The following is a 71,716-nucleotide window of genomic DNA, read 5'->3' as shown; positions in this document are numbered from 1 at the left end:
CTTGTTCTTGTGCTTCTTCCAGAGCACATGTCTGATGCCTAGAGTCCTACATACAGTTAGGGAGAAAAGGAAGATTTTTTTTTTTTTAAAGAAACTCTGTTCCCTCTCACTCCCAAGGCAAAGCAAAATACCAAATAAAAATCTAGTGGACTATTTTAAGCACTGCTGATAGAAGAAATTTTAGGGAGTCCATTGAGACAGATATTTTTCATGAAATGTCAAAGACAAGGGAATTTACTCAGAGTTCAAGTCTGGCTGCTTTTCCAGACCCTTAAACTGACATCATAGCTTCTAGCTGTATATTAATATTTCTTTATATCATCCTTAGCAACTAGTAAGAACTGAAAGTCAGATCAAATTTAAAGTCAGATCAAAGGCTCAGAAGTCAAGAATAGCTGGCACTTTTTCTGAATTGTTGCACCACAAACTTAATTTGTTCTGGGTGCTTTTTTTTTTTCCTTTTTCTGTCACAATGTATAAAAAAGATTTTCCTGCTGGAAGGAATGTGGTTGAGTTCTAGTTCAACTAATGATGACCAAACCAGAATGAAAATGGCTTTTTTTCTCCTTGTTGTTCTGTGTCTCCTTTGGGTTAATTAGAGGATATCACAGCAGAGCTTTGCTCCAATATCGACCTTCCAGTGGCTACAGTGTGATTTTTTTTCCATGTCTGTTTTCCCCCTGTGCTGACTTTTCCAGACTTTGCCCCGTTAAAAACATGGACCTCCAGCAGCCACATTTGTTAGCTACACACTGGCGTTGCTACTCATCCTTCATAGCAAGGCTGTGGCTGTTGCAAGGCTGTGGGAAGTCATGAAGGACTTCACCCTCCGTTCACATCAAGACAGCACCTACCCTTGCCCACAGCCTCTCCTCACGGCTCCTTTCCATGACAGCAGTGATGGCCAGGGGTATTTGGAGGTAAGGTACAGCTGATATACAGGAGCATGGTGCAGGACAGCGAAAGCACGGTAGGGGACAGTGGGCCCCCACCAATGGTACAGATGTGTTCAGAAACAGCGGCAGCTTTGCCTGCCTTCTGAAGAGCCAGCAACGAGGAACTGGCTTTGGCCTCAAAACCCCGTCCCGTTTCAGAGGGAGGTGAGCACCTGGCATTCCGACTCCTCCCCACCCACCACAAGTAACTTGTGCGGGAATTAGTATCCTTCCCTGTTGAGTGATTCCCCTTGGAAACCTCGGAAAGGTGTTTCCCAGGCGCGGCTCCTGGCGGCGGACACGCTGACCCGGAGCTCCCTCTCCTGGCCGCGGGCCGTGCGGGGGCCGGGGCTCGCAGCCCTGCGCCGGGTGTCCGTCCGCGGAATACACCTGGTTTCAGCTCGCTGTAGCTCAGCGGAGCAGGGCTGGCAGGGTCAGTGCTAGGAGTATTGGGTTCTGCCATTGCCTTGTGCCGATAAAGTGCAGACACTGTCGCAGTATTGGATTTTCCATCTTGGTGCTGGCTCTTGTGGTTAACAGGCTCTTGTGGCTAACACACTCTCGTGGTTTCCGCTCGACTTTATCTGTCTCCCATTGTCCGGGTAGTGCCTTTCCTTGATCCTTTGCTGGTGAGAAGCATCACGATTTCTGGCTCGTATCCCTTCCTACTTAGGACAGAAGAAATAATCTCTGCCACCTCCCCTCTTTCACACTTGTCATCTAGTCTTGCCTTTCTTGGTTCGTTTTGTGCTTTGTACCTGTCGTTCTTACAGATTTGGTGTCTGTAGGGTGTTCTGTGAAACAAAATGGTCTCTGAGCAGACCGAATTACTGCATCTGTGCTGTTTGACAGGTACCATCAAGTACAGTAACAGGTTATTAAATTTTTCATGCTTCTGATTCTTTGTAACTGCAATCTTCACATTATTTTCAATGATTTGGGAGAGCAAAATACTTAAGAAATATAGCATTTGATTAATTTTGAATACCAGAAAAACGAGTTAATTTCCCTACTGATTGTCCCCATTTTAAAATAGTATGGAGAAAAAGTAGCTGACATGAGGGTAGGTATGATAATTTCTGGCAGAATAATAGAGTGGATCTGTTCCTTGGGCGTAAGGGAAAAAAGGGGCATGTTGACTACTTTGGGTAGTCAAGGTAAGTCTGACCTCAACTGTTTGTGCTGGGCTTTAACCTGTGAGACAGGGTAACTGAAGGCTCTGTACATGTTTTGAAGGGCTTCTCTATGGCTGGACATCAAGTGAGATGAGGATGCTTACTGAAAAGATGAGTACCAGCTGACATCCTGGTGCTGAGAGCAATGACATCTCTGGCAAGCAGGATGTGGCAGGACCACAGGTCTAGACATTTTTTTTTTTCAATGTGGATAGGCTTCTGAAATTACTGTGAAGTGCCATGGGGTAATGTAGGGCTGGGTAGCCACACGAGTCACAAAAACAAGCCAGTCTATGGCTTGACTATTTGTTCAGGAAAAGCACTCAATGGAACTCCAGAGGTTTTTCTTGTTTAATTTACTCATGATAAATGAATGAGCTGAAGAGACAACAAGGCATCCTTCAATGCAGTAAATCAACAGAGAGCTTGGATTAGATAATGGACAGTGCTAAAATGATGCTGCTGTATCCTACATGATGATGGGACTGTGATAAATGTAACTTGCTAATCGGATCTAGCAAAAGACTGATTTGAAGGGCTTACTTCTTGGTAAAAAGTACTGACTGGTTAGGGTTTCCTGAGCTTGGGAACTTGGTAAGAGATAAATTTAGCAGGAAAAGAGTGGTGATATAGTTGTTTTCACAGCCTCTCTGAGGAAGCCCTGTTTCAAGCATGTGACTCACAGCCATGGCATCATTCACCTGGGAAAGCCAAGGCCTGCTGAGCAACAGAAAGTTGATTCCCACACTTGTCTGTGTGTATGGGGTCCATATAGAGCAAATCATCTTTATACAAGGATATGGGGTTTCCCAGGGGACATGAAATTATTCCTAAATGAAAATGGCTTGTGGGAATTGAGGAGAACACCATGCTCACCTTCTCTCCTCTGTCACAAGTGAGGCTTTCATTATTTCAGTAAAGTGGCTGTTTTCTTTCTTTCACTGCAGTGCACTTTGCTTCAGAGCTGAGGTCTCAACCCTAAATTTGTAAGGTACTGAGTTGTAAGGCATGCAGTGGACTGCAAAATTACAGCTGTGCCAAAGACACAGAAGTGTTTATTGGACCACTGCTCTGAGAGACTGAATTGAGAAAGAGAACCAGAAGAGGATAATGAATGGCTTGGGAGAGGAAGGGGAGAAAAATAACTCCAAGCCATTTTTGTATGTTCTGCTGGGTGGCTCATTTAATCAAAAAATTTTACCACAGATTTTATGTCTTTTCTCTGTCTAAATATCAGCATTGCTAGCTAAGACCACTGTGTTGTTGAGCTTGCTTCCCTCATGGCAAAAGAAGTAGAGTAATGCATGAAAAATAACTGTGGTTCCTCACTTCAGCTGGAAGTCTGGGAAAATCATGGTTTCCTGTGGCACTTTTCATACGTTTATCTCTTCAAATGCTTTTGTTCAGGCATTTGTGTGTGACAGCTGGCAGGAAAAGCTTTATCCAGAATCGTGTTATGACAGCTTTTCACTAACGTGGTGTTGTTCATCTCTCTGGTAATGGATAAAGAAATCCTAGGAATTGCAGACAAATGACCACCTGATACAAAGCCACATAATTTGGATACCAGCAACCCCAAAATGCAATAATGTCTTCATGGATATCAATTCCTCTTAATTTCATCATTACAACCCTGTTGATATAATTAGTCATCCATTGGTCTTGAAGCTCTCCATGGCAAAGCCAGCAGGGTACAAAACATGAGATGCTTCTGATCTTTCATTTTTCCAGTTTTACACCCTCCTGCGTCACTCCACATACTTGAAGCTAGCTGGTTGAATAGTCTTCAACATGAAGCCAAGTTAATTTTGTGCTGACTCTGAAAGGTCTGGTTGTTTAACTGTCTGCAGAGTGGTGTGGGTCTGGTCAGTAGTGTTCTGTATCCTCATTAGCAATGTGGAGAAGGAAAGACAGAGGGAGCTAGGGAATTTAGGCAATCATGGTAATTTGTTTCAGCTGGTGAAAGCTGTTGAGGTTTGTTACACACTCCAGGAGGAATTAAGCATCTTGGCAGTGCAGTGAGAGATGAAATTTGACATGGAAAAAGGTACAATAATGCCCATCGGCAAAAGGAATCTATATTTTTCTTCATTTGCCTGGACTCTGAATTTGCAGTCTCTGTGAAGGCAGAACATTAGGGTAGATGTTATCACAGACAGCTTAATGAGGTGTGTAGCTGTAGTTTTAAAAAAGGGACTGAGCTGCTTGTGCGTTTGAAAAAAACCCAATATAGTAACACAGAGTGAACTCTGATACATGAACATTGTGGTAAAAAGTTAGTGAAGAACACAAACATTGCAGTTGCCTCCTGCTGGGAACAAGAGCTCAGTAGGTCAAAAAGTGTTATCTGCTTGCATGGATATTAAAAGCACTTCAGATTAAATGATATGAGAAAAATACTTAAGAGGCTATTCTATCTCTGTTCTTCAGAGACATAAGCTAACTCCTCTTTGAGGCACAGAAGAAAGTGTTACGGACATGGGTATTATTTTTTTTTTCATCTTTCCTTTGAAGCATAGTATTGACTGCTGTCAGTGTGACAGAACACCAGAATGGACCTCAGGTCTGATCCAACCAGGAAATAAGTTATATTTTCGTAGCAAAATTACAGTGATACATAGTACAGTGCTCCATTATACCAGTAAGCTCTTTGTTATACCAGTAAGTACTTTGTTTTGGTCATCCCACCTTTAAAGAAAAGCAGCCATCTTGTTAAATGCTAGATCTGTGAAATTTTGTGCTGAGTTGGACAATATTTCATTCACCAGGAGATAGCTTCAGAAGTCTAAAACTCACATGCAGGAGGTGAAGTTTTAAAAGAGTCTGGAAAACTCTGCATTACTGACAAGAGCAAGTTTTTGACTACCAGACTGGTCTTCTCAGGGTAAGGCACAGCAGAGTCGCAAAAAGTATTTTGACCTCTTAAGGTGAGAAGCATAAGGATGTACCAGGAAATACAAGGAGAACCAAGGGCAAGTATTACATTTAGAGGTTGCATAATGTTCTTAATATTTAGAGTGAGTGGTTTAAACACATGAAAGTAGGAAATACAAACACTTTTGAAATGTATTTTTCCCCTTACAAATGCACAGAGTAGACAATGCTGCCTTTTCATAAGGTGATCAAATGACGCTGGGTTTTAAGTACTTTACTCTTGATTTGCCTTTTCAGTGCCAGATTACATCCCAAATCCTTTTTCCTGGAGCCATATTAATTTGGGAGCCATTATCACATCCGGCAGCACAACTTTGGTTTCTATTTTTTCCTCAATTTGCCTGTCTGGATTTGGGGTTTTTTTGCAAGCATGATTGTGCTGGAAAAAGCATCGTTATGACAGTCTAATGGTGATATTCTCCTCCTTGCAGGCTATATCTCTACAGGAAGAGCCAAACTACATTTCCAGGGAGCACACCCAGTGCCTGGGCAGGGCCAGGCATTGTGCTGATATGTGTGTTATGGGGGCTGCTGAAATGACCATTTTGCAGTATGGACTCCCAGGCATAAAACTGAAGCCAATCACCTCACAAGGGCCCTTGGAGGCTCAGGCATTTCCCACTACAGATCTGAGGCTGGTTCCTGCAGAGCACCAAGATGACAGTGTCAGGTTCAGCCTGGGGCTACCAGTGTTGTGCAAGTCGGCTCTGGTCAGGAATTTGAAACACCTTGTGCTGTTTCTTCAAAGTTTTGCTTGCATTCAGTGGTCTGGCTGGGTGCTTAGGTGCTTTACCTCAAAGATTGTGCAAAACACTCTAGGGCCATATTGTGCAAAAAAATCTCATGCTTGGCTGTGCCCAAAGGAGGACAGTGGGACTTACTGGCTAGTGAGCACTTCCATTGAGGGGCACCACTAACAACTGTGCTTTGTGGTATGGATCTTGTACCCATCCAGTTCCTGAGACACTAGCCTGTATGCATTTAGTTGTTCTCTTTGTGGAGGGAAAATATGAAGAAACTTGTTTTCCCAAAGTCTTTTTATATGCATTTATCACTTTAATTTGCACATTGTATGCCTTCTCTAAAGCAGCTGTGTGATATGTTTCTTGAGCCTAGGTCATCATTTGTCAAGGAAACAAATCAAAGACTGACTAGATCCTCAGCTGATGAAAAACAGAACTTGAAGCTAGTCAGTTTTTGCTAGCTAAGGGCTTGACTCTTTCTTGCTCTTTAAGAGCTTACTTCTTTATTTTTCCTTGGGTTTAGTATTCCTTGTGATGAGAGGTAACTGTGAGGTAGAAGGACAAGAGGCATCCAACTGTTCTCACAAGTGACTCTTCCAAAATACCACTGAAGGAGGAGAAGAAGGAGGCATAAATAGTGTTTGTAAAGGATAGCAATAAAGCTTTGTCACCCAACTATTTGCTACTTTACTGTAATAGAACAAGGACTTCTAAATCTGCTACTGCTACAGAGTTTTGCTTCTCTAGCCATGAACACCTATAGTCTTGTCAGTGTAGCGTAAGACACTGGCTATTTTCTCAAGTATTCATAGGACAGTCACTGAGTACAGGATACTCATCATTACACTCAAAGCTGCCCCAACAAGCAGTGCCTAGTCCTTAGTGACTCTCCCTCAAAGCAACTGAATTCTGAGTGGCTGCTGTCCTTTTTGAAAAGAACATTTAATTGTTTAAAAATATAATAGCATCAACCTTTATTGTTTTTCAGTCTGTGCTCTGCACTTGCAGCAAAATGCTGTTTACAGCTGCCTATGTGGTTAACCCATGGGAGTAGAGGTAAAGAGCCACAACTGTGCCTCTGAACACAGAAAGGAGTTAAACATACATTAACCGTATATTATCTGCTGAGAGCCTTAGAAGTTACAGTGAAGATGAATGGGCTCCAGTCAGGTAGTATCTTGCAATTAAACATCATTCCCTCTGAGTAAGCAAGACCACCCTTGGCACCCCAATTGCTAGTGTATATGGATACAACCTAGTACCACGCTGTAGTGTTATATATCTTCCCAGCACTGCCATGGGGCCTGGCTTATCTAGGAAACTTCAGAATACTTATGTCTAGATTTCTCTTTTTCTCATTGTACAACTTGTGTCATTTAGGCCTAGTACCTCACAAACTGTCCTAGTGTCCTATGACCAAACGAATGACTTTTTTTTTTCTCCTTTGGCACATAGTGGAAAGAAAAGGCTGACTGGCACATAGGCACACACTGTGGACCTTTGTGATGAGCTGCTGTGACCAGAGTAAGATGTGCCTCCATTACAGACCCCCATTACAGAGCCACTCCTGACTGTCTCATGCTTGTTGTTCCTGTTTGTAGAGTGTAAGGAGCCACCCTGTCACAGGTTGTGAGGGCCCCAGAGACAGAGCCCAGAACAGCCCTTGGCCCAGCCGATAGAACACCACCGATAATGATGGCAGAAAAGCCTTGAGTACTCCTGACTTTTGTGGGCTCATCTTTCCATGGAGACTAGTGTTTTTCATTTATGAAATCGTTCCTCCAAGTGACATTTCAGGCCTGAATATATTGCTACCTATGCCTTGTACCTTTTCTGCTGATCAGCAGAGGATTTTAATTTCTGAAATTTGTCATTGTCGCTCAATTCACTCAGACGACCACCAGCTCTCTTGAAATCATAGAGCTTGACCCCAAAGGCAGAAGATCCCTGTGGACTGGCCACTAATGCTCACAGAAGTGTTCCTGTAACAGGACCGACAGTACGAGGAGGGTCTGGATTTCACAGGTGAAAGCACAGCTTGCTAAATAGCACAGTGGCCTTGTGGCTGGGAAAGAGTGTTTCTTCACGGTGTGAAACACATGGTGAGGTGGGGGAAAATATGTATGTGATGCTGCATATTTGGAGGGGAAATGTTAGCTGAGTGGAGGGAATGGGGTGTGTGGGGAAGGGCCTTTGTGAAGTGCAATAGTAGGAAACAATTGTGTGCGAGGAGGTTCATGAGAGTGATGGGAGTGAAGGAAAGAGTGGACTTTGCTGATGACTGCTTTGTGTGCTTAGTAGCGCTTTGGTTTGCAGAGGAGGAGAAATGTGGAGAAAACAGTGGTGTCATAGGGCTCTTCTGAGGTAATAAGTAACCTGTGGTTTCAAGAGACTCATCTATAACTATGGGTGGCCATCTGAATGGTTAGAGTGAGAATATGCACACGAGTTCAGTTTCCTTCCCTTTCACTAGTGTCTGTAGCTTTTAAGCAGTGGCTTGGAGTAAGACCTTTCTAGTGAAGGATGGTGGAGACATCGGATACATTGACCCCAACCTATATACACTGCTTCCTTACCATTTGAGCTGTAGAGGGTAGTCTCTGGATCATGGGGGTTTCCAGAGGTTACATATCAACTTCTAAGAGGCTGCTGCGTCTCTTATCTGTAATTTTGAGCATTAGAGAGCAAGTAATTCAGGCAGTGAGTTTCAATAGCATTTGAATGCTTAACTAATCCCAATTTCTGCATCCTGTGATGATTTTTGAGTTCTCTGCAGTCTTTTAGGCTACAAACCTTCTGATTCTTCCAGAGGTACTTTGTGTGCTATAGTTGGTAGGGCTATGTTCTTCCTTTAGGACAGCTACACCTCATTGAATTTGGACAGTGGTCTGTCAATGTGATTTGCCTCCTTTAGAGACATCTGTTTTACAGTTAATTATGTAGTATCAAAAGCCAGGTCTGGTACCAACAGTTTTTAAGTGCTACCTTAGGTCATCCTATCCCTGAAACTGCAGGCTAAAAAGCAAATAGCAAATTTAATTGCTGGTAACAACAATGTTTCTTTCCATTTCTTTACCAAGGAAGGTCCAAGCAAAAGTTAAGATGCCTGTGAGGTTTTATTTTGAAGTGAAAATACACAAATAATTTGTGCCTGGTTCAGGTTAAATCCGGTTACTTGCTAAGGAATGGCTTGTTCTTCCAAGGCTGTAGGCATGCATGTTTACCTGGCAACATATTCGCTGGCATCTGTGGTGCCTGGTGCTCTGTGATATTTACCACATTGCAGACACGTTGCTCGTATCTGCACATCCTGTGAAAGCCAGCTTGTAAGCTGAAATTCTTCTGATTTCAGTCTGGTAGCTCAGCTGAAAGAAGTGGCTTTGCACTGAAAGGGACATTGAAAATCCATTCAGGGGGAGGTAAACTCAGGTGCACTTTTTAGGGACAGGTTTATATGATGCTGCCAGTTTTCACGTAGTGACTGCCATGATGACCCCTGTCTGTACCTGTGACCTTCTTTTTCACTAACTTTTCAGCCTCTGATTCCAAGTAGGTCTGTGACAAGCCATTCAGCTTTTACCTGTTTCTGAATGCAGACCTTTTCGAAACAGCAAAAAACTTTTCAAAGGATGATTATGTGGAAGAATGTGCGAGAGTTTTGCACCCCACTGGCATACAGAAGGAATGTGTGACAGCTCAGTAGCTAAGTAAATTGTGTGAAAGCAGGACTTCAGAGAGATACTGAGATGTTGGTACAGGCACTTGTAAGCCCTTATTTTTAGAGCACATTGCCAGGTTTGGGGGATAAGGGAGGGATTCAAAGTGAAGGTGAAGCACAACCTGCCAGATAATATAGTGCTTTCAGTTCCACTGATTTATTTATGCTGAGGATCTAGTACCTTCAGCTTCTGTTTCAGGTATAGTTAGTTATATAACAGTTATAGTTATGCTGTAAGTGGTTATTATTGTTGGCATGGAAGGCAAGGGAGCAGATGCAGGCTTTGTTTGCTCTGATTTTGAATTTAACTTTTGGCAACGGCAATTTTGTACCCATGATTGGTCATTTCCATCTATTTGATATAAAACCAGATAAATAAAAGTCTGTCAGCACAGAATTAGAAGGAATGGAGTCAAACCAGTGTATGAAAAGCCAAAGAGGATGAGATGAACTAGATACTAGATAGCCCCCCATCAATTAAGATATGACAGCATATTTCCCACCCTGTGATAGAAATAGATTGTTTGTTTGTCATATAAAGCATTGTTTTCTTCTCCCATGTAAGGCTAAGGTTGGATAGAAAACTGTGATTTAATTCTTTTGAGAAAAACCTTTCTCCTCTTAGCCCCCAGGTTCTGGTCAGGAAGCAGGAGAGCAGCAAAAGACTACGCAAAGAGAGAGCTAGAAAACTCATGTTCAGGTTGGATCTGGAGTCAGCGGAAGAGGATAAATTTAGGACCAATTGTGCTGTCATTTGTTTGCACTTCTTAGCTGAGGAAAAGGAATGGGGAAAAGAGTTAGTGTAATGAATATACAGTGGTTGTAGGACTAGCAGCAAGCTTTTTACAACTGTAGATGGCCTAAGTTGAATTTTGACCTGCTAAAATATTAGGCTAGTTGTCTATTCATCTGACTGTGTCTTGGAAATACTTAACTAAATGGTATATTGGGATTTTACTGGAAAGGGAAGTGGTTATAATTTCTGTTTGTGGTAATATATTGTGTACTATGGGGAGGTAAAGGAAAGGCAGATAATTCACAATACGCTTTTGACTCATTAAGCCCTATTGAAACTCACAATGAACTGTCTCAATGTTGTGCTATCTTGAGAGTCTTGTAACAGATTTTTCCACATTCAGCCCTGTCATAGGCTTTTTGAGATATTGCTTATGGTCTGCATAAGATATATTTTGTGCACCTGTTTTTGCTCCCCCTACAAATGCTCAGCTGTGCATGTTTGGTCTCTCAAGCCTATTTCAATTCAAACTAATGACTTCAGGGAATATTACCTAGGCCCACAGAAGGGTTTATTGTATTTTAATCAAGTGACTTCAGTAACCAGAAAGAGAATAAGTATGGAACATAGATCCAATATAAGAATAGGTATACAAGGTAGTTACAGTCTTCTAGGAAATGTGCACTGGGAACTTTTTCTGGTTTTGGTAAAAAGCTATTTTTTGAAAGCCCCAATTTGAAAAATCCCTGAGAACACTCTCAAAATTAAACAGGATATACCTCTTATATTGAACAGCTTAACAGCCTGTAACAAAACACAATTCAGTCTTGTCCTTTGGGAAAATGGACAAGGACTATCTTAGAAACATCTAACTATCTAACTATCTTAGAAACATCTAACATTGCTGAGAATCTGACCCAGACTTGGTTTACCACCTCAGAGGCTCTTCCAAGACTAGAAATAAAAATTCTTTCATTTGCATTTGCTGACACTTAAAAAATGAGTTGAGTCAAGCAAATGCCAGATGGCAATGGCAGTTCCTGCAGATGAATAACAAAGCTCTTTAGGAGTGCTAAAAATAGTCACAAGCTATAATAATGAAGAGTCAACCCCTAATACCCCATCTGTAAATAAGCAAGATATTGACTAGTATGGTAGGTTTATATCTTCCATGTATTTTAAGCACTTTGGAAAGCAGAGGTAGCATGATTTAGGTGGTAGAACAACAAACTAGGAAGTGAGGACTTGACTTTCCAATCTCTGAGACATGGTTTATGTGACTTACAGTAAAGACAGCCACAGGTTTTTGGGATCTTACAGAGCAATGGAATTGTTTTCAATATTTACTAGTTTCAAAATGTAGTCAGATAAGACGGGTGGGACATTTTAAAATGCAATTCCACCACTAGATGGGGGGAGATAGTTATCTTGACAGTACTTTACAGTCCCCCTTATTAGAAAAAAAAAACACCTAAACAACAAAAATGCTTTACTGTAATATTGCTTCTACATCCTATAAACTGTTTTTAAGCACAGTTCATCTGACCCAGTGTGGGTGTCTGCAGTCTAAAGCAGGTCACTTGAACTCTGTAAAGGGGATCCTGAGTGGTTTCAGATGAAGGCATCTTCATTGTAGCTGTCAAAAGGTGGATGAAGTAAGCCCCACACCTTTTCTTCACTACTTGCAGGTGCTGTCTTTCATAATCTTCCTTTTTGGGAAAGCACATTTGTCTAACAGACTGAAGGATTAGGGGGGGCTTTCATCTGCCTTTGTAATCTGAAAGGTTTGGGAAAAGTCTGTTTGTTTCTCTTTCCCCATCTGTCTCCTCTAAAACAGAGTAATCTCAGGGGTCTACAGTTGCCTTTCCTCTATCATGGGGCCCACTGTGGCTGGGGCTCCTGCGCGATGCTGTCTCTGGATGAGACAGAACAAGAGATGCTTGTTCTGTCTCATCAGTGTCACATATGCTCCAGCTCTATGGTTATAGCTGAGGAAGATTTAGAGTAATTTCCACACCTACTCTCTTCTCCAAACAGCTTTCACTTTTGCTCAAGAAAATATACAAACGTTTGGGAGGGCTTAAAGATGGGTTTCTGGAGTCAGTGTTCAGGTTTGTAAGACTTACGCCTGTTATGATGCCTAACCCGAGATGGAAATGTCCTCTCAGGTAGTTCTTCACTTTTAAACAGGTATTTCTGAAAGACTTAGGCCTTGGTTCAGTCCACACAGAAAACTAATAGCAAAACTCTTTTGAGTTTGACTGGTGATGGATGAGGTTCTGAATTCAGTCAACCAATCCGGATGGGTTTCTGTATTCAATTTTTCCAGCAAAAGTGCAAGCAATTACAGCTTAGTTGAAAGCTGTTACATTGTATAAAGCATAAAAGTGCTCCCAGTCTGCATCTTGCCGGGCTATCCAACTTGTCTACTTCCCTTATCATTTGTTCATGCTAAATTAAATGGACACAAGTTATTGTGACCTTGCTGATTGTTTATCTTCATCTCTTTTTCTACCTTCAGAAGGAGACTTACATGAGAACGGACACAATATACCTACCAAGAACTTCTAAATTTTGCAGAGGTTTCCTGCTTCCTTTCTAACATGTAAAAATGTGGGTTTACTTTAAACAGTTCATGGTGAGAAAATTGTCAGAGGTGCACACATTTGTCTTTAGATATTGTTTTGTGTTCAGTACTTTTTTTTTTCTTCAGAAGTGATTGGTCCTGCAGTCTTTTGCTGAAGGTCAATTTAATATCTGTGTCTCTGTATAGGCACACAAAAACACACACAAAATGTTTTTTTGGCTCTGACCAAAGTGTTCTGCTTTGCAATAAATGGAACTTCAAAGTATAGCTCATTTGGAAGGATACACATATTTTAAAATTAAAGGAATAGATTGTTTTTTGTCTATAAAATATTTGTCTCTAATTGTCCTTTTAAAATAAAAAACATGAAATCTTTAATTTTGCAAGTTTCAAAACAAAATAGTTTCTGAGAACTGAAAAAAAAAAATCTTTTAATCTAAGTGAATTGTGTGATTTCACAAGTATTATTGCTTATCTTAAAGACTGGGGAAAATAAGTGCTGAAGAGAGTGGAAAAAAAAAAGAAGGAAGAAAGAAAAAAACAAACCAGCAGCTCTTGCAATGCAATGAACAGTCTCATCAGACAAGCAATGTACAGATGTCACTGAAAAAGGTAAGGTAGTCAGTTCAGATACATATAAAGAGGGAATATTTCAGTTTCCAAGGCTGATAACCTTGACTTTTATTGCCATTATAATTGATTTTTTAATATAAGGTCCAGTTGAGAAGCTGGACATTTTTTCTATGATTAGAGGTCCAACTGAGAAGCTTATAGGCTCTTTTCCATCCTCTTGAAAGAGGAATTCTGGCTGGATATCACAGAGGAGTAGTTTTCCATCACTTTTCAATTCTACGAAAGCTTAAAAAACCCCCATCCCTTTGACTGGGAAATACAAGTTCAGCAGGAACTGTGAAAGAAATATGCTGCAGTTTCATGATCACAAGGTTGTTTTTCTACCTCAGCTATAGTATAATAATACTTTAAAGCTTTCTGTTGCCTATCTCCCATCCAAGATAGAATTTCTCTTTGAGGCATAAATTCCTTTATTCTGCTAGGAAGGTTCTGAATGAGGAGAGAAAGCAGGATTTAGGAGCTGAGCTGATAACTAGGATAGCTATGTTCAGTCTCTTGGACTGTCAACTTCAGCAAGTCATTCCTTGGCTTTATGCCACCTATAAAATGGGATGAGAGATGCGTTCGCTTGCTGTTTGTCTCGCCTCTGTAGATTGTGGAACATATGGTGCATGAATTGCCTTTTCCTTGGTGCCAAGGACACCAGGGACCCAGATTGCAGTTGTGGCTTCCAAGGCAAGCCATAAACAATAACAGGAAATGAGGTATTTGTCTTGTCTTTGTTTTGGACAGACCTCGTTAAAAATGCCTTTCTGTTCCTCCACTTAGTCTAATTTCCAGCTAATTCCCAGCTAGGGGCTAGCCACTGAAAAGGTGAAAGGGTCAGTCTCAGTCTCCCTGCCAAGAGAAAGCTCCTTCTCACCTACCCCTACCCTCCTGACAAGGGGCTGCTGCTTTTTTTGCTGATACTGACCCTTGACTTGTGAACCAGCAAAGGCAGAGATACTTGATGGAGAAGAGAGGGGCCAGCCCATGGGTGTGGTGAGAGCAAAGAAATAGGATGCATAAAGCAGTGTGAGTGTTGGTACTGGAACAGATGTTGAGTAACGTGGGAACACAAGTAAGACGTACGAGAGTTTTATCTAGATGAGGAGAAGGGTTTGGATAAAGCATGTTAGTCCTGTACAGGGTGAATTAAGAGCTTTAGAGTCATGTAGCTTGTGCTGTGACTGGCAACATAGTAGTTTTACTGAAAATTTCCATAGGAAAACACTGTCTTTGGATAAGAAACTGAAGTTTCCTTCAAGGAAAATCTACCTGAAAAATATAAGATTAAATCAGCATTTTGAAGAGAAGCAATGAATTTCATTTAGCTTTGTCTTAAAATGCTTTTCTCTATTCCTTGTTTATGAATAAAACAAAACAAAAACCCCACACAATTCTGTTTTAAATTGAAATGGAACAAAAGTCATTATTTTACATCAAACCACAAGCTTAAGCGTGAAATGGGATTTGTTTCTTGGCTTAATAGTTGTGAATAAGGATTTTTTTCACATGAATTTAATCAGTGGAAAAATCCAAACATCTGGTATTTCAGCTCCTTTTTAACTATCTCTAAGTTTTAGAGTACTGTTTAGGCACATGTAATGTTTCTTGACAGTTAAGATTAAATGTTTTGTTGGGAATGAATAGCTGCAGTGCCACACACTTACGAGATGCTTCTTGGGTAATCGCGGCTTGCACAGTCTCTCTCCTGCTGAATTTGAAGGCATAAACAAGGTGGAGAGGGACCACCATGCAAACAGCACTGATAGGACACTGGGAAATGGGTGGCCTTTGAGTGGTACAGGAATCCTTTAGCTTTATTGTCACCTACCCTTATCTGCAGGGCCATTTGCTGGTGTAAGAGAAGCAGGTAGCAGCCCAAGTAAGTGGGTTGCTGTGGGTAGTAAGATTGCTGCCTGTGCCAAAGCCCTGCAAGGCCAGGCTGCTGCCAGAGAGGTGTGAGCCCTGGGGGACTGTGGCTTGCCCTTCCTTGGACCACAGCTTCCACCACCCTGCCATCAACCATTCAGCTGGGTCTTCATGTCCCACAGCTCTTCATCCTGGGTTCTTCTCATCTCTCACCATGGCCAGGAGCAGCCTGTCCCTGGTCTCTCATCCTTTGGCATCCAACCTAACTCAGTGTATATGGACGTCAAGCCTTGGAGCTTGCTCTGCTTGGCTTCACAACAGACAGACTCTAAGAGTCTGCTTCTCACTGCGTTAGGCAGTGCTGAAGCATTCACCACCTGCAGCTGCTGATCAAAGAAGAGGGAGACTTTTCCGTGAAAATACGTCTCTGCAGATTAAACTGTGCACATTGCCTGAGTCAATCTGATTTTTTTAACAGACTGCCACAAATCTATGCATGTCTTGCTCTATTTAAAACAGTATCTTCAGCTTTCCTTTAAGAAGAAAGTCAAGCTGACAGTAAAAGTAATTCCTTATATGAATATACAGTTTGTATAAAATACATTGTTTGCTGTGTCAGATGAGAACAGTATTGTTTTTTTTCATTTACACTTTGTTTTTTGAGTTCTGGAATATCAGACAATCCGGAAGAGAGTGTTAGCCTAGTTGTCTCTGGATTGAAGCAATATACAAATGGTTCCATTTTTGGTGCACATCTAACATCAAAATAGGCGTCTTTGAGATGTCAGACTAATTATGGTCATAAGTTTTGAACTGCTACCCTCTCTTGACAAATGGCTTGTGTAATTGGAAGCAGAAGACTAACCCATGCACTCTAATCTTGTTAGGAGAAAAGTCATCTATCATCAAGTAAATTTCTCTTCTTGCCAAATGACTGTTGAAATGGGAGTTGTGTGCACTCTAGCATTTGCTGTGGACTCTATAGAAATGATAATCCAAAGAAAATGCATTACTGTGATAACAGTATATATAGAGAGAGAGACAGAGAGAGAGAGAGAAAGAGAGAGGAAGCTGTAAACCAAGCATAAGGAAAAAGGATTTAGAATTGAAAAAGTAAAGTAGGATCTGGAACTTTGTGTGTATATATATATATATATATATATATATGACTATCTGGTATGTACTTGGAGCCTTTTCACTGGCATCCTTACTTCCCTGTCACTGGTAGTAATTTATTTTCTCTCTCAACCTACCCCAGATTGATGCAAAAGGAAGTTTATAGACCTCATGTATCAGGAAATAACCAACCTTTAAGTGACATCTAAAATTTAAGACTTACTTTTTTATAATTTCAATCCACTCATTCCTTCAAAGCTTTGCGTTTGCTGTAGTTTTGTTTCTTGTTTCTTGCTGTGGTAAGGTCTGATTGGCCTGGTATTTCTTGTTTCCTCTCTTCGAGCTATGTTATGGATGTGAGTTAAGTTTGAATCCCTTTTACCCAAGCTTCTCTCCCTGATGCTCTTTTTATCTCTGTATTAAGCTGAAACCTGTCCACTTAAAGAAGTCCCTTTTGGAATTGAATGTAACAAGTGCTTTGGATGTCACAATTACTTTCTGTCTTTGAAAGCCATTCTAGAAGATGGCTTAAACTGAAGCAGACTGCTAATGAATTCCATACATTTCTGTTATTGTTCATAGTTGCATAAAAACAGTTGCCACATGGGGATCTGAGCCTTTTGCATGAGAAGGTGCATCTTCTCAATAATCAGGAGTAGCTCTGAGAGAGTCCTTTCTCCCTGACACATGTAAACAGTAATCTCTTCAATCAGATCTATAAATTTAAAGGCTGTCTTGAGGTGGTATTTTCATAATATATCATACTTTCTGGTCAAAAGCACTAAGAAGGAATGGACCTTTGATGATGTTCCACTGAAATCTAACAGGAAAATTTCTGACTCAAGAAATTGAGTCATATGGACAGTTCATATGGAACGGTTACTTTCCTCATACATGTTTGCTTTTCATACAAATTACACACATGATGCTGCTTCTGTCCGTGGTTGCATTTGGAAAAATAGCCTTTAAAAAAACAGTGAATATTGAGCCAAAAGCCAGGTCTAGAAGTGTGCTCAGGAATACAATTCATAATTGGTTTGTTTTTGGGGGGGGGTTAAAATCTTTTCCCCTGCCCCTCATGGCTGTAACAAAGGGATTTGGGGCAGCAGATTCCCGACCTCGCTTATTTATTTCTGTCTCTTGGAGCTCTAGCGGATAAGCTCTGGTAGATCATACTGCAGCAATTTGAAAAGTTACTTTCCCTTGCCATTCATTGTGCTGTCAGAGGGCTGGATTTCGTGGTCACATAACAGTACCAGCAGATGGGTGTCTTTGTGTCTTGGCTACCCCAGCTTGGTCTACAAGTCTGGCCTATTAATGTGCGTTTCCAATGAACATGGGCCCGCACGGCTTTGCTAGGCTGGGAACTGCAGTGCCAACCAGACAGATGCACTGTTCTAAGCTGGTATAAAATTGGTGAGATGACAGCAAAAACAGAACAGGCCAACTCTGTTGCTCCTGTCTTGGGCTTGGTAGTCTTGAGCAGGCTGCAGGTGGGAAGGCTGTCAGGTGCTAGGCAGAGTTGTCTTGAATCTTTGCCTGTGCAGTTTCCTGTCAAAGGGGAAAATTTTCTGCTCAAGTGTACATGTTCCAAAATCTTCACTTTTAATACGAGTAGGGGCTAGAGATTTAAGGAAGAATCTTGGAAAATATTCATTAGAAAGTGAAAAACAATTACTTTAAAAGCAAACTAACGAGAAACTCAAGTGTTACTTGTGCGTTTTGCTGGTTCTGTTATAAAGCAAAAGATAGTTTGAAAAATGTTATCTTTAACTTGGATCATTGCCACGTATCTTTCTTCTACAATACTTAAAGTAGTATTGCTTAAGACTCAACTTAGTTCCCTCTATTCTGCTCCCCTGGTCCAAATTCTTTCTGACTTTGGGAAACAAGGTTTGATTTGTTACTTATACTGCAGTGTTAAAGTATCCTGTCCTTCCCCACAAAAAAAAAAAATTTTCTGAAAAGACTGTAATTTCCTAGTCTTTAATCTTGTTTGTATTTGTCTGGAAATCAGAGGAGCATCCCTGGTGATTAAGGCCCAAAGTCTTCAAAGTTGTTTCTATGGTCTCTGTTCTATAACCTTATCTCTGAAGCCTCGTACATGCCCAGACATCCTTAAGTATATGCCTAACTTTTGCACAGCCTCAAAAAAGATATGGAGCTGGAGAACAGTGTGCTTAAGTAGTTTTGTTCTGGGAGTTCTGCAGTAGCACTGCTTTTGGCAGTCTCAGCTCACGTAAAGCTAAAGCTACCAGGAACCACTGAGTGGTTTTGGCAAACCTGAAGGAGAGCAAACATATTTAAATTTACAGTTGGCAAGTTGTATGCTCAGCCCTAGGCATGTTCTTCACCAAGTCAAACATGAAGAACAGAACAAAGGGCTACTGATAGCCCATGCTCTGCTGGTTTCTCATGCTGCTGCTCTTTTTTTTCCTTTGCTTTTTTCCTTCCCATTAACAATTGTAGAAGAGATCCTTCCAGCTTCTCTGACCATCTCGTAGAGAGGTTTCATTAATGCAATGGCTGCTTTTTACATACAGAGAGGGTTTTGCTGATTTTAATATTTATTTTAATATTTTAACTATTTTATCTGTTCTTTCTTCCCTCTATAGGGTTTCTCAAAGAAAGTAGCAAGCATAGTGCTTATTTGGTGAAACTGAATCCAGTACCTGCTTTAGGGATGTGCTCACCCACTCAGTCTTGCTTTTGGCGCTACTGAGATAGATGAGTTCACATTTCATGTAGTGACATGCACCGTGACTGCTCTTCCAATAACCCTTCCAAACCATCCTTTCCCCCGGGTATTGTGTAGGGGTATGCAGTTTCAATAACAAATAACACTGGCACAGGACATGGGCTGCTGCAGGGTTTACTGCTTTAATACAGACAAACCAATTTGTGCATGGCTGAAGTCTGAGACAGAAGGTACCCAGCATCAGCAGTGACCAGCTTTTAGCCATTTAACCATTTTCTTTAGAGGGCCGGGTTTACCTTTGGCTCACACCTACTGCTCCTAGCACTGTGGATGTCTGTGCACTTCCCAGCTCACCAAGGGCCATGCTATCTTGCAGGGAGTTACATCACCTGATGTAATCTTGCCTTTTATGACAACTATTCCTGCAGCACAGAAGAATCTCTGCCTCTTGCTTAGATGAGACATACAACAGGTATGTCCTTATCACTTAGAGGCAAGGGGGAAGGCACATTGTACAAGGGTACATTGGGTGCCGGATACAATCAGGACATTGGGGCTCAATCCAGCCACAAGGTGGTCTGGAGAGCATGAGGGGAGCTAAGCACTCCTTTCTACCTTGTGCTTTGAGCAGAGCCTGTGAGAAGACTTGAGCTCACACTGTATTTATTTCTCCTACTCCTTCCTTCTGGTTTGTCTGTTCTCTAACACCACACTGCTTCACGTAGAAAGCCAGACTGACCTGTGAACACACGGGGACTGATGAGGGCTGAGCAGCAAAGACTAAGAAAGGAGCTCAGGGCTTGGCTTTAAGATTTGTTTATATGTTTGCTTTTGCCTTGGGCAAAGCGCAGTGTGGGAAGAGTTAGATCTAAAAATAAGAAAGATGGGAACTTATGTGAAATGGGAATAACTAAAAAGAGGGTGTCAGGGAAAGCAGCAGAAATATATAGGACAGCAGCACTAGCTTGAAACAGAAGGTGTGGTAGGAAAACTAAGGTGAAAGCAATCATTAAAGTCTCCTCTTCCTACATCATCTTACACATAGTTCTACACAAGACTCACCTTGCGTTCACACAAAACACAACCTGTTCCTGTGGGGTTTTGTGTAGGTGTGGAGATCCATCCTCAGAGCTGCTTGCCACTTAGCTAGCTCTGCTTGAGGAAAGGGACAGTTGCCAGGAGACAACTAGGGACAGACAAAAAATCAATACTGGGTTGTAGCCATACTTGCATCATCTCAGCACCAGGAGAGGACAAGGTCAGCTCCTGCAAGAGAAAATGGGATCATTTCTCAAGAGATTGAAGAGATATGCTGGTCTCCAGGATAAGCCAGAGGTTTGGAAAACATAAAGTACCAAGTCAGCACTGTGACCTAGTGCTATTTTTTTTGACACCATTAAAATATCTGAAAATCACTGTGCAGTTGAGAAGCCCATTCAACTCCTTTGGGGAAAGTTAAACTGGAATGTCAGAAATGTGGGGGTCTTCACCAGCTAAATCTGTATTTAATGGTAGGCCTATTGTATACGTGCACGCTGTGGGCTGGATTACAGTTTCCAGGAGGCTGCTGTTCTCCTTTCTGGCAGTACACAGTGGTAAGAATCTCACTCTGTATATATGAATGCATGTAAAATGTATCTGTAGCTATTTATATAAAATGAGGAGGAGGTTGAAACCATGCTGGTTATTTCTGAAAACTCTTCTGAAACAAATCATCTGCATTTCTGTCTAGATAGTGTGTATATGTCTGTCTAATACACAATTTATTTAAAATTGTTCTTCAGAAATAACTAGTTCTAAAAACACTGCCCTCACTGAGGATGGAGCTGATGTCTTTTTTTGGAGCCATGACTTATCAAGGATTTTAGTTGCAATTTGGTTATGTCATCTGAGACAGGAAGTTCAGTTACTGAAAGCATATATATAAGGACAGGGAAAGAGAGGTACTTCAGTGACGTAAGGAATTTTCTTATATACTTGACAATATTTGTTTGAGTTTTCTTCATAAGTAACATAGTAGAACTTGGTGTTAAGTAACACTTAACAGCTTCTGAAATCTTCCTTTAAGTCATGGATTTCCATTTGGCTTGCCACCTTAGAAGCAAAAATGAAAGAAAAAGTGGCTAGCCACCTTATCTGGAGGCTATATGCATGTTTAGTGAGTGCAACAATGATCTAATGAAAAAAGTCAATTTATCACTTTTTTGTGACTTTTTTTCCTTTTGAATTTTGAAACTAAAAAAAAAATCAGTCACAAGCAGAGATAAAAACTATTAGTGAACAGCTTTGAAAAAACTTCCCTTGCTTAAAGCTGTGGTGTTCTTTTCCAAGCCAGTTCTCATTAAAATCTAGTCTGAGACACCACTGAATCAGGACAGGTTTATGACTAATTCACACAGAATCCCAATTCCACACACAGCATTAGATGTCTTTTTGGAAGTGTAATGAGCCAAAGCAAAGAACAATGGAGAATCACAGAATATGTTGAGTTGGAAGGGACCCAAAGGGATCATAAAGTCCAGCTCTTAGCTCTGCACAGGACCATCCCCAAGTCACATCATGTGCCTGAGAGCACTGTCCAAATGCTTCTTGAACTCTGTCAGGCTTGGTGCTGTGACCACTTCCCTGGGAAGCCTGTTGCAGTACCCAACAAAATCCACTGTCAGTCCATTGCAGTCAAACTAACTTTTAGCTTTCTTCCAATTGTTATACGTGTGTTTGTTCATCATAGTTTCTTTCATAGTTTAGGAAATCATTCCATTCTCTGATGTGGATGTAGATACAAAATTATATAAAAAACTACATGAAACTGGTATATGAATGGGCTGTAGTGGGTTCTTGCATAACGTGTTAGAGGTCGGTCAGCAGCTCTTTTCTGGAGATGACTGAGACTTGATGTGTGTTTAGAGAATACACTAAACAGAAGGAAAGCGAATGTTTTATACTACTTGAACTACTTGTGTAGTACTTAGGATATTTTTAATTGGATGTATTGTTATATAAAGCAATAATAAAGACCAGAGCATGGCAGATTGGAGCTTTTCCCAAGACTCAGGAGTGACTTGGAATGAAGACTTTTGCTCTGTTCTTAGGTCTAACACTTACTAGTAGTTTAATAACAGAAGTGGCACTCAGCTTCTGTGTCATTTTACTCATTATATGATGATAGGTAAGATTTATCAATACCTAATTGCTGGAGTTATCTTAAGTCTTAACAGACGTTCATGATGCAGCCAGACACTCTCAGATAGGAAAGGGTATCAAAATGTAAAGTTTTTACAGCTAGGGGTAGTGAAAAGTAAATCTGATTGACCCTTGGTACATTACAAAATTGAGGAAAGAGAAGGTGGGAACAGAACTTTCTGTACAACTGAAAACATTTTTTCCATTGTGTGGAAATGAAAGTTGAGACATTTTATTTGTTTATTTGAAACCTATTGCGTCTTCTCTGGGACTTCAGATCTAGGGATTCTCTGTGCTCCTGTTAAGAATTTAAGAATAGCTGTTACCCCTTGGCATGGAGAGGGGATTTAGTAAACCATGATCGTGCCACCTTAAGCAAGGGTTCTTTGGGCTTTCAGTCTCCTAAGAAGGCCTGTGTACCCAGTTGCTTGTGAGCAATGCTGTTTCATCTGCTTCCCTCATGTCAGGGACCCCAAAGCTTCACAGTGTGAAGCTGTGGGTTTTCCAAGTGCACTGCTCCAAGAGAATGACAGAACACGTGGGCTCTCCTGGGGCCAGGCCACACACAGCTTGTGCATGATCTGCTGAGCCAGACTCATGGATGCTTTGAAGAATCACTGTTTTCCCTGCTGGCCCCATGGCAAGGGCAGCAGAGGCCCCAAGAAATCAGATTTCAGTCACAGTTATCATCACTTCTCCTCTCCTTACTCCAGCATGACCCACGGAGCTCCGAGGGCTGCATGGTCTCCCGTTAAGGTCTTGGGACATTCTCAGCTTGAAGGAGTTTTGTGGGAGCCTGTTGGAGTTCTCATGGAGTCTCTTGAGAGTCTGTTTGGCCGGTGGGAAGGAACTAGGTACAGAATCAAGACAAGCTGCTAGGAACTGCGACATTTCTATATTGAATATTTCTCTCAGGGGATCACAGTTTTCTTTGTTAGGAAAGATGTGTCAAGCTGTAATTACAGTTTTGGAATTGTGCAGTTTCGAGTCAGTGTGCAGGTGTCTGTAAGACAGACTGACTTCAAGACAGCTCTGCCAGTGCTCCCCAGCTCAGCATCAGCCCTTAGCATTTCTGTCTCCACCCTGAATTGTTGCTAGAGAACAGTTTCATGCAGCTACTGAATTTCAGTGCTCGTTCATCCTTTGTGCCTTTGTTTTGAAGAAGTCAGCCACAACATTTACTTCATAAGCCTTACAAATTCTTCATTGGCTTGGAGATGTTTAGGGTGAAAGATATCCAGGTGACTAAATTAACAGTAATAGAGATCTATTGTACCAGAACTCATAGCAGTTCATATCAAACTCATTTGGTTATAACAAAATTCTTTGATTTAGTGGACTCTGCTAAACAATTGGTAACATAAGGATATGAAGAAAAACAATGACTGACTTGAATTGAAAAGGAGAGAATAACAAGGTTATCTCAGCATTGATTACATAAATAAACAATTACATAAATAAATATGGAGAAGAGACTTATCTGCCTCTGACAAACAGCTGAAAGGAATATTTCAAATAAGACCTCTCTTTCTTTTCAGCAGAAAGAGTCTTATTTACATTGTTAGCTTGGCCTCTCCCTGATGTCTGGTTCCGAAGGGAGAGACCATTATGTTTGCAGTCCCCTGAGCTCATCTGGAAAGTGCATGACACTCACAAGGCAAGCACAGGTCCAACCTTGCTTATGCTATGCTATCCTGCAAAATGGATAAGGATTGTGAAGATTGCTATAGAATCACTCTTAGCATCTTTACTGTTACAGCCCTTGGCTGCTTTTCCTGTTCTTCCTGCTTCACCGATTGGTGACCACAGAGACTATCCCTATGTGAAAAGTAATCTGATTCTATCACTGAATATGATGGTCTTGAGATGATCTAGACTGAGAAGCCTAGAACCTGATGTCCTCTCCCTAGAGAGCAGTTTCAGCCCAAACATCTTCAAGACTAGTCTTTCCTCTCAGGATTTGCTTCAGCTTTAATCGGTACCAGCAGAGTACCAAGCAAGAAGGCAGGTTAATCTGGATTCCTGCTACCTGAACTGTGGCTTATGCAAATGCTCAGAGGGCTTTATGAATTGTAGAAAAGGCTGAGCAATCACCATCTCAGTTCATCCAGAGAGTGATTGTGTAGAGAGGTCAGTTTCTTCTTGAAACCTTTTAATTTAAAATCTGTTAAACAAGTGTTTTCAGAATGAAGAACAGAAAGAGATTTAACAGTTTTAGTTAAACCTGTGAGTTTAAACAGCAGGAATATGTTCATTAGCTAAGTTGGAAGTTAGCAGGGCATCTGTCTTACACCAAAGAATCTGGCCTACAGTAAGGAGAGACATTCCTTTGCCTGTCTGGAATGGGTTTATAACTGAGTTACAGTTAACTCTGTTACTCTAGCTGATTTGATCTGAGGCCAGGGAAGAGAGATGGAGTAGCTCACATAAAAACACAATCTCATGTAGTATTATTTCATTCCTGGCAGTTCTTTTCCTTCTTGTCTTACCTAGCTGTATGTAGAGGACCACTGACTCTTCTCCAATTGTATCGTCTTGCATTTGGAGACTTGGAAGGATGGCTCTGGATGAAGGATATAGGAGTCTTGTCCAATAGTGGTTGCCTGTAACCCCCAGAAGCAGAAAGACAGTCATTCATACAGTGCTGAATAAATCCACAAGAGAACTTGGCAGAGAAAAGGAGCTTAAGGTTAGTTGATCTGAACAATCTCAAACTAACACTGTCTGTTCCCTCCCTCCCCTGATCAGATCTGAATCAACTCTGCTGAAGCCTGGAAGTGCTTTCCAGTAATCCACCTTAGCAACAGCAAAAAGAATTCCCATAGGAGTAATCAGCTAAAGCAACTGTGATTTTTGGCCAGTTAAAATTATTGGGCCAAATTCTGCAGGTCCTCCATCTATATTCTGCTAAATTACTACTGGCATCAAAAGGAACAATTTTGCTTGAGTAAAAAGGATAGTGATTGTATGGTGCTGCTGAATTGAGTGAGTGTGTCTGGATCTGTTTACTATTTCACTGCAAGAGAACCGGCAACACTTGTCTGCCACATGAATGAGCAAGAAGCCATGACTTGTGTTTGCCAAGTAAGAAATCACACCAAGGCAGAAGGACTTTATTGTGCCCCAGAATCATAGCTGAACTGAAAGATAAGAATTAGAGAAATAAATAGAACTGCGTGATTTGTCTGCAGTTTTAAAAGAAGGTCCTGGCAGCATTTTTAAAGAATGCTAGGAGACTTGGAAGATGTGTGTTTTTGCTTGTGTTCATCGTACTCTAGAAAGCTCTCTCCAGTCTCTCTCCTCCCTCAGTGCTGCCTGTGAGGACTGCTCTGGTTAAGAGGAGTAAGTCCCAGATGGTGGCAGATTGGTGGTATAGCCTGGCAGAAAGGGACGCTTCATGGAGCCCCTAGAATGAGCCTTGCTTACTCCAGCAGAATTACAGGATAGGGCTTCTTTTGTTTATTGTGAAACAGTGAGGGTAGGTAGGGACTATGTCCATGGGAAATTTATTCTGAAATAATAGAAGAGAGAGGGGGAAAACTTGCTACAGCATAAGGCTCCATAAACTGTAGTTATGCTTACTCCAAGTGTCTTTAGCTGATGGTAGGCTTAGACAACAGTAGGACAGACTTCCCATCGCTGTTCTATATATGAAAGGAGCTTGGATTCCCCAGAGATTCTTAGTACATTTAGCAGATTTTTCAAAGTTGTAAGGAAAAAATTGTATCTTAGTTGCTTTGGTAAATATAGTCTTTTAATTGACTCCTAGAATTACAATCATCCTAGATTTAAGGGTAGACTTTTTTCCTTTGTTTACTGAGTTCTCAAAGGGATGAGCTAATTATATTACAGCAAATTCAAAGCAGCTGTGTGTATGCCCTGTGTAGCTCTTAAACATTTGCTGAAAGGTATAACAGGTGGTAGCTGATCATAAATAATCCCTTACTCTATTAAGTTACGTTTCAAACTTGCAGCTAAGTTGTCCTCTGTCTCCTCTCCCTCCTCTTCTATGAAGATGGTGTCTGTGGGTTTTTTGGAGGGCAGTGCCTGGTGGGCCTCAGGACATTGTGCTGAACACTGAAGCAAGTAAGATAATTTCCACAGTTGTTATCTGAGTAAAAATGAGGTTTTGTTGGACCTTCCCCCCAACCACCCTCGTGGCTTTGTTCATTGTGGCTTCTCTGTTCTGTATTTTCCCCTCCATTAGCCCCCTTTTGCCAGCCCACCACTGTGTCATATGTGTAAATGTCAAGTGGCTTTAAAAATGAATCAGAACATGATTTCTGTTACCCTCAGGTGTCTGCCTCCATCTCTGTACTTGCCCTCTAAAATGCTTTCTGTAATTACTTGTTATGGGCTAAGTTGGATTAATTTAGTAACAAATAAATGTAAAGTGAATTACTGGAACTTATTCAGTTCCTCAGCCAGATTTCAAACTTCTCACATATTTTTCCTTAGTTGTAACAACTAATATGTTTAGTACCTCATCCCACACCATATTAGCATCAATGCCAGGATTTGTGAGGGTTTCCAAGAGTACTCATTTCTCATTTGTTCTCAAACTAGGCCAAAATACGAACTTTATAAAAACAAATTTACTTCATTTTCCAGGAAATTAGTATTTGTTATTTATTTCATTTTCAAGCTTTTAAAGACATTTTATATTAAAGGTTATATTATCTATAAAAATGTTATATTAAAGTATAAAATACAATGAAAATCAATAATAATTTCAAATTTAAATGTGAAATGCAAATATAAACAGATGAAACAGCTAAACCTTTCAAGATTTTTGTGGGATTTCCTATTTATATTTTCAACCCCATAGATTGCCAAGGTGGGCATGAATTTGCAAAATGTTTTGGTGTACCTGAGACTTCTTTTTTTAATTTCATCAAAATATCAGCCACCAAATGTCATCTTCAGTTATATGAGCAGGCTTCTTTACTGGAGTGAAATAATACAATGATGTGGCTTTAAGGAGCTGGTTTGGCTTGTTCAGTGAGCATGGATTTACTCAAAGGGCTCTGGAGGCTCAGAGAACTCAGACTCCATCTTTCCACCTAATTAGCAATGGGCAGTATGATACATACATTCCCCTAGCACATGACATAGTTACAGTTCTGTGGCTATTAACCTCTTATAGTATCTAATTCCCAGAAAATACAAGCAGAGATGCAGGGTTGAGTGGAACCCTTGTTTGTTCAGAGATTTTCCTGCTGCCCAGTGATTAACAGGTTCGAGTAGTTTGAGGTGCAGATGGTGAATTTGCTGTTTCTTCCTGTATTTGGTGCCATGTTTAGGCACTTGCTGTAGGTTTGTACTGATGCTGATGAATGGGTTTGGGAGTGACTGTTGCTCTTGAGAGTGCAATTGGGAGACTGGTTTGGAGTACTGCTTTAGAAATGGACATGGCCTTTTGGGCTGGCTTGGGAGAGACCATGGCCCTGAGAATAAATTTGGGGAAGCATTTGTGGCTGGCCCAGAGGGTGGGCTTGGGTCTTAATGGATCGTTATGAATGCATTTGGAAGATGATGTGTTCTTGGGAGAAGCATCAGGAGTGGGCATGGTCTTTGGAAAAAATACAGTCTTTGGTGCGTTTGTCTTGCCTTTTGCACGTATTAGGACGGGCATATACAGCTCTGCTGGAAGGTCTTTTTTTGACCTTTCATCTGATATTTCCATGCACCTTGCTTCCACTGGAGGTCAGTCCCCATATAGATCTTGTGGTGTGCTGTGGTAAGGAAACCACAGAAGAGGAGTGAAGCCAGGGAGCCATTACACTTCTGGTTTCTAACCCAAGATTTGCTGTAAATATTACAACAAGGCCTTTTAAATTAATTTGTCGTCACATATTCCATACAAAATCAGACAGCAATATTACTGTTCATACATTGTGCATGGGTGTAATTATATATAGTATGAGTATTTATAATAAGAGTGATGCACAATATGTGAACAGCTGGTGTTGTTGCATGCAACTGTGAACTACTCTGGTATGTCTCATATACAGCAAATAGCTGGGGAACAGCTGGAGGAAGAGTTACTAATCTGAAAGATAAAAGTACCTGGCAAAAAGCATCATCTGTGCTTAGAAAAGAGGTACGTTTGTAGAGCAGGACTAAGTACTGCTAATGGGGACATCTCAGCGTGTTCTCCAAGGACAGACCAATGTTTACATAGGATGAAAACTGTGCTCCCTTTTTCTCCAAGCGTATAAACTGCAGCGGTTTTGAGTGCCAACTTCCAGGATTGTACAGAACCTATAACTTCTGCATGCACAGCAGTTCAGCTCTAAAAAGGAAGGTTAATTTGTCTTAAGGTAGGCATCCAAAAATAGAAGCCACCCCCTCTTCCCTCTGCTATGCACTTTTGAAAAGAATGAACTGTAACTGTCGGAAGGCCAACAGCTTGGTCCTGACTGCTGGTGAAGTAATGGTGCTCCCAGTCATCATTGCTCTCTTCCCATACAAGTGTATTCTGCAGAGAGAATGCACTATGATGGAGATGATATCTTGGCAGCTCTTACCAAGAAGCTCATAGTATCTGTGAGCATGTTCTCAACTCATCCTGCCGAAATCAGCCTTCTAAGAGAAACTGGGAAACGCCATGAGCACCAGGATCCACATTTATAACTTCATTTATCCCCTTTTTTCCTCCTGTAGTTCACTTTTCTGATCTTATTTTTGCCTTTTCACCCTATATCTGCCTCCCACATTCCGTTGACACTCACTATTGTTCTTGCCTGTTGTTCTCTCTCCATTTCTTCTTTTCATGACAGGACCAATCCATCTCCCCTCTTTTTGCTCCTTGCAATTATCTCCCCTCTTGAAAGGTACTGCTGCCTGCTGTGCCTCTAACACTGGCTCTCTATAAAAAACAAACTTGCCTCCAACAGCAAATTCCTTGATAAGTATCCTTACAACATAGTCTCCCAACCATACTTTTTGTCTGTTTTTCACTTAGTTTTTGGCAAAATCTCTCTTATTTAGCATGTTAGTCAACAGAACTATTAGCTACCTTGGTTACTCTTCTTAGCCTTGTCACCTCTGCATAGCCCTTGTACTTAAAAACAAAAAATCCCAGGGTATTTTTTTACAGACATTCTTCTGCATGTCTCTCTCCTCACATGGGAATGTTTTATAGCAAATTACCCCTCCCAGAAAACAGAAGTATTTGGCTCTGAAAATCTAATAGCAATGCTGCAAATGAGAAAGATAAAATATAGAATTTCTCTTCAGGAAACATTGTGAATACTGGGCAACAGTGATCTTAAGGTGTTAAATGTACAAAGTCAGGAATAAGACTTCATTAAATAAATCACTTGTACCCATTTGTCTTAAAAGCTGGTTTTGTTTCCAGTATCCTCACAACTACAAGGTATTTAGCAAGCTAAGAACCCAACAAAAAGATAAGATACACTGTCAGGGGGCTGACTGATAAATGAGGATACTAGAAGATTAGGTCTATATAGATTAGAAAATGACAAAGAAGAGGTGAAATACAAGTATACAAAACAAAAAGGGAAAGACTATATCTACAACTGACTTGGGAATCTTCACAGAACATCATTAACCCATGCAGCTCATTGCCATAAGGTATCAATGAGATTGAATACATTATATATATGGCTTCAAGATTTTGCAGTTACAGGAAAGCAAATAGATTTCTAAGGCACAGAAACTCTCCTGACATTAAGTTGGAAGGCCACCATTAGGATGAATCTTTCATTAGGCAAGCTATGCTGTAATTGCCTTCAACAACATTTCTTATGGTTTGATCAGATGAATCAGCTCTGTTTGAGAATGAATTCTAAACTCATCAGACTGCGAGTGCAATGTGGTTGGGAATTCCTGTCTTCCTATTGGCCTGAAAATTTGCACCTCACTTTGAGCACGGTGAAGATATGAAGCTGACAGATGACCAGAATATCTGTGGCATGAGTTTCATTGCTGGTGGCTTCTTGTGCTAAGGTAGAAAAAAAGTGATTTACACGAACCTCCTTTCATGGAGTTTATGTACTGTTGTTCAGTTGTCAGCAATGGGTACATATGTAGAAAACTTAAATTCTGGTGACAGAGAACTATGTCTTTCTTGTCCATTATCTGTTAGTAGCCCCCATGTGAAAGCATTTCCTGCTTAAACACTGTTGTGGCTGAAGTTCTCTGAAATAAGTTTTATTTTAGCCTGTTCCAATTTAGCTACTTTTCTGTTGTACTGTGCTGTCTACATTTTGAACATGGTATGTAAAGAGCCCCACAGAAGCACAGAATGACACTTTCTGACCAACAGACCACTGACAAGGGGATGATGTTTCAAAAGAAAGCCTTGTTTTGTTAATGGAAACAGGAATGAGGTGCCCCAATCTCAATGGCTGTGTATGCCAGTGGCTTTTTTCACTGATATCTTTAGGAGCAGCTCTAGCATGTCCCTTCTGTGGAGTGGAGCTTGTCAAAAAGCTTAATGCTTCCTCCTGACCTCCAGGGAGCCCTGGGTGATGCCAGAGAGTCTTGGCCTGGCTGAAAGAAAGCGCAGAAAACATGTCCTCCCCTGCAGAACGGAACCATCACCACAAATCACCTTGTGAATCCTGCTCTTGAGTAGGGGCTCTGCTAGGCAGCCACAGGGAAGTCTGTGGGGCTTCAAAGCAAAACACATTTTAAGAGTTTGCAAATATGTTCATGTAATTCCAGAACGTCAGCTGGAGGCCTGAGATGTCTTAAATGGTTTTTGTGGTAGAAAATCCCACCCGGCTATAGTTCTGCTAAAATCTTTAGCTGTAACCACAAAGCTTCTTTCCAGATTTTCTCTGAGTGATAACTGTTTCTTATGTCTCTAGTTTAAAAGACTGCATTTAGACATTCGTGTAACTTTCACTCACTACAAGTAGTCATGATAGGGAGGAATCAACCAATTTGAGTTTAAAGAGTGAAGTTAACCCCAGCTATTTTAAACATTAAATCTGAGCCCATAAAACATATGCCTTAGAGTAAGTTTTTTACAATCATGTAACTGATTGTATCCAGTAAGTAATGATCACTTTATTTTTTTCTAGCATAATAAAAATACAGGAATGGATATCTGCAATATTGTTCCAATTTAACTGCTTAACACATTTGGTATCATTATAACAGGTTCCCCTGAGCAGACAAGGTCTCCCTCATGAGAGATACTAATGCTAGAAGGCCTTAATAAAGCAAATGTGAACTGGACAGCACCTCATGAAAAGCTCAAGGATAGTACCAGGCGATTTGGCAACTCTTAGCATGGCAATTCCTGTTCAAGGTTTATTTGTGAGCAGGTATGTTGACCCTGGAGGTAGATTGGAGCCCTAACAGTCATTTTCTTCTCACACTGCACAGAGAGGCACTAGGCAATTATCACTTGGGAGTTTTTGTGAGTTTTTGTGAGTCAGTGTTGTCCTGCTGGGGAATACCAGGGTAACTTGCTAATGCTTTCAGAGCAGTTGGGCATGTTAGAGCTGGCAACGTGGTGGACATTAGACAGCAGATGGTAGGAAAGAAGCAGGTATTTTCCTCACTGAAAAACCTATAAAATCCTTGTCTTGCACATGTATTCACATGTGCGTATTCACGTTTTTGTGCACCCTTGCAGTCACTTTCTTTGACACCAATCTTTCAGAGAGACTTCAAGTCCTAGTGCTTAGTCTTACAACAAATCCTTCTTCACCTAACGATTGTTGAGGAAACTGTAACCTCAGAGTGGAACTAAAAGGCTCAGAAACCCAGGGGGAACAAAGAAGTTATCAGATTTGTTTCAGGTGTTATGGTTTCTAAATAGCTTTTGAGGTATTTTTTTCTTCACTTTTTAAGGGCTCAATGCAAGAAATATTCCATATAATACATAATAATCCGCCCAAATCAAGTAACAACCACTGCACAAAAATGAACAATGAATCATTAGTAGAGCAGGACATGAGCTTGTATTTTTGGAGTCCTTTTCTTCTGCCTTGGTGACAGGACTAGCCTCTTTCTTTGCATAACAAACATGTAATAATTTGGTCTAGACTCTTTTATTCTAAGCCACAGACAGACAGGTAGGAAAAAAAATTCCAGGAAAGAGCCTGCTGTGCAACCCCATTTTTCTGTGCTCTCTTTAGAGGAACAGATTAGGGGTAATAAGCAGGCCTTGAACAAGAACAGGCTCTGGAAATATCTTAAATAAGCCTCACAAAGTTAGAAGGTTCATTTATATTACAACCCCATGCTTGGTTTTGGGATAGTTATTTACTGTTTCATACAACAGTAAATGGGAGAGAAGGTAAACCATGACATGACAGCAGAATATTTTTTAAATCTTCTGGGCAGCACCTGTAGGAGTTTTCTTTGTAAGTCTGTTCCTTTCTTCTGAAATCTTCTAACCAAACTACAATTTGTGGGTGGATAGCATGGAGTGGGTGGTAAATAGCAGACAAAAAATAGCTCTCAACTTGAGAAAGTGCAGGGCCATTGTGGCCTGCAATAAGGGGCGTGAACTGTGATGAAGATGAACAATTATAAAGTATTAATTGCTATGTGATGGTTAATTAATATATCCTCAGGTTGTTTGATAGTCTTAATTAAAAAAATAAATTATATTAACTTCAGTAAGATTAATTTCAAGATATGATACTATTGAGTAAGTGCATAGGCATTAGAATTCTGCCCATGAAAAGCATGTTATTTAATTCTAGTCCTGGATAAATTTGATCCATGGAAATTGATGATATTCATCTGAGAGAGCTTACCATGAAAATGCTTTTATAGGGGACCTGATTTTGTAGCCTACTAATAGACTGATGAAGCTGAAGGGAACAGAACTGTTTCTGTTGTCTGTAATATGAGGGTCTGGGGCCTTGAGGTCAGCAATTCAAAATTAATGAACACAGTTTATATATATACATTGCCATACTCCAGTAACATCTTACTCTCAACATTTCTTTCTACCTGTAAAGCTCTCCTTACAAAGTTTGTAGCAACATCTATTTTTTTTCCTAGTGTTGTTTATACCAAGAACTTCAGTAAGGAAGCATCACTCCATAAAATGGAATCTCAGTAGCCTGCCTTGGCTCTGTTCTGTAGTGTAACACATACAGTCATCCTTCTTTTCCCTGCCTGAGCAATGGCACTACTTAAAATCTTGTCTTGGACAATGGTAACTAAATGCATTTCCCTACACAGGACTGAACTCTGACAAAATGTGAGCCACAGGAGGCAGATTCTATCTGCCACTCGACCAAAGAAGGGAAGTGTAAAGATTAGCTTTTAGAGTGATCTTATTTCTGTGGCATAGTTTGGAAGTGCTGTAATTCCATGACTATCACTCAGAGGTTATTTGTGACAAGGAGCCCATAAATTGGCCACAGTGCAGGCTACATCCATGTGGTAGTATGAGAAGAAGTTTACTGCAGGAGTGCATGTGCCTCTACCTCTCCTGCACCGCTCAAGCTCCTCAAATGCCACTTCTTTTCTCTCACTGCCCAGAGCTCTTCCATACCTGCTTGTGATAATGTGGGTATCATCCTAGCATGGTATGAAGTTTGTTTTTTAAGTACCTGAACTTTTGAAGAGGTATTGTCTGGGCTTTACAGCTGTCATATGGTGTAGAAAGCTCAGAATCCAATTGCTTTTCAGCAATCTGAGTCATGAGTCGGCAGTAGTGTCAGCTCTAACTAACTTGCCCCTCAGTTCTCAGATTTGTGCTGTCATCTTGGTATCCATTTCAACGGTATCTGCCTTCATTACATACAAGAGGCAAATGTACCACTTGATTCAGGTTCATAGTAGCTTTATTAAAATTCAAACCCTTCTGTTTGCAGCATGTATCAGTTTTAAACAGGTAAGACATTTATATGTATTCCTACAAGTTTGTGAAATACAGATTCCAGATATGGTTTGTTCTTACTCAGAGAAAAGCAAAGGGAAAAGCAAACCAGTTGTTTCAGGTTTGTCTAACATGAGGATGAAACTGAAGTAACTTCACAGATGTCAATGGGTCGAATAAGTCTTCCCTAGGACAAGACAGAACAGGCTTGTATTCCTAGAGTTACACTGAGTTACTCCTCATCATCCCTTGATGAGAGTATCCCTACATCATTGTAAACTGAGCTAATGCTGCAATATTGTATATAAAAATAGAAGGCCCAAGAATCTTCTTCTCAATATTGCACTGATCAGGTGATAGCCTGAAGCATGAAATTAGTTTGCTTATAGGTTATATAGATATGACTAAACATTAAATTATATAGCACGTTCTTAAAACCAGCACTCAATGAAGAACATTCTGACCTCCATCAGGATGGAGGTCTACACTCTTCCAGCTCTATGAGAGGTCAACTTCTTCCCTCTAGTATGTCAAACTATCTGTCATTCACCCTTAAATGCCAGGCTGGTTAAGACAACAAGGATGAAAAGGTACATTCAGTTGTAAATAAATATTAGCAAGCATTTCAGAAAACAAACAGTGTAACAGAGTTCAGTCATAAAATGAAGAAATCAGCAGACATTCAACCAGTGATGAACAGATTCTGTGAGTTTATGTTTGTTCACAGATTTTATTGTCACTTAATAAATACGAAATAAAAGCAGATACTAAGGTTCTCTTCCCTGTTATCTGCAGCACTGATGATGATTCCAGCTGGTTGGCCTTAGATGCTTATCTAGGACAGGATTATTTGCGTTTGGCAGTAAGTTTTTCTTTTATCTTCTTCATAGCAGTCTGCACCCATTTCTGATCAGCACTTACACAGATCTTGATACCATTTCTAGTGATAAAGCTATAGGAAGAAAGAAAGCAAACCAGGCAGCCATTAAATTCCAGTCTCTAAACCCAGATTTGCTGTTCTTGGTTTTCATGCAGAACACAATGAAAAATGTGGTTAAACAATTTCAAATGCTGGAGTTTGTAAATGTTAGCTGGAGTAACAGAAGCCAGCAATGTTAGTTCCCTATTCATGGCATGGGTATATGTGGAACATACATGGTCATGTGCAGTAAGGAAACATCACTCCATAAAATGGAATCTCAGTAGCCTGCCTTGGCTCTGTTCTGTAGTGTAACACATACAGTATATAACACATACAGTATATAACTGATATTAAAAGAAGGAGCATACCTACTGTTCTGAGATTTTAGATTAAATCATGATGAACATTAACGTCCCGGGAGCAGATCCCAGATTTGATAAAAATGCATGCTAGTGAGCTCAAAAGACCAAACACAGCTCCTAGCAGGAATCAGAGTTACCCCATATTCTTTCACATGATCTTTCCCTGTGGCTCAATTCAGTGCACTGCTCCACCCTTGCTGAGATTTTTACCCACCTGCTGATCACCAAAGATCTGACTGTTCAGTGAGCTTTCTGCCCATATTCATGAACAGCAGACACCTCTCAGCTCTCTGAGGCCCACTCATGTCCCACTCAGGCCCCACTCCCTCAGCTGTCAGGTGAGTCCTTCATGGGAGAACTGGAAGGGTGACCTGCACTCAGCAGATTTAGTGAGTTGGGCCATGATGTCCCTTCCCTTTTCTTTGGTAACATGTTTGCATAGGCAAGTCTGAAGGTAAACTGTGCACTAGGTACTTACATAACGGCATTTGCTTGAGTGTGCTTTTCGTAGCCTACAAGATTTCGGATGCTCAGTTGTTTTGTATGCAGATTTACACAGGTGGCTTTGAGCATGGACTGACTTCCAGCACTTCCTAGAAGGGAAAAAGTAGATAAATGAAAAGGGGAATAAATACTATATTTATATTTATATTTAGCTATAATTACTTAATAAATTGTGTAATCAAGAAGATGTCCAAATGTGGTAAGAATGTGAGAGTCTTATGATTTACAACCACAATACCACTTATACAAGAGAACTTGAGCTATTTTTCGTGATGCATCCTGCCATCTGTAAAGTGCTATTGTTTTTTCAGTCAAGATATTAATCTTCACTTGTTAACCTGAACAATTGTGTAATAATTCTGCCCCTAGGAAGTGACTGCTTCCATAGCAGAAAAGGTATTTGGTATCATTCATATTTGGGTTTGTGTCATCTGCAAATAAGTGTCCATATGGAGTAGTGCTTAGAACTGGCACCTTTACTGGATGGATTTCTATATGGCATCCAAAGCAGTAATTCCCCCTACTTTCCAAGAGAAGAAAGGAAGTAAGGCTAGTTCTCTCACAGTGGACATCCAAAAGTAGTGTTCAAAATAATTGTTGAAAGAAAAGGAGGTATATCTGCCAGAAGAACTAAGTACCTATATACCTTGCTATAAGTCTGGTTTCATAGTCAATGGAGTGCTACTTAATCCTTGCTTTCCCCCAAAGTTTCCATACAATCGAGGGAAATGTACTGGTGATTAATAAAGAGAATCATGACATTGGCGTAAAATTTTCTGGGCAGTTGGTATCTTACATAATGATAACTCAAAATGGGAGCTCATTTAAATGAGATGGAGTATATGGATACATATATCTGTAAGTCTCCACTTGCTAGTTTGGGGTTTTCTCTCACTCGTGAAAGAGAGGTTTGGGAAGCGTAAGTGTAGAAAACCCTTTCAGAAGAGCTATTATGAGGAGATTAGGGTTTATTTCACTTAAGAAAGCTGTCCTGCCTGAAAAGAGGGGTATCTTTCCGAGAGACAGTTTTAGATATTTTCTCCTCCTGCAGTGCAGAGAAGCTCTGCCTGGTATGAGAAAAGATAAGTTCTTGTGGACTCGTTTGAAGGCCCCCACAGTGAAGGGGGGTGGAGGCAGAGACAATAAAAGCCCGGAGAAGAACAGAGGGTGTGGCATGTCTTTTCCTAGGCCAGGTGCAGTTTGTGTTCTTGACTTTGGAAATAAATTCTCCTAAATCCTTCCACTGCTTGGTATTTTGGTGGTACTTTAGCACATTTGACCTTACAGGAAGGCATGAGGTGGGACAAACAGAACACTGCTGCACTCTGAGGTTTCTTTCCAAAGAATTTAAAGAGAAACTGGCTTGAATAAAGTCCAAGAGCTGTTCAGGTGCACCTTGCATAATCTCATTATCTGTGAGCTTTTCTTTGTTTGAAATAATTAGAATAGCTGAGAAAAGCCCACATCAGCCTTTGGAGAAGCTGTAGCATAACCAGTGCACAGGTACTGGCAGAGTTGCTAGTTCCTGAGGGTTTGTTTGCCTGAAGGAATATCTCTCCTGATCTTGCTTTAGTCACAAGTAGCACTATGCTTTGTTTTCTTTATCATTCTTTCTAGTCCTTTTTCAATTGCTTGTAGACCAGCTCAGTGTGCTCTTTCAGCCTTGGTGATGTTTATGGCAAATTCTACATCCTGGAGAATGACACTGGGAACCATCAGTCTGTGATGCAAATGCACATTGCCAAGAGCAGTATTATTAATGAACATATGAGAACGTGTATGATCCAGTTATAGCAGCACTGGGTCCACATCCTCAGTATGTAGCTTCCTAATGTTTAGCAGGTGTCAGTTTGGTTTTAGTGTGGTTTTGTGAAGATACCTTTTCTCTGTGTTTCTCTCTGCATGTTTGTGAGTTTGCATATGGTTTGCATATGAGTGTTTTCTGTGATTTTTATGTGCTTGTTTGCATGAATCTGATTTTAATTGTGATAAGAATATGTGTGTTCGTGGGTGTATCTCCACGTTTTCCATGATCTCTTAGCCTAATACAAAAGTCACTGACATAAACACCACTGTAGACAGATTGATTTAAAACGTAGCTAGTAAACATGGCTCATCTCAGTGCTCCTATATAGGTCTCAAATAAGATGTTAAATTGCATGGTTCTTTGAAGAAAGAGAAGATCTTGTATAAATCCATTACTGCCCTTTTTACTTTTTGTTCATGGTTTGCTTATCCATACCAAAAGTTTTGTCCAAAAGGCACAAGCAAATAAGGCAATAGGTGACCCAGAACTGGGAGAACTTTTTAAAATAGGGACATTAGAGGAATTCAGGCTATATAGTTAGAGAAACATAAATAACGAATAATATAATATAATTCATATAAAAGTAGTATGAAAAAATGTACATCTAATTCAAGAAATATTTTTCATAAAATGTTACTAACCTATAGTACTCATTGCTATATGGGATCAGTGAGATTAAAAGACATTGTGTCTTCAAGATTTCATGATTTTAAGAGAGAGAAACCCTTTAAGTCCTCTAAGGCACTGAATGTCTCCTTGCCTTAAAAGCAGAAGCTAACCACTAATTGTCAGGACATCAGATGAAATCTCCCATAGAGGTGCCTGTGGGGTTGCAAACTTACCTTTCACTGTGCACACAATGAAGATGCCAAGGCAGAGGATGACGAGGATAGCTGAGGTGTGGAGCTTCATTGCTGGTGCCTTCTGTGTCAAGGCAGAGAAGAAAGTGGCTGTTGTCTGCCCTCTTTCCCAGAGTTTATAGATTGTCATTCAGTGGTCAGTTCTCGGGTTCACTTTTGTGGGTGTCATGGAGGGCCTGAGTGTGAGTGGAAGAACTGAGTGTCAGTACTTTTTTTGGTGACAGAGAACCACCTCCTTTCTCCCACCATCCTTTACTAGCCCCCCTGTGAAGGCTTTTCCTGCTCAAACCCACTGTGGTTGCACTTGCTTCTGTGCTGTGAGTAGGGTTTATTTCAAGCTGCAAAAAGTGAGAGCTTTTGTTGTGTAGCGGAAACCTTTCAGAAAAGTTCCTGTCCTTTCACACCTCCATTTTGAGACCTTTAGCTAAGCCACACTGCAGAGACACAGAGTAACATTCACTTCTTTGACCAATGGACCACAAGAGGGGGAACTGTGAGCTAGAGGAGGACGGAAAGAGGAACGTTTTGGCTCTTTCCAGAGCGGCTGTGGATAGCTGGTCACGTTAACACGTAGCTTTGGAGGTGTATCACTGCTATTTCCTATGAGTGTGGAGGTTGTCAGAACTCTTCTGTTTGCTCTGTGGTTTGACATGGCCAAAGCTGATATCAGCATGTGCTGGGAGAAACAAGAGTGAAGGCACTTTTGCCTACAGATCCAGATCCACTACGTCTCCTGCCAATCAGGCATTAGTACAGTGGTTTCAAAGAGGAATAAGATTTTACAAAGGGTCATGTTAGAGTTGGTGATTGGGGTTTTTTTTGTTGTTGCTTTTTCTCTTTCATTTTTTGGGGAGGCATAACTGAAGTACAGTGGTTTCAGAGAGGAATAAGATTTTATAAAGGGCTGTCTCAGGCTTGGGTTTTTTTGTTTAATTTGTGGTGTTTTGTTTTGTTGGGTTTTTGAGGTTTTGGGGGTTTTTTGTTTGTTTTTTTTGTTTGTTTGGTTTTTTGGTTTTTTTTTTTGTGACAGGGTATTTCTAGTATAAAGAACGGATATCGATCAGTGGTTGGTGAGCAACTGTAGTGTGCATCAACTGTTTCTCTTGGGTTTTATTCCTCTCCATCACAATTATTACCCCCTTTCATCACAATTATTACTGTTATTCTTAGTAGTAGGATTTTATTTTGTTTCAATTATTAAACTGTTCTTATCTGAACACATGAGGTTTACTATTTCCACTTCTCTCCATGGGTGTAGGGCAGGGTGGTGCTGAGTGAGTGGCTGTGTGGTACCCAGTTTGTGACTGGGGATAAACCACAACAGCAAGTATGATGTTTCCTTGCTCTTACCTCCAGACCTTGCCTCAGCTGGTTAGATCCAGTTTTCCAAACTCTTGATAACATCAGTGTAAATTCCTTTGCATGGAGAAAGGGCAGCATGTGGAAGTCAATTCCCAAAGATTCCTCAGGCAAATTAGCACTGAGCTAAGAACTGTGCTCAAATACATGACTGCTAGGCTGTAATGGCTGGTCTGCAACCTCAGGCACCGTCTGTAGGTCTTGCAGGTAGAGCACAGGTTGTGTGGTTTATTTGTATATACACTCACATCCTTTGTTCCTATTGTTTTCACTCTTTTATCTCACCTATCCTGTGCAAACCAGGGAAACCCAGGGAAAAGCAATGGCAGGTAGAATTGCTTTAATTGAATGCCTGCTAAACCCACTTGCAGCACTAGGGAAGTTGCAAGGACATGGAAGCCAAAGCTTCAACCAAAGCCCCCAAAGGACATGCCTGATGCTACATGGGGAAGTAACCATATTGACCTCAGGAGCAGTATTGGGAACTCCACGTTAAGTTTGTGTCCAAGCAGCCTGGTGTTGTGCTACACACTGACTGAAATCAGTCCATGGATGAGATATTCTAACTCTTTGGTACCTGTCAGCTATGAGATGCAAGATAGCAACCTTACCACTGATGGTGAAGAGAAGTTTTCTGCCCATTAAGAGAGAAGATGCTCCCCCACTTCTGGTCATTGATATGGTAGGTACATGTATGTATCTGCTGTCTACCAGCTGAATTGAGCATGAGCTAGCTCAGAAAAACTCAGTCCTTCCCACAGAACCTTCAGCAGGTTGTAGATTCCTCTGAGGTGTTGCTAGAAAGCCTGTTGTTTTTTCAGTTTTCCACCATCCTTCAGGTGGAATGGAAAAACTGCCCTGTGGCAAGTTTTCCTCCTTCTTTGTACTTCTCATTTGCTGTGGCCTCCTGGGCTGTGGTTCTGTGTAGTTGGCTTATGTTCAGAAAAGTCTGTGTTTCAGAGAAGAGTTTGGTGGGCTGGAGTTCCACAGCTCTGTCTTTGGATATTTGTTGATCTCTGCTGTTCTAATGTTATATAAGGCTCATTTTGCACATACTCTTAACACCAGTGGGCACTTCCTCTGTGCAGGTGCAAAAAACTTAGCATAAGATGATCAGATGTGTTGTCTTTCTGTTTTCTTGCTTTAAAATAATATTTAAAAACCAGCTAATAAGTGCCCAGAGTGTTTTTCCCATGACTGCTGCTCAGCTCTGGATAAGTTGAATGCTAATGATCCTCATCCTGGGTCAAGAAATTTTTGCTGAAATAGTTGCTCCACATACCCTGTTTCATGACAGCAACCCTGCTGAAGGAACAGAAACATGCAGTGAGCAGTGTTGGGCCTAACATCAAGAATTTACTTGTAAGGGTAAAGAGTTTGAAGTACTGGGTTTTCTCATAGTGTAATCAGCTTTCAAAAAAGAGAGGTCAAATAAGTAAATCTTACATACTTCACAAATAAGTAAAATCTTACATACTCCTAGAAATGAGTGTCTTTAGTGAGTGTTCAACAGCTTCTTGAAGATGTGCCATCAGGTCACTTAATAATTTTTGAAGAGTAAGTTAGGGCATTCATAGACTTTAAGAGGGGGCTTAAGAACCTCAGCTTACACACATCTGTATAACAGATACCTGTTTTAGGGTGGAAGTTGTCTCCCCCAGGAGATAAATATCTGTCTCTATTATTTATAGAAGCAATCTGTACATGTATATTATGCTGGACACAGTAAGTAAGTGAACTTAGGTGGGATATATTGTTGAGGAATACATCTGGTGCAGGTAGCTTGGTTCGAGAACTGCAATTAGAGATGGAAATTGAGCTTTGGGTGGGAGCCCGGAGAGACAAGAGGCTGTGAACTGCCGACTTTCCATAACAACGGGCACGAAGACCGGTGGTGCCAGCGAGGTGGATGAACTCTGGGAGACAGCCGGAGCCGAAGACTCAGGAGGAAGAGAGAGCCTTACGCGCGGGTACAGACTGTAAGGGTGTAAAAGCCCAGAGGGTCCTTTGTTGGAGGGTTCCTCCTCGGAGGCGACAGCTCGGGCTCGCTCTCTCTTACTGTGCCGTGAATAAATTGCTTTATGGAATGAGACCTTGATGGGAAATCCGGGGTAGAGCCGTTAAGGAAATTTGGCTCTCACTGACTGCCTGTGAGTGGGGTGGGCAGGGAGTCAAACGGGGACTCTTCGGATCGCTGGAGCTGCCTGCTCCAGTGAAGGGACTTCGGTTCCAGCAGTGAAAGTCTCTGGCGTTGAGGGGTGTAACCCTGGCGTTGGGAGTGTGACTGCCAGAGATTTTTGTGAATGGTCGGACTGGGAAGTTTCCTCAACATTTCAGTGACCCAGTTGGGACCCAAGGCCACTACCTTCAGAGCTCTCTTCTCCAGACATCCTATGGACGGCACTGGGTGAATTTGCTTGGGACCTTTGGAGCAGGGAGAAGCCAAAAGGTGAGTGTTAAAATTCCCTGAGCAGATTCTGTATAAATTGTAAGGGTGAATGTGAGTCTCTCCGTTGGTGTGGCATTTTGTGAAGATTTCGTGAAACTATTGGTCAAGAACAGGTGTGCAGCCTGGTCAGTGGAAGGCACACGTAGAGGAGATGTGGAGCCCCCGTGAGAGGGGGAGGCTGAGAGGGGGAGGCTCGTGTCTCTCCTACAACACAGATGGGTTTGGGAGACCCATGCCGGGAGAGGCTTGTGTCCCAAGTACTGTGCAGGGAGTGGTAGAGTCCTTTGGCACACACAGAAAGGGAGATTGAAGTCCATTTTTCTTTTTCTTTTTTTTTTTAATCAGGTAAAAAGGGGTTTCAAGTCCCTCTTAGTGTTTGAAATGAAGGGAAATAAGCCCAGCATAGATAAGGGGATGCCCTTGGCCAAGGTTGTGCAAAATTAGGATAAATTGTTTAGTACAGTAGGACTTTGCAAAGAGCATGAAGTGATGTTGGGCCGGCAGTATTGGCCAGCTATACCTTGGTCTGCTAGCTCAGCAGGACAGTGGCTGTCACAAATCTTCAGTGGCACACTTGCAGTGTCTTTGTAGACCAGGCAGCCCCCGAAATCAAGAGATATTTTAAGAAGCACATGCCAGTGTGGCAGGGACCAAGACAGACATGGGACTGTTGGTCCCCAAAGGGATGAACGCCACCCACCAGGAGACAGGACTCTTATTTCTCAGAAGGCAAGAAGAGTATCAGAAGCAAATAAAGTGCTACCCATTGTGAGACAGGACCCTATTCCCCTGGAAGCCAAGAAGAGTATCCAGAAGCAGATAGACTGATACTTAGCCCAAGGGATTTTGAAACATTCCATTAGATGAAGAAAGTCAGCCTTTGTTTGCCTTAACCTGAAAAAGACAGCAGCTGACTGGTACACATCTTCCCCAAGGTTTTGCCAGATCCCCTACCATTTTTTCACGAATATTGGGTTTGATTTAAAGGGTATGAAGTTACTGTGAGAATTACTTCTTGTACAGTATGTGGATGATTTGTTATTAGCAAGTAGTGATGAGAATGCTTGAATATTAGACACTACACTTTTATGTATTGCCCCAGTGAAAAGGGGACACTGTACATCTCCATCCAAACTTCAGCTGGGTCAAAAGAAAGTTAAGTATTTAGGCTTTATTTTAGGAAAATGGCAACAGATCTGGAGAGAATAGAGGCCATAATTAAGTTCCCACATCCAGTAATCAAAAAAACGAATGAAAAAAAACCACAAAAACAAAAAAAAACAACCAACCAAAAACCCCTAAAACGACTAGATATGAGAGAACAAGCTTTGAAGGTATAAAAAGAGCTTTAGTGTCTGCTGCTCCTGCTCTTGGGCTCCCAGATCCTTTAATCTGTGTGTACATAAATGTAAAGGAATAGCTAGTGGAGCAGTAATGCAGAATTTAGGACCCCATTAGAAGCCAATTACATATTATTCAGTTGAGCTAGATCCAGTTGCAGCGGGAGCACCAGCCTGTAATAATTCAGTGGAAACAGCAGCAAAACAATATTAGAAAAGAACTACCCCCTTATCCTGGGACATTATGTAACATTCCATATTCCATTGTGGCATCAAATCTTGGACTGCATAATGTCTCATCAGTATTTCCACCTCATAGAATCATAGAATCAGCTGGAAGGGACCTCTGAGATCATCAAGTCCAACCCTTGATCCACTACCACCACAGTATAGACTGCAAGGGTGTAAACGCCCAGAGGGTCCTTTGTTAGGGGGTTCCTCCTCGGAGGCAGCAGCTCGGGCTGTTGCCGTGTTCCTGCGCTGTGAATAAATTGCTTTATGGAACAAGACATCTGACACTGCTGTGGGAAACCTGGGATTGAACCTTTAAGAAGAAACCTGGTCTGAATGAGTGTGAGGGGGATGTGCAGAGGGTCAAGAGGGGCACCCGTTGGCTCACTGGAGCTGCTGTGAAGAGGCTTTGGTCCCATTAATTAATGTCTTCAGTGCTGGGAGTGCAACTGTCTGTGAGTCTTGTGGATGGTCAGACTGGGAAGTTTCATTAACACTGGAAGCTTCTTTTAAGTCATGGATTTCCTTTCGGCTTGCCACCTGAGAATCAAAAATGAAAGAAATGAACCAAAGCACGGAACAATATCAACTCCATTTTCAGTCTCATGCAGTCAAACTAACTTTTAGCTTTCTTCCTATTGTTACACATGTGTTTGTTCATCATACTTTTTTTCAATTTAGGAAATAATTTTGTTCTTTGATATGGATGTAGATACAAAATTATATGAAAAAGTACCTAAATCTAGTATATGGATAAACTGCATTAGGTTCTTGTATTATGGATTAGAGGTCTGTCAGCAGCTCTTTTCTGGAGATGACTGAGACTTGATGTGTGTTTAAAGAATACACTAAACAGTAGGTAATCAAGTGTTGCTTTCTACTGTTCAAACTACTTGGGTAGTACTTAGGATATTTTTAATTAGATGTATTGTTCTATAAAGCAATAACAAAGACCAGAGCATGGCAGATTGGAGCCTTTCCAAGACTCTGGTTTGGCTGGTGCACAGGTTCTGTGGGTGTGTGGTGCCAGGTTCTGTGTGGTGAGCAATTTTACTTGAAGTGTTCGCCTGTCTCGTGCACTCTGTTATTAATGTAATTGTTGTAACTGGTTGTTTTCTTATTTCATTGCCGTTTCTAGTAACCTGTTCTTATTTCAACCCTTGATCTTTACCTTTTGTGTCTCCAATTCTCTTCTCCATCCCGCTGAAGGAGTAGGGGGAAGGGGAGTTGGTGAATGACGCCTGGTCTGGGGTGTTTCACTGGTAACACTAGATCGGGAAATACCATTCCTAGATGATGCCAACCTTTGGTCTATTTTCTTCATAGCAGTCTGCACCCATTTCTGATCAGCACTTACGCAGATTCTGACACCGTTTCTATTGATAAACCTATAGGAAGAAAGAAAGCAAACCAGGCGGCCATTAAATTCCAGTCTCTAAACCCAGATTTGCTGTTCTTGGTTTTTATGCAGAACATGGGGAAAAATGTGGTTAAACAATTTCAAATGCTGGAGTTTGTAGATGTTAACTGGAGTAACAGAAGCAAGCAATGCTAGTTCCCTATTCAATGGCATGGGTATATGTGGAACATACATGGTCATGTGCATATATACTGATATTAAAAGAAGGAGCATACCTACTGTTCTGAGATTTTAGATTAAATCATGATGAACATTAACGTCCCAGGAGCAGATCCCAGATTTGATAAAAATGCATGCTAGTGAGCTCAAAAGACCAAACACAGCTCCTAGCAAGAGTCAGTTACCCCATATTCTTTCATACAATCTTTCCCCTGTGGCTCAGTTCAGTGCACTGTGTTTCTGTCTGCACCACCCTTGCTGAGACTTGCTGACCACCAAAGATCTGACTGTTCAGTGAGCTTTCTGCCCATATTCATGAACAGCAGATACCTCCCAGCTCTCTGAGGCCACTAGTCTCCCCTCACTCCCTCAGCTGTCAGGTGAGTCCTTCATGGGAGAACTGGAAGGGTGACCTGAACTCGGCAGATTTGGTGAGTTGGGCCACGAAGTGTCTTGTGATTCCTCTTCCCTTTTCATTGGTAACGTGTTTGCATAGGCAAGTCTGAAGGTGAACAGTGCATTAGGTACTTACACGATGGCACTTATTGGCATATGGTGCTTTTCATACTTTGCAAAATTTCGGATGTTCAGTTGTTTTGTATGCAGCTTTACACAATTGAATTTGCGCATGGACTGACTTCCAGCACTCCCTAGAAGGGGAAAAGTAGATAAATGAAAAGGGAAAAAATGCTATATTTATATTTAACCATAATCACTTAATGAATTGTGAAATCGAGAAGGTGTCCAGCTGTAGTTAGAGCATGAGAGTCTCATGATTTACAGCCACAATACCACTTATACAAGCTATTTTTCGTGATGCATCCTGCCATCTGTAAAGTGTTATTGTTCTTTCAGTCAAGATACTAATCTTCACCTGTTAACCTGAACAATTGTGTAATAATTCTACCCCTTGGGAGTGACTGCTTCCATAGCAGAAAAGGTATTTGGTATCATTCATATTTGGGTTTGTGTCATCTGCAAATAAGTGTCCATATGGAGTAGTGCTTAGAACCAGTACATTTACTGGATTTCCATATGGCATCCGAATGTGGATCAGTAACTCCCCCTACTTGCCAAGTGAAAAAGAAAGAGGAAAGCAAGGCTACTTGTCTCACAGTTGACATGTGAAAGCAGAATTGAAAAAAACTGTTTAAAGAAAGGGAGGTATATCTGCCAGAAGACCAAGTACCTACATACCTTGCTATAAGTCTGGTTTCATAGTCAATGGAGTGCTACTCAATCTGGCTTTCCTCCAAGATTTTCATACAATTGAGGGAAATGTACTGGTGATTAATAAAGAGAATCATGATATCAGTGTAAAATTTTCTGAGTAGTTGTGATCTTAAAGGATGGTAACTCAAAATGGAAGTTCATTTAAATGAGATGGAGTATATGGACACATATGTGTGTAAGTCTCCACTTACTAGTTTCTGGTTTTCTCCTACTCATGAAAGACAGTTTGGGAAGGCATGAGGGGTACAAGCAGAACACTGCAGCACTCTGAGGTTTCTTGTTAAAGAATTTATTGAGACATTGGCTGAAATAAGTCCAAGAGCTGTTCAGGTGCACTTTGCTAAATATAAAACCTTCTTCACATAATCTCATTATCTGTGATTAGAATAGCTGAGATAAACACATCAGCCTTTGCAGAAGCTGTAGCAGAGCCAGTGCACAGGTACTGGCAGAGTTGCTAATTCCTGAGGGTTTGTTTGCCTGAATATCTCTTCTGATCTTGCTTTAGTCACAAGTAGCACAATGGGTTTTTTTTTAATGCTTCATTACAAATACCTTACTGTCTCAGACTGGGTTTCAAAATGTGGCATCAAGAGAGCTCAAAGATATTCAAGCCATCCTTACTCATCCTGGAAATATTTTCTCTGCTAGCACACAATTTTCGGGGAATGGTTGCAGGGAATACCAGCAGAGCTTCTCTAAGCCTGGGAACAAACCTCAACTGCTCTACACCTGAAAAGCTGTGCTTTTTCAAGTGTCTTTGTTTTCTTTATCAATCTTTCTAGTCCTTTTTCAATTGCTTGTAGACCAGCTCAGTGTGCTCTTTCAGCCTTGGTGATGTTTATGGCAAATTCTACATCCTGGAGAATTTGCCATTGGGAACTGTTAGTCTGTGATGCAAATGCACATTGCCAAGAGCAGTATTATTAATGAACATGTGAGAACGTGTATGATCCAGCTATAGCAGCACTGGGTCCACATCCTCAGTGTGTAGCTTCTTAATGTTGTGAATGTTTAGCAGGTGTCAGTTTGGTTTTAGTGTGGTTTTTTGTGAAGATACCTTTTCTCTGTGTTTCTCTCTGCATGTTTGTGGTTTTGAATACGGCTTGCATGAGTGTTTTTTTTTTTTTATGTGCTCATTTGTGTGAATCTGATTATGAAATGATGTATTATCTAAAGGATGTATCTCCATGTTTTCCATGATCTCGCATGGAAGATCCATGATCTCTCCATGATCTGACCTAAACACCACTGTAGACAGACTGATTTAAAATATGGCTAGTAAACATGGCTCATCTCAGTGCTCATGAATGGTTTCAAATAAGATGTTGAGTTGTATGATTCTATGAAGAGGGAGAAGATCTTGTATAAATCCATTACTGCCCTTTTTACTTTTTGTTCATGGTTTGCCTATCCATACCAAAAGATTTGTCCAAAAGGCACAAGCAAACAGGCAATAGGTGACCCAGAACTGGGAGAACTTTTTAAAATAGGGACATTAGAAGAATTCAGGCTATATAGTTAGAGAAACATAACTAACAATTAATATAATAACATTCATATAAAAGTAGTATATCTGGAAATAGAAAAAATGTACATCTAATTCAAGAAATATTTTTCATAAAATGTTACTAACCTATAGTATTCATTGCTATATGGGATCAGTGAGATTAAAAGACATTGTGTCTTCAAGATTTCACGATTTTAAGAGAGAGAATCATGCACAGAAACCCTTTAAGTGCTCTAAGGCACTGAAAGTCTCCTTGCCTTAAAAGCAGAAGCTAACCACTAATTGTCAGGACATCAGATGAAATCTCCCATAAAGCTGCCTTTCTTGTGATTCTGATCTGGATTTCCTACACGTTCTGTCTTATAAATCAGCTGTGTCTGAATATGAATCTTGCTCATCAGACCACTGCTGCAATGTGGTGTAATTCCTGTCTCCCTGTGGAGTTGCAAACTTACCTTTCACTGTGCACACAATGAAGATGCCAAGGCAGAGGATGACGAGGATAGCTGAGGTGTGGAGCTTCATTGCTGGTGCCTTCTGTGTCAAGGCAGAGAAGAAAGTGGCTGTTGTCTGCCCTCTTTCCCAGAGTTTATAGATTGTCATTCAGTGGTCAGTTCTCGGGTTCACTTTTGTGGGTGTCATGGAGGGTCTGAGTGTGAGTGGAAGAACTGAGTGTCAGTACTTTTTTTGGTGACAGAGAACCACCTCCTTTCTCCCACCATCCTTTACTAGCCCCCCTGTGAAGGCTTTTCCTGCTCAAACCCACTGTGGTTGCACTTGCTTCTGTGCTGTGAGTAGGGTTTATTTCAAGCTGCAAAAAGTGAGAGCTCTTGTTGTGTAGCGGAAACCTTTCAGAAAAGTTCCTGTCCTTTCACACCTCCATTTTGAGACCTTTAGCTAAGCCACACTGCAGAGACACAGAGTAACATTCACTTCTTTCACCAATGGACCACAAGAGGGGGAACTGTGAGCTAGAGGAGGACGGAAAGAGGGACATCTTGGCTCTTTCCAGAGTGGCTGTGGATAGCTGGTCACGTTAACACGTAGCTTTGGAGGTGTATCACTGCTATTTCCTATGAGTGTGGAGGTTGTCAGAACTCTTCTGTTTGCTCTGTGGTTTGACATGGCCAAAGCTGATATCAGCATGTGCTGGGAGAAACAAGAGTGAAGGCACTTTTGCCTACAGATCTAGATCCACTAAGTCTCCTGCCAATCAGGCATTAGTACAGTGGTTTCAAAGAGGAATAAGATTTTACAAAGGGTCATGTTAGAGTTGGTGGTTGGATTTTTTTTGCTGTTTTTTTTTCTGTTTCATTTTTGGGGGAGGTTGTTTGGTTTTGGGTGGTGTTTTTGATTGTTTGGTTTGGTTTTGTGATGTGGACTTTCTAGTACAAAGAATGGATTCTGAGAAAGTAACAAGGCAATCAGAGAGGCAGAATTTATAGATAAGAAGAAAAATTTTTATTTTGTTTTCTTGTAAACATGGTGTTGATAGCAGGTCTGTTCACTTGTTACAATTGTACCTCTATCAAAAGCCCCATTTTTGTAGTCTGTGTCAACCCTATCACCCAAGTTTAGGTGTCCTGTCCATTTTGTGGTAAGGTGGTTTGAATGGGCAACATTTCTACATACCAATGCTTTTGCACCTGCAAATATTCTTCAGGCCAGCTGTGGATGTCCAGGCCAAACACACAGCAGCAGCTGAACTAGTATCATCATCCAGAGCCTCTGAGCAGAAATCCCGTCTCATGCTTTGTACTCTGCAGCCTGGAACAAAAAGCCAGGCTTTGCTAGGCCCACAGAGATGCAGCTGGTGTTGGTATAAATAGGTGAGCACCAGGCTGCATAATGCCTGAGGTTGTGACAGTGGTGTAGAAGAGCTGTCAGAGTAAACCTTGGAGATGTCATACGAGTGCACGCACTGTAACACCAGTGGGTTCTTCCAATGTGCCAGGGCAAAAGCTTAGCATAAGATGATCAGATTTATTGTCTTTCTGGTTTTTTGCTTTAAAGTCATATTAAAAAGACAGCTAATAAGTGCCCAAAGGACTTTTTCTCATGACTGCTGCTCAGCTCTGAAAAAGTTGAAAGCTAATGATCCTTATCCTCAGCCTCGACTGCCTCCTCTATTGCTCACTCATCACGGGCTGCATTCAAAGCAATCTGGAGCGAATCAAAAGATTCTGGATCATTTGCAGCCTTTGATACATCCACAGGCAAAGCCGATGGTATGATTATGGAGTTCTCTAGTAGTTTGCAAATTCTGAGCTCTGGATAACGATGACTGACTTTACAGCCTTGGGAGAGGATAGGGAGAGCAAGCTCCTGCTAGAGGTGTTCAAGGGCTCTCCTGAGCCCTTCATCTCCTGTTCACACAGAGCAGCCTAACTCCAGTTTACCAACACAGCAACTGGGTCACAGAGAGCTGAAGGGACACATGAGACTGCTCATGCACAGCAGGAGGCAAAGCCATGGCCTGCTCTAGACAGCTCCAACTGCTGATTGCAAGTCATTTTCTTAATTTTTAACAGTGTCAAGAAATTTTTACTGAAATAATTTTTGCATATACCTTGTTTCATGACAGCAACCCTGTTGAAGCAACAGAAATGTTCAGTGAGCAGGGTGTTGGGCCTAGTATCAAGCATTTACTTATCAGGGTAAAGAGTTTGAAGTACTGGATTTTCTCACACTGTAGGCAGCTTTCAAAGAAGAGAGGCAAATATCTCCACAAATAACTAAATTCTTATGTACTCCTAGAAATTAATGTCTTTAGTCAATTTTCAGCACCCCTTTGAACTTGAAGATGTGCCATCAGGTCACTTAATCACTTTTGAAGACTAAATCAGGGCATTCAGAGACTTTAAGAGGGGATTTAAGAGCCTCGGCTTACACACATCTGTATCATAAATAACTGGTGTTAGGGTGGAAGTTGTGTCCTGTCTCTTCCCCTCCCCCCCCGGAGATAAATATCTGTCTCTGTTATCTATAGAAGCAATCTGTGCATGTGTCTTATGCTGGACACAGTAAGTAAGTGAAGTTACGTGGGATCTATCTGACCCCAAAATATTTTGGTTTCACATTGTTTCTTAACAGTTCAAGTACTGGCTTAAGAATTACCAGCTCGTGACATCCAGGTGTGATATCTCCATGACTTTCCTCCCTCCTCTTCTTCCTTTGCTTTTCAATATTTTGCTCTGTAGATTTCATGCTGATTTCATAGGTATCTGAAATAGCAGTTTATGTCCAGTATTTTAATTTATATTGTAATGGAGTAGAAACAAACACATGCTCAGTGCTCACACCATAGCTGAGAGACAATGACTTTTAATCTATATTGATGGCTTAAATCACATTTTTAATAACTACTCTGTTTTTGCTGGTTTTGGCAGAACTCCTTTAGAAATGTAACCCTATTAATAATACTTTCTCTTAATCATAATAGAGCTTTTCCTTGTAGACCATCTGTTTCCACTACTTCACTGCCAGCTTTTTGCTGCCAGCTTTTCCCTGGTCCTGCCATCTTCCCTTGATGTATTATGTGCTCTTAAATAAGTTAGTTGTATCAAAATCTTTGTTCAGTTATCCAGCTTGAAGTAAAATTAGACCGAGAATGATTTGGTTTGAAAGGGAGCTTGAAACAAACATGTAAAGGTCCCTTTACACAACATAGACAACTTTACAGTCATCTCTATGCAGACATGCACCTGTTTTGCTGATGTTTTAAGCTGACTCAGCACAAATGTGGCATTTTCTGTATAGTAGAGGTCTTTACTCTTTTTTTCATTCAGTCTTGTTTTGGGTTATTTCAATGAGTTACACATTCAGTCAGGATTTACAAGAGGAATACTCTGATCCTCATCTTTATAATCTTGTTTTTGTGAGTTTTGGCTCTTTTAGAGATGCATACTGGGAAGTTAACTAAACACTGTTGTAATATCTGTTTTATATCTGTTTTAATGAAATGTTTGAATGGCAGGCTGTGTAAAAGAGACTCACAAATAAAGCACCAGATTCCAGAAAGCAGAGCAATAAGCAAAACCAGTAAGCATAGATTCAACATTCAGTCCTTTATCTGCTATCTTCTCTTACCTCCACCCAATAATTGTTCTAACTCTTCAGCGTGTGTTTTCATATGCCAAAGAAAAGCACACATGCCTCTCACATACTTGTGGCTGTTGAGTTCACACATGCTGACAGAAGTGCTGTATCGAATACTCCTATTCTGCTGGATTTTCCCCACAATGGAGACACCATCTTGACTCTTTCTCCTGTTGAGACACTAAGTTTTGGAAAATTCATAGGGATTTTTGCTTTTGTTTAGCATCTGTTAAAATTGGCCAATGATTAAAAAAAAATAAAAATTAAGGGAGAGAGAAATAATGCAAAATTCCTTTTTTAAAAATATCGCCTTCTTGAACTTTCTGAAAGGGAATCTTGGGATTTATTTCTTCTGAGTTTTTCCCCTCTAAATAGCTGATTTCTAATAAATACATTTGTTTAAAACAAAAATTATCCTTGTAAGCATTTTTAATAACCAAACCTTCATGAGGTCTTACCACTGAGTTTAACAAGTATGACAAATTTTAATTTGTAGTTATGATGTTAAACCCTATGGCTCCCAGGAGAACAAAACAAAACAAAAACCAAAAAAACAGAGAAGATAGGAAGAGATCATTCCAGAATCTTTGCAAGAGAAATCCATGGATTTTTTTTTTTTTTCAAATGAGGATTTTTTTTTCTTCCTTCAAAGAGAGTTACAATAGCCTCTGGAATAGGTACTTTTCTTCTTCATCTCTCAAATGAAGAACTGTCACACTTTCTAACCACACCACTGGTGAGATACATTACCTTGCTTCACACTGGTTACTATAATCTGAAAATTTTGGGCCACATCCTGTTCCACGAAGTGTTTTAGAAATTCTTAAAACTGATCACAGCACTTGATCCTCGCCTGTTCAATGAAAGGGAACTTGATGTTCATGCAGGTCTCCCCTTAAATAGACACAGAGTGAGAAGAAGTATTTTTCTTTACGTTGGTTTTTATACTTCCTTAGCCATTCGCTCAGTCAGCCCATAACAGCAGTAGAGTCACCGTCCGAATGAAGGCTTAAATGAGAGGGGTGAGGAAAAAACCAGCTTACAGGGAGTTGCAGCAAATATCCACTCTTGAAAATTTTCCACTCTGAACTTGATAAAAGAGAGTCCTTGGGGTTTATTTGTTCTGTGAGTTTTTTCCCCCCTTATAATGACAATGAGTATGAAACCATGTGTTAGACAAATGCATCAGTCTGTACTATTCCCCTGAGTTCACTGCAGTGAGTGATGCAATGTGGGAGGCAAGAGGGGATGGGAAAATTTGCACCCTCCTCCCTCAAGTTAGCATTGATTTTTTTCTTTGCAATTTCAGAGATCTGACTATGACTGTTAAATGCTGTTTCACTTTTTCTTTGCAACCTACTATTATCTCTCACCAAGGGTTGCAGAAACCCCCACCATGTCTAAGATAGCAATAAATTAAGAGCTCCCTCCCATGGTTATCATATTTCTTGCACTTAATTCAGCTGCTTTTAGTGGGGTCATGAGACACTATATTTCTCACCCATGTTTCAGGACAGCCCCACATGCAGCTCTCCGCCCAGTCTAGCAAAACGGATCAGGTGTGGTGAATGCCCTCCCTCTCCTCTCCTACACAAACTCAGCCCAAATTAGCCACATGTCCCAGTGGGCAGTAAAGCTACCTGCTTGTCCCAGGTCAAGTGTCAGATCATCAGTCTGCTGCCTGTGCACTGGCTCATTTACTGACATAGGACACTGATTTCCTTCCATCCCCTACATTACCTTCTTTGAGATAAATGATTATTTTCCCCATTTTCTACACAGAATGAAAAGAAGGCTATCGTTATCATACCATCAAAGACATGGGAACAGGTGACCTAATCTCTGCTTGATGGAGTAGTTTGTACTTCAGAGCTAAGCAGGTGTTGATGCAATCCCAAATTAACTGGGATCAGAGTCACCTGATTGTTGTTGGTTAAAAAAATTCAGGAACTGCCCTATTTATCCCAGTCCTTTGCTTGCTTCAGCTCTTCTCTCAGTAAGTCCACTTCTGAGCTCTCTTGCTTTCTCTCACCATGTGCAACCAGCAGATTCATGTAAGTAAAAACACTACTTTTGCACAGTGCTTCTCTCCTAAGATTTTCAAGAGGTTGTAAGAGTATTGGAGAGTATAATTAGCTCTTCTATCACAAAAGAGAAAACATGTCTGGCAAAAGAGGGAAGTAGTGCTGTAGCAGTGCACTGTTCTTCAAATTGTCTGTGGCAAGGAACGCTTGTCTTTGCTGCATTCCTGGGCTCTCTTGGTGGACAGAGCTCTGTTGTTCAATTAGGTATAAAAGAAGTGATATGGCCTGGGTCTCAAAGGCATTAGGAAATATCTCCTGTGAAATAAGTAGGAGCTGGACTCTTGCTTTGAGTAGTAGCATTTTTCAGTTATTAGTGTTTACGTAAAATTGGTATGTGTGTTGTTTTGTTTGGCAGTGAAGTCCATGGGAGGTGTGCAGATCTGGTGCTCCTTGCAGAACTGCAGGAGTTCCCCCATGGAGAACAGGAACTGGGAAGTTTAGAAACTTTTCAGCTCTGTCTCCAAATTTGTGCCTCAATCCTTCCATCAGAGACTTGGCTGAGCCTCAAAACTGTGATTTGTTCTTCACCCTTGAAGCACTCATATGCTCTTACCCATTCTCTTCTTTCTATGATGTCCTGTGACTAAATATATCTCATTCCCATGCTAGGTTCTTGTGTGTCCATTTGGTTCCCCTCTGACTGGGGTGAGACAGGTGGGTTATGGAGGATGCTCCTCCTTCCTTCAGACCTTGGCTTGTAATGCAGGTAGTTTGTGCAGAGAGTAATGAACAATGTCACAGTGCTACAAGGACTACTACAAGTCCTCTAACAAGGACTTACCACCTTGTAGAGAGGGAATGTTAGAGCTTCCAGAGAACATTATAAGGGGAAGTGGACGGAGCTAGCTGCAGTCTAGTCCCTGTAAGTCATAGCCTTTAATAGCTCATCTACTTCCTTATTGCCTAATATCTGTTTTGTGATTTAAGTTTTACCTTAGGAGAAAAAAGTTTGAAAGGTGTGCCATGAACCCAGGGTCTTAAACTTGGGAGAGCTTAGCCTTTAGCTTGAGTGGCCAGGGGAAAAGAGAGCTTGAGAAGAAACTGGCAGGCAAGTGTTAAGCTTCTTCTCCCTGGGCAGAAGTGTTGGAGGGAGGAGAGGAGGGAATTTCAAGGATTTAGAGGCTTGGTAGTCTTGGGGAGATGCAGCCTAATAAAATGGATTTCAAGGGAAACCTGAGCTGGCTTATTTTATGCTGAGGAAAGAAACTGAATGTTATTTGCCAGATTGTGAATACTCTTCATTCTTCTCAGTCAGGGACTGAGGAGACTGATCTTAGAGTTGCCCTGGCCTCACTGCCAGGTTAGAAGCAGGTGCCTTTTCCCAGCAGCTCTTCTCTGCAGCAGCCTTTGTTATGAAGGTCAGGCTAAGTGGTCTGCTGGCCCTTTCTGGCCTGAAAAGCTACTGCAAGCCTTTTCCAGTCAGCAGAGCTTGCCTTGCAGCAATTCATTTTCAGATGACTTTGGGCATGACCTTGTTTAGGTATCTTCACAGTAAGGAAAAAGAGGATCGAGTTCCAACAGGGGAGATTCAGGTTTAGTGCCTTTGTGGTCGTGATGGCTGTTGTGCCTGGGAGGCTCCCTGCACTCTGGTTGCTCTGTGTGGGTAGCTATAGCTGGAGCCCAGCAAGGCAGGAACCTGGTGAGGCAGAACAGATGTGGTTAACAATCAACAGGGTGTACTAGCCAGAGTTAACATGCTGTGCTCAGAAAGGGAGAGAAATAACTCCCTCCTTTTAGGAACTGACTGTTGAGGAGCATCTACTTTTAAGCTTTATTTTCTAGGCTGTGTGTTAAGTCTGTTTACAAACAAATCACTGCACTTTACTGACGCTAATTTCCAGGCCAGAGCATGGGCAAGTAATTTGACTTGGGGAGAATAATAAAAAACATATAGTATTTTCCTTAATCAGCTACATCATGATCTTAACTCTGAATTAACTGGATTACCTATATTGTCTTTCTAGAAACTCCTAAAGCCCCTTTCACCATGGACTTGACCTGTTCCAGAACAATTTTGTCTTATTCCCCTCAGTATGACTATAAAATATCAAGCCTGCTTGATGCACTGTGAACAAGTGACTACATGAATAGCACTTACACAGAGTGCACAGACAGTTGCATGTGTTTTGTCATATCTTCTATGTGGTGTGTGGTATTGCCTTGATCTTACCTAACCAATAAAGGATTTGGAAAGAAAAAAAAGAACAAGACACTCAGCTGAAACAGAGCAGGGCAGAAAAATGTAATTATCCTTATTTTCCACCCTCTTGGTGTCACTGTTAAGCAGTGACCCTTCCCCACATCATCTGGGTTAAAAAATTGGGTTCAAACTAACAACCACCTGTCTATCCAAAGTTATCCATTCTCATACACTTTGGCACTTCAAAATCCTGAGGAGGGTCAATAGGACTTCTCGGCTGGTAATCTTTGTGGGTTCAGAAATAAGAAATATTGGCTTATGAAAGTGTTTAAGCATATCTAGAACCTGATTTGGATTAAGCTGAGGGAGCTTTCCAGAAGTCTGCTGTACTCTCTGTTATGAAGGTGTAAATAATATTCCCTACCGTAAATATGAAACTGTGAGGTAAGTGAACCACCTGACTTTGTGAGGACCACTTGGGACATTTCTAAAGGTCATCTGTCTTTGTTCCCTCTGTTTCATACTTGGGGATTCAGCTTGTGTGTGATATAGCACCTCTCTACTCTTCTAAATGGGGTTGCAAAGCAGGCTCCTTCCAGGGCAGGTTTTGTTCTTCTGTGCCGTCTGTTGGTAGCTTCAATGAAGAGATTTCATGCCAAGTCATCATAGTTGTTTTTTATTCCAAAGAAAGAGTCTCACTTTTTCAGAAGGCTCTATAAAAGTACTCTAAAAATCTAGATTTATGTTGTGTGCTACTTACTTCTACTTGTAACCTTTTGCACGTGGCTTACATGCAAAATATTACTATGCCTGCTCAGTGAGGATATTGTTGCTTTCTTCCTCTTTATTTAAAACGTATGCTTTTAAGAGATTCGTGTATATATAATAACCAACTTTTCCAATCTGGAATTCACAGAAGCTGAAGACCTCCAAAACAAGAGGTTAGTTTAAAAAAAGTGGCACTTTTTTATCAAAGGGGGAATTTTCTTTTTTGAGTTGAGAATTTGGAGTATTTAGGGATACAGTCATGTAATATTGACAATATTTTCTTCAAGATTTTGGGGGAAAGCATTATTTCCCCTAGAAGATCAAATATAAATCAAAACCCATTTTTACCTTCCATGAAGTATGTGTGCCACCTCCTGAGTAGGGAAGCAAAGTTAGGGAATGTGACTGTCCTCATTTGTACCAGGAATTCTGGCAACGTTGAATGTCAGATGACAAGTCCCTTGGGCACTGCTCTAGAATAATGCTGATGTTATTGTTTCCCTGTTTCTTCAGTTGGACATATGGTTCCACATAATGAAACAAATGAGATGAGGGTTAGCCCGGCATGTGAAACAAAACCTTTACCTTCTTTTGCTGCTTGTGCCTCTGACTCACTTTGAAATGATATGCTGAGCACAGGTCTCGTTCATAAAAACAACTGAGTGACTTGAAATGTATAAAGGCACCCCAGAACAAAAGTGCTCTCACATGGCAAAAGCTGGACCAGGTTTCATGTTTCTTTGCTTTTATCTTGGGGTATTCTCTTTGAGCTCAAGCCTCTCTGAGGTTGTTGGCAAGTGAGTGTGTGCTTGTACACGCCAGTAGCATAGCAGAGTGCCTTGGTGCTGGCTGTCTTTGCCTGCACTTACTCTGTCATAAAGTAGCAATTCCAGGAGGCACTGGGGACTTGCAATGTTTTTTCTGGTTTCTTTCTTTTTTTTAAAGCCTGTGCTTCAGAGAGGCTTTGATCAAGGTCAACTTTGCTTCCTGCACAGCTTTTTTCCTCACAGTTGCAGGCATGGAGTGACATGCCTCTCCAGCCCTGCCAGGTTGTAAGCTGACCCAGTGAGTGATGTCAGAGTCCCAAATGCCATCAAAACTGTTTTCCAGCCTCACCTGAAACTGGCTCTTCCTGTTTTCTCGTATAATAAACAGTGTGGTAGCTGGTGAGTGCAGTTTTGGGGCTGTTTTTACTGGAGGGTGCAGACCTTGCTAGTGAATTTTGGGATCCTATTCTGAGAATGTGAAAGGCTGTCAGCTTATATAAAGTCTTATGCAAGGAATTATTCTAGGGAGAATTCAAAGCTGATTTTTCCTCCCACCTGTGGCTATCCATTACATTTTGCCTACATGTTCTTTCCATGTCTTTTTTTATTCTTTAATAAACTTAATACCTAAGCTACCGAGCACACTGATAATGCTTGATTGTAGACCCTAGTGCCTGTGCTGCAGTGCTGTAGCTCTGTTATTATAGAAGTGGGAATGTCTCTGGCCTCTTACTCAGCTGCTCTATGAGCAGGAAACAGCACCTCATTAACATGAGGTCAGACTTGTTGGAGTGAGTCTGGAGAAGGGTGGCCACCAAGATGATTAGAGGAATGGAGCACCTCTCATATGAGGAAAGGCTGAGAGAATTGGGATTGTTCAGCCTGGAAGAGAAGGCTTTTGGATGACCTAATTGTGGCCTTTCAGTACCTGAAGGGAGCCTACAAGAAAGACAGGGACTTTTTACAAGGTCACATACTGACAGGACAAGGCAAAATGGCTTCAAACTGAAGGAGAGTAGGTTTAGATTAGATATTTAAGAGAAAGTTCTTTTCTGTGAGGGTGGTGAGACACTGGAATGGGTTGCCCAGAGAAGTTGTTGATACTCCATCCATGGCAGTGTTCAAGGCCACGCTGGATGGAGCTCTGAGCAACCCGGTCTAGTGGAAGGTGTCCCTGCCCATGGCACAGGGAGTAAAACTAGATGACCTTGAAGGTCCCTTCCAACTCAAACCATTCTAGGATTCTATGAATATCTTTTACTGACCAGTGACTGCTAGGTGTTGCCTTGTGGAATGAGAGAATAAGGCTATTTTATGGTATTTGACCTTTCTCCTAGATATTTAGAGGCCTACACTGACTATAAATAAATGTGTATAGTAATTGTCTCAGTGCAAGTTATTGATGGACCTAGTATTGTGCCGGCATGGCCTCTATGGTTGCAGACTTGATTGGATGAATGTGATCTGGGGGCCAGCTGCACTGCCATTATGGGATGTTGGGTGTTTTGGGGACATGGGCAGGGGTGAGGAGCTTGGGGGCAGTAGTGCTTCCAGCCCATGAAGCAGGAGACCCCATGACAACACACCATCAGGGCCTTGGGTGCACAAGGGAGCACCTTTATAACAACTCCAGTCAGGAGCAGTTTTGTATTGGTGTGAACTAGTAGGACCTGTGCTCTAAAAGTTTTCATCTCTCTCATGTGCCATAGAGTTGATGACATTGATCATGTACGGTGATGGAAGTTTCTGTCTTTCTTGGTTTATTATTATCTCCGTGGAGAAACCAAATGGTTCTGTAGTGGAACAGTAAAGCACAGAAATACAGATAACAGCTTTTGTGTATGGTGGTAGCACATAGTCTACATAGTTTACATTTACTCTCCTGTATATTTCAGAGCTCTGCAGGACAGTTTTAATTGAAAAATGAGTTTCTTTCATTGATTCATCTCCTTAAAAGGACCTTCCTTGTGGGGTGATTAGTGACAGGACACTGTATGCTGCTTCATCCTGCACTTTACTCTGGAAGAACCAATATTTCTGTACTAATTGTGTCCAAATATTGCTCCAATACTGGAGCTAGGCAGCTGCCTCTGAATTCAGTATGTTCTAATGGTCAGAAGGGACTTGCACTTTAATTTTTCAATTTGGCTTTAAAGCATTTGTCCCGATGTATTCTGAAAGAAAAGGACTCAAGTTCCTAGAATACTGTTTCTGCTGTCTTCTTAGATCTCCTGTGTGGATATTTGTCAGAGGTCTGTATAAGTGGTATCAAAGCAAAGGTGGTTAATAGATAGAGAATACAACTGGAAAAAAATTTACACACACAAGCATTTCTGCTCAAAAACTAAACCTAAGAACTGTGCTTATCTAGCGTCAAAATGGAAGACTGCAGTATGACTTGCATTATGTATACAGTTGAAGCTGAGAAAATTCAACTTAAAATTTCAATTTTGGATTCTCAGAGAGAAAATTATCTATCAATAAGGCATTGCTGACCTGTAGTTATTGATAATAATATTAATTATAATAATTATACTTAATAAAATAAATCAATTCAGAAGCCTTTTCATATTTGGTTCTCAAATTGGAACGAAGGAAATTTCATCAGATTAAATAATTTTCTAACAGTATGTCTAACACTCCACAGGATCTACTAAGGGCTGAGTCATTTCAATGTTAAATCAATAAGTTTAAAATTGTCCTTTAATTCCGTGACTTTGAATACATTTTTTGGTACTTATATTTTCCCAAATTAAGAATTGTGGCATTAACTATAAAATATTTTAATTTGATTGCTGTCATCAAATGAAAATATTTACACAGTATGGTTAGTGTGGCTTTGTTGGCTAATAAGGATATTTTATAGATGTGTATACTTCAGCAATTATATAAAAATATTTCTTTGAATTCTAACATTTCCATTGTAGTTGATTTAGGAAACGGGGGATGAATTCCTTCCAATTTCTGGCATAATTAACTTTCCATTTACCCTTTATATCAAGTTAATCTTGGAAGGAGACTGGAACACAGATTCATCCATGCACTAAAAAGCAATATTCTAAATAATTTCTAGTATGACTTAATAGATTTTCCACACTGTACAAGTTTTGAAATTTTCAGTAAAGTTGCACTTTACAGGATTCTGGGTAACAACAGTGAATATGACAATATAGAAAAGCTGTAGGTGCTGACACTTAGATGAATAGAAAATTTCTTAATTCAGGAAATGGTTTGTTGTACTTTCTAAATAATGCAGGATATGGCAATTTAGTTAAAGGTATTTCACCCCATTCTTTCCATAAGAAAATTAACTTATTTAACTTACAAAAGCTCACGGATTCAATAAGTAACAGTTTTTAATTGCTTAATTTGTAGTATTATAATTAATTATTAACATTTGTTATTTCAAGTTCATTTGAAATACAAAATAGGTTCATTTTTCAAAGTATAAGAGTATAACCAGAGAAAAACTTGACTTAAATGAATACCTCTATTCTAATACTCTGAATAAGTGATTTTTCTCCACCTTGTTGCTTTTAACAAATTGAAGTTTTAAAGAAGTTACCTTATTAAATATGACGACTGCTGAAATGGAAGAGAATAATAAGTAGTCAGCAGTGGTTACAGAAAATTGCTGTGGGTGATTTGGAGTAAGAGCTCAGGTTTCTAATAGCAATAGAAATCTAGTTTTTCCTCATGTTGAAACTAATTTAAGAGGTTTATTTCTTGCTTGCCTGTACTTTAATTGCCAGAATGTGTTTAAATTGTTTACAGAAGATAGGTGTTTAACTGGTGCTGGAAAGAATGCCTGTTCTGGATGAGGACTTCACGTGGCAGTAGGTTCTTTCCCCCCTCGTGTGGCCTCGAGCGTATTTGCAGCATGGGACAGTACCAACAGGATACATGTTCCTGGTGGCAAATTCACCTCTGCTTACTTCCTTGCAAGCAGTAGTCCTGTGAGGTTCAAAGTTATGCTTCCCGAATGTCAAGTCAGTAAACATCTTGTAAACTAGAGAACAATAACTCATAATTCTAAATTTTTTTTAAGAAGTATTTGATAACTTACTTTATATTTTGCCCCATTTTTGGCACTGGGAGGTTGAACTAGCAGGCAGAAGTCCTGAGATATTGCTTTGTTGTTTCATTTTACTCTTTCCCTTGCTGTTTCTAATGTCACTCCTTGCAGCTTTGATCAAAGAAAGCTTTGAAACCTTTCTTCTTTAGCTTTGAGAAACTGTAACTCTAAATCAACCAATTTCATAAGCGTAGAGCCCAACTCCCTCTTGTTTAGACAAAGTCAGCCCCTCTCAGTGTGGTAACATGTACCTCTTCAGTGAAGAATCCAAACTAGAGAATTAGAGGGTTTAGTTCATCCAAAAGAATTCTGCAAGGTAACTTTGTAAAATGATGTAATTAAAAATGGCTGGTTTAAAAGGCTATTTCATGTACATTTAACAGAAATTAAACTAGACTTTCTTTGCATGCTCTTAATAATACAGTCTAAGCGGAAATGTGAAGTTGTATTGTGAGAAGACAGGAGATAAATAGAAGGATATCACAGGAAACAAACACATTAACTGAGCCCATTTCAGACTGACTGAAGCACAGAAAGTAAGCAAACAGATTCACTAATGGATCAATTTTACTGCTTTAGCTTCAGTAATTGATCCTGAATCAGGCTCTGCTGTTTTGCCAGTTGCCTTCATTTTATCCCTTGCTAGCAAAATAACGTGCATCTAACATCTCTGACAGTGGTATGATCCAAACATGTCTGTCCATCTTTGTGGTTTGTGACAAGATGATAGCATTTGTGCTTTCTTTACTTTCTTTTTTCCTTGTCCAAAGTATCAATCTTTACTCTTCTACCCTTGTTAAGGGTGGAGTCATACGACAAACTGGACAAAACCACAGAAAGTTTCGATAAGATAAAAAGGAAATATATGTGTGGAGTATTTGCTTGCACATCTTTTGTCTTTATTATTCTAATTGTGAACTCCCATTTTAATAGAATTATCATTGCATAACATACTGTAGTCGTTGATGTGCTATATGAATTCTATTTTATCTTGGGCTAAGCAAGATCATCGTGTCAGGGTCCTGCCAGATTAATAAACTACCTTTAAGGTAAAAGATGAAATACTAGCAGAAATATTAAAGCTAGGTCATGTATTATATTTCTTTTTTTCCGTCTTGTTCCTAGTGTCGTCAGGAATTTGTATCTGAATATTGTTTACACTTTTCTGTCTAGCAATTAATCAGCTCATGGGCAAGCTACAGGGCATTTTTGTTAGTTCTTCAAATCAAACATTTTTTGGCTGCTATTAAAGGTAGAGTCAGCTGATCAGTCCTGATTCCAAAGGAAATGTATAAGCTTGGCTGTGTAAGCTTGAAGATGGATTGCCTCTTTTCTTATTTACAGCTTGCATCATAGGTGATCCTTTAATAGAATTGCACATCTTATATCTATCTGTGGTTTCATCAATTATTCAGAGCTATTGGCCTCATATAAGTGTAGCCATCACTTCAGTTGAAAGCTTTAGGAAGGATATTTTTGGTCTAAGGAAGAATTTTCTTTGTCATCAAAGTAAGATCCAGAACTCTTGTACCAAGAACCACTGTGTCAGATAATAAACAATTATGTAACAGAAAAGCACTCTGTGAAGGACAAGCCTACAACCTAAGTAAGCTGAAAAGTCTACACCAAACAGACACCCAAAACCATGTTTGAAGGAGGAACCCTCAGTACGACAATAAAACTGTCAAATTGTGGCAAATGATTTCAGGGTACGCTATAGGTCTACCCAACTACATAAATATCTATTTGTATATGTTGCAGACATTATATATGTTTCATATCAGATTTTTAGATAAGGATAATAAGTCCTCTATTTCTGTTTAGATATACAATGTTAATAGCACACTGTAATAGCACCAGCTCAGTTGTTTGCAGGCTGGAAGGCCTCCTAGCATATTTCTCCTTCACTCTGCCTGTCAGATACATATGCAGGTGCAGAAATATTTTCCTTTCAGGGTATTTCTATTACAGAAGCTTCAGTGGTCAATGCTGACCTGAGAAAGAGTTCATTGACTTCCCTGATGTTTCCTTCTGTGTGCCTTTACTGCTCTCACATACAGAAAAGGGAATAGGGAAATAGGAAAGTATCTCTAGATCTATTAATACTGAATTGAAGTTGAAAAGAATTCAAAGACATTCTTCTTGGAGAAGGCAAAGCTTAGCTAAACAATCTGCTTTTCACAACAAAGGAACTGGGTTTTTCTTTAGTTACATTCATAAAACTTCTCTCCCAGCTGACATTGATTTAAAGATTAAATTAGTACATTCATCTACATGACAGCTAAAAGAGAGTATATACTAGTTTGATAGGGATGGCAAGTGGTAAGCTAAAAAGGGGAAGCGAGCTTATCATCATCTTTGATATAATTCTTAATAATTTAGAATAAATACCAACAGTAACTTTAATAATCAAATGCCTAAAAAATGCATAATAGTATGTTGTGCTAGGGAAATGTTACTACTTTTTTACAGCTGAAATACCAACAGATATGACCCACAGAAAAGCCACCTAAGGAATATCTGGCAGGGCTGGAAATGTGTTGTGGGTTAGCTCCAACTGTCAGCTCAGCCCCACTCAGCTGATCACTACCATCCCAGTGGGGTAGCGGAGAGAATTGGAAGGGAAAAATTGAGTGAACTTGTGGGTTGCATCAATACAGTATAATAGGTAACACAAAAGCTCCATCTGCAAGCAAAGCAAAATAAGGAATTCGTTTACTGCTTCCCATTGGCAGACAGGAGTCCATTGTTTTCCATCTTTGGGAAAGCAGGTCTTTACCATGTGTAATGTTTCCTTGGGAGGACAAATGCTATAACTCTGAACATTCCCCCTTCCTCCCTCCTCCCCTCAGGTTTATTGTTAAAGTAGGATGTCATATAGTGTGGAATATCCCTGTGGTCAGTTGGAGCCAGCTCTCCCTGTAAGTCCCCTCCCAGCTTCTTGTGCCCCTTCAGCTTGCTGGTGGGGCACGGTGAGAAACAGAAAAGGCCTTGACAAGCTGTAAGTACTGCTCAGCTATAACAAAAATATCCCTGTGTTATCAATGCTGGTTTGGTCACAAATCCCAAACATAGCACCATGCAAGCTATTACACAGAAAATCAACAGCCCAAGGCAGTACAGGATAAAATATCCCTTGCCTTTTGAAGGTACAGAGGACTGACAGTTATGGCCTGCAGCATTAGAAGTGTCTGGAATTGCTACATGAGACTAAAAAAACTTGATAGGAGTCTTTCAGCAAGGAAACTCCAGGGGACCTAGCTCAATTTACTTAATTTTATCTCTTTTTTTTCTCTTTCTCTACTCATGTGCTTTGTTTGTTTGGCTTGTTTGTTTTGTTTTGTTAATGTTACTTTATGGTATAGTGGGTCTATATTGCATATTTCATTAGGCTAATTTCCAGCTGTGCTGTCACTGGCCATGTTGTACAGCTGTGAATAATTAGTATCTGAATCACCACTGGCACATATGAGAAGCATGGAAAAGAATCTCAAGAAGCAGGTGTGCAAGTGGGATATCATCTCTGATGTCTTAGTCATCGGGTTTGTGCTCATGACACCTTGGTATCTGAGCAGGGAGAGGTTTTGAAGGAAGTGGTAATATCTGCTGTTAGACCAGTTGAGATATTCAGAATATGGAAAGAATATCAAAGGCACGAGAGGCTTAACTGAAGTAGAAGTGGATTTAACCTACTTTCAGTCTCTCAAGGACAGAATTGGAATCCATAAAAATTTTCAAGTTATAGATGGTCCTGTATGGAGTCCCTTCCTTTCCACAAACCTCCTAATTTTGTTTCAATGAGTTTATATTTGGAAATGGCTTCTCCTTGTCTATCTGTTAATAACTACTTAGTGAATGTGCAGTCATAAGGCATTTTTGTAAGGCCTTCTGAAGGTCCAAGGCTGGCTGTGCATGAGTCCAAGGGAGAATGGTTTTCACACAAAGAAGCAAAAGACAGTGTAAACTGAGGAATAGGATAAATATCCCAAATTTTAAAACCTTGTTGCCTTTTTGAAAAGACTCATCTACTCCAACACCTCAGTGTGTCGGTGACACCATTGTTGGCTCCTAGCACCAAAATTTGAAGTGACGAGTTAATTGCTGGCAAGAGGACTGGTAGATGTGTGTAGCCTGTGAGTCAGACCAAGCAGTATTTAATTTATTTACTGGATGCATTGAGGGAAAAGACAGTTTTGATTTCCTTATTTTAAGCTCAGTGACTATACCTACGCAAATAAACAGTCCCAGAGGTTGTTCCCATATGCTGAGTATGATTTTGTTTATAATGCTGTCATGTGAAAAGGTGAGATTTAGTCAAGCCCTTGGTGTTTGATTAGTCTGTCAGCGCCCCAGGACAGACCCTTGTACCTGACCAAGTCTATCAGTGTGCCGTTGTGGGGACTCTTCACCGAGCAGTTTGCTACATGGAAGGGCAGTTTGAATGACTTGATCATGGTCACAGAGAAAGGATCAAACAGAAATCCCCTCCTGGGTCTCCACACCTTTACCAACTACCAGCAACTGCCAGGGCCCTTGAAGGACTCACATTAAGAGGTGACAGAATAACACTCTTTATTAATATAATTGTGACAGGTCAAGTTTCAGGGTTGCTAATGGTAGTATCTTACTGCAAAAACGTGTTCAAAGCAATATAATTCAAAGCAACATACTAACAAGTTCTAATCCCTAACAAAAATTAGTTCAAGGTAATCGTTCAGCCCACATGGAGGATAGTTCTCACCCAGTAGGTGTCTCTACTGGGAAGAAGACAGATTCAACCAGTCGACTGATCCCAGAAGTCACACTGTCTTCTACAACTTCTCCCCATTCTTAACTCACTTTTATACTATTTCTTTATGTTTGGCTGGAGTTTGAGTGACTTCAGTCATGCATCTTACTCAGTGAGGGATAGTCATACCTTGGGGGCAGACATCTCAGTACAGCACCTGAGAAAACCTTGGGATGGAGACATGCATCTGTCCAAGGAGAGTGATTTCACCACGGTTGCTGATTCAACAGTGAGACATCTTCCTATATATCCCTTGGTTTTCAGGTGCCGTGTGGCTTATCAGCTAGAAAGTACCACCAAGTTCTGTCCTCTGCAAGGGTTTTGACAGAGCCTGGTTGTGCTGTCTCCACTGAGCTCCACCCTGTTTAGTCCCCCTTGGATTGTATTGTATGTGGGAGGTTGGGTATGCTGCCTGCATACTATCCAGGGAGTAGCAACTGTGTTTTCCACTGTAATTTCTCTATCGCTATCTTTTTGCCCCTCGTCATCTTCCCACAAATTCTCAGCTAATGTTGCTGATCCGTTTTGGCCTCCGCCAAATAACACACTTCCTGACAATTCACAGGCACAACTTGAAAGTTAACAAGGACCAAAATGTTTAGGGCTGTAAGGGGGTTTGAGTACAAGAGTATGTGAAAAAGGGCCAGTCTATATTAAAGAGTAAGTGGTGAGGGAGCATATACCCTCCGTGTATAGACATTAGGTATGCAGTGAATGATGTACTTTTGTCAGCAGTCCACAGTAAAACAGTTGTGCAGCTGCCACTTGCCATGGATTACCAGGGATGAATCTGATGTGGACTTGGAAAAGGGTATTTTTGGTCGCTATATTTGATTCTGACAAGAAAATTTGGTGGATCACAACAGTATTTCTTTTTAGAACAGACCATCTTCTCCACTAGTTTGTGTAGTTTATGTATCATCATCATCTGTATGAATATGAAATAACTAACTTTAGTGGTGTTTTGATCTGTTTTTCTATTACATAATTTTTGCCTGGAAGCTGATGTGGCTCATTACCTCCTCTCATACTGGTGAACACTGCAGGTAAATGAGAATGGTAGTGAAAAAATGTGGCTGTAAAATTCTGAAAAGAACATATCCTTACACTTCTGAAGTGCCATCCTAATTCCTGAAAAGAGGAAAACTGAAATTTATATTAGCCGCTTCCACCCTGGTCAGTGTGGGGCCACCTCCTCGAACTACATCTCCCAGGATGCACCCGCAGCCTTGCTCTGCTGCCTCATGGCAGCATGAATCTTGCTGATTCATGGGTGATGATACCAGCTGGGGAACCTCTCTTCAAGCAGTCAGACATTTTGCTGCATAGCGTTTTGGCCAAAGTCTTGTCTTTCCAATGTTTGCAACCCTTTGTGATTTCTAAAGACAAGTTAACCAGCTCAAGGTAATGGCTTTAGCTCGTCCCTCGTCTCTGAAAATGCTCTGCATTCAGTCGAAATTCTGCTACTCGCAAGCTGATAGACAGGGAAACAGAGACGTGGTGTCTAATCCGCAGTGAACAGCACAGCTTGGGAACAGAGTCCAGGTCGTGTACCCCCCTGCCAAGTATGCTAGAATAGATGGCTTAAAGGTGAAAGGCTGCATCTGTGAGACTGCCGGCCCTCCTTGTTTAGCAGCGATTAACATTCCTGAAAAGCCTACCCAGGCTTATGGCAGGTAGTCATGATTTACTGCCTGTGAGCGTCTTTATGTAAGGATTTACATGCCAGCTGTAGTAAGCTCAGATGCCTGCAACCTTAAAAATTAATTTTTATTATTTTAAAATCTCTCCTTGATTTAAATAAGGAATATTCCTAAGTGTTTCTACAGTAATAACATGGAGATATGTAACTTCTTCTAGAGGAAGTAAACTACTGTAAAATCTCACTGAGGCATTGAACAGATGTGTTTAAAGAGGGGAAATAGAACCCAGAACTGGACTTTCTAATTCAATTCCTTTCTGCACTGGCACAACAGATCACTGGCTGTTACTGGATCACCCCAGTTTCCCCGCCTGCAGTGGTTTGGCTTTCCTGCCTCCAGTAATAAGGTACCTCCCCTTGTAACGCAGCAAAGCTAAATTTAGCCTCTGCAGAGTGCACAGTTCCTATATTTAGTGCTGTGAAAGTCAGACTTCAGCAAGGAACTGGCTAAACTATGAGGTGTTCTGCAGTCCAGGAGACAGAAATAGAAACACAGCAAAGTGCCTCTTTGGGTTTCCCCCCTCTGGCCAGGCAGCAATGACAATGGAGGACTCTGTGCAAGGACGGGCTTTTAAAAAGAATATACATCCCGGCAGTCACCATGGGATTCCCAAACGTGAGCAGACAAAGAGCTGCAGTGCCGCTGGGAGGGCACAGAGGATAGCTGCTGGCTTTGTGACGGAGGAGGCTGCTAGCAGCTCGCCCAGCCCTGGCAGCGCCGTGCGGACAGCAGTGGTGGCTCTGGCAGGCTGATGCAGCATCTGCAGGTGCCAGGAGCACTGCAGGGGTGATTCAGGCTGCATTTTACTCCTCTGCCCTACGCTTGGGTGTCTGCTCACATATGATATATGCAGAAATATGCCTGTGCTTGTATGTACCTAAAGGGCCTGATTCTCACGTACCCAAAGCTTGCCTAGGATCAGCTTGGCATCATTTGTAAGGCAAAATAACACCGTTTGTTAAGCCAGGTGATGTGTCTGGGAGGGAAACAGGAAATTTGAGGGCACTCTCCTTCGGGTCTTGCATTAGAGCAGGTGATGTAGGCCACAGATATGCAGTGGGGGCGGAAATGTCTCGTGGCTTTTACTCGTGACCCCGACCAGGTGGATGAGTGAGTTGGCTGCGGCGGCACCCACCCCGATGGCCGTGTGTGCTCTGCTCTGGCCCTCGGGCCCCCAGGCACGGCGGGCACCGCTAGAGGGCTCGCAGGATGGGGCTTACCACGTCTAAAAGAAAACTAATTAAAACCGTGGTATATTCTGGCACTGAGCCCTTTTTGTCCTAGCGGTGGAGGTTAACAGAGTTAACATAAATGGGTATTCAATGATCACTTCAGACTGCCTCTTGGATACTGCCAGCCGTGCAATTTAATTCCTGTGTGAATCAGAAAGCATCTTTTGGACGAACATCAGATTGATTTGGTTTTTGCATTCAGGTCTGCAGAGTTTGCACCTTAAAAAAGACTGGATTAAAATCTGATCTAAAAGACTGGTATGTTAACGGAGATGAGCTTCCATCAGCATATCTTAAAACTCTTGGGAGGATCACGTAAACAGTCTAGAAAGAGAAGTATATAGGACTAGAAGATTCCTGAAATGATCCCCTGCTTTCATAGCCATCAAACCATACAATGATAAATCTTTTTTTCAGCTGATCTTGTTATTTCTTAAAAATAGCCATGTTTTTTCCCCTGCTGTACTCTTCCTGGGAGGCTCTTCCAGAGCAGCACAGGTAGAACTGTTCTCTAATTTCCAGCCTAATTTTATTGTGGCTCACTTATTCCCATTTGTTCTTGTGTCATTTTCTCTTCATTAGCTCTTCTTCCTCCCCAATGTATCTCCTCTATAAATATGCCTGGGATAATCATGTTTTGTGCCAGCCTTTGCCGGGCTGGGCTAAACAAGCAGAGCTCTTCAAATTGCACATTCTAAAATAGGCTATCAAACTTTGGGACAGTTGCCACAAGGCATAAGTACCTTTTTTTCCCCTTCTTTTACCCATTCGTCTGTTAGAGAACATTGCTCAAGTAGGGTTACTGTGAGATGGGAAAAATTTGCCATTATGTCTTATTATGAAGTGTGGCAAAAGAGTAGTTTTCTGAGGCAGAATATTGCACTGAAACACCCATTTTATGATGCAAATTGGCAGGTACTGGTCTAGATGGGCCATTTGCCTTTTCTAACACTTTGATTTCTAATTTTTTAATGCAGAATAACTTAGTTGGTGTAGAGAAAATCATTCTGGTATAAGCCAAGGAACATGACCTCACAGAAAAGACTGAAAACAAAGCATCAAGAGCAGAGCCTTCAAAACATCTCAGATTTCCCTAAATTTTCTGTGAGATTCAGAAGCATATTAAAAGCATTCAGGGCAACTTTCACATGTTAGCTGCTTCTCCCATATGGGCTGGTTCTTGGAAAAGAGAAAATGTTTTTAGCCTTGTGACATTATCCTAGACTGCAGTGAGACCTCTGTTCCTTTTAGCTCTGTCTCCTGGCTGGATTTCCATGCATGTAATGTGTTGCCATTGATGCTTTTGACTACTCCTTTCAGCTGGGCACCAGCAGCATGCAGCTGGCAGGCAGTGAAAACTGAATCTGTATAGAATGAGTAGAGGGAAGCCTCTCTGAAGAGCAAAGCTGAGTCCATGCAGTGCTCAGTCCATGCAGCAAAGCAGAGCTTGTGGCTGAGAACAGTCAGTCAGTAACCATTGCTGACCGTGGAATCACAAAATCTGAACTGTCCTGGGGCCAGTAGTGTTTGCCACACCCTGCAACCACGAATGACAGGCAAAGATAATCCCATGCCTCCCAAGTTCTGATTTAACTTGTCTGTTACTCTCCTGAGTAGTCATTAATTTACACAAGCATTAAGTGTATCTGAAAAAGTATATCTGTCTTGACGTTCTTTGGCTCCCTGTTCAGGGCAATGCTTTGACAAAAAAGAGCAGTGAAAGGGCATTATTTTAGCTGGAGGCCAAAAGCTGCCAGAAAGGAATGGA

At 40.9% G+C, this 71,716-nt stretch overlaps 2 protein-coding genes across 2 annotated transcripts; both read right to left on the bottom strand.

Moving 5' to 3' along the window:
- Positions 1–34,083: 34,083 nt before the first annotated feature.
- On the bottom strand, positions 34,084–38,855 carry LOC127468153 (lymphotactin-like). The gene is made up of 3 exons (XM_051781095.1): positions 38,574–38,855; positions 35,899–36,013; positions 34,084–35,088 (listed from the first exon to the last, which is right to left on the bottom strand). The coding sequence occupies exons 1-3, from the start codon at positions 38,719–38,721 to the stop codon at positions 34,983–34,985; spliced, it is 369 nt and encodes a 122-aa protein (XP_051637055.1). The 5' UTR covers positions 38,722–38,855; the 3' UTR covers positions 34,084–34,982.
- Positions 38,856–43,383: 4,528 nt separating this feature from the next.
- On the bottom strand, positions 43,384–49,002 carry LOC127468145 (uncharacterized). The gene is made up of 4 exons (XM_051781081.1): positions 48,748–49,002; positions 46,082–46,199; positions 45,142–45,358; positions 43,384–44,510 (listed from the first exon to the last, which is right to left on the bottom strand). Exons 1-4 carry the CDS (start codon positions 48,893–48,895, stop codon positions 44,355–44,357), a joined length of 639 nt encoding a protein of 212 aa, XP_051637041.1. The 5' UTR covers positions 48,896–49,002; the 3' UTR covers positions 43,384–44,354.
- Positions 49,003–71,716: the final 22,714 nt, after the last annotated feature.

The sequence above is a fragment of the Manacus candei genome, unplaced genomic scaffold, assembly GCF_025592945.1.
Source record: "Manacus candei isolate 608988 ecotype Guabito, Panama unplaced genomic scaffold, ASM2559294v1 h1tg000014l, whole genome shotgun sequence".
In the NCBI taxonomy this organism is placed as follows: domain Eukaryota; kingdom Metazoa; phylum Chordata; class Aves; order Passeriformes; family Pipridae; genus Manacus; species Manacus candei.
The sequence above is the reverse complement of the archived record's forward strand: the minus strand, read 5'-3'. Positions and strand labels throughout refer to the sequence as shown.

Excerpts from the sequence above, each read along its gene's own strand:
- LOC127468145 (XM_051781081.1), bottom strand. The coding sequence starts at position 48,895 with ATGACAATCTATAAACTCTGGGAAAGAGGGCAGACAACAGCCACTTTC. Across the intron at positions 46,200-48,747 it reads CATTGTGTGCACAGTGAAAG|GGAGTGCTGGAAGTCAGTCC; the intron begins GTAAGTTTGCAA and ends TTCCCCTTCTAG. Across the intron at positions 45,359-46,081 it reads ATGCCAATAAGTGCCATCGT|GTTTATCAATAGAAACGGTG; the intron begins GTAAGTACCTAA and ends TTCTTCCTATAG.
- LOC127468153 (XM_051781095.1), bottom strand. The coding sequence starts at position 38,721 with ATGACAATCTATAAACTCTGGGAAAGAGGGCAGACAACAGCCACTTTC. Across the intron at positions 36,014-38,573 it reads CATTGTGTGCACAGTGAAAG|GAAGTGCTGGAAGTCAGTCC; the intron begins GTAAGTTTGCAA and ends TTTCCCTTCTAG. Across the intron at positions 35,089-35,898 it reads ACTCAAGCAAATGCCGTTAT|CTTTATCACTAGAAATGGTA; the intron begins GTAAGTACCTAG and ends TTCTTCCTATAG.